General features: G+C 44.1%; 5 protein-coding genes and 3 pseudogenes across 15 annotated transcripts; 3 read left to right on the forward strand and 5 right to left on the reverse strand.

Moving 5' to 3' along the window:
• Positions 1 to 11,695: 11,695 nt before the first annotated feature.
• LOC125540745 (probable WRKY transcription factor 62) lies at positions 11,696 to 12,680 on the reverse strand. Its single transcript, XM_048704318.1, has 3 exons — positions 12,343 to 12,680; positions 12,099 to 12,209; positions 11,696 to 11,921 (listed from the first exon to the last, which is right to left on the reverse strand). Exons 1-3 carry the CDS (start codon positions 12,678 to 12,680, stop codon positions 11,696 to 11,698), a joined length of 675 nt encoding a protein of 224 aa, XP_048560275.1.
• A 2,921-nt stretch (positions 12,681 to 15,601) lies between these two features.
• On the reverse strand, positions 15,602 to 17,385 carry LOC125540743 (WRKY transcription factor 72A-like). Its single transcript, XM_048704316.1, has 3 exons — positions 17,045 to 17,385; positions 16,748 to 16,858; positions 15,602 to 15,914 (listed from the first exon to the last, which is right to left on the reverse strand). The coding sequence occupies exons 1-3, from the start codon at positions 17,383 to 17,385 to the stop codon at positions 15,602 to 15,604; spliced, it is 765 nt and encodes a 254-aa protein (XP_048560273.1).
• Positions 17,386 to 24,343: 6,958 nt separating this feature from the next.
• Positions 24,344 to 25,923, reverse strand: LOC125534792 (annotated as a pseudogene).
• Positions 25,924 to 34,802: 8,879 nt separating this feature from the next.
• Positions 34,803 to 36,760, forward strand: LOC125534793 (probable carboxylesterase 5). Its single transcript, XM_048697894.1, has 3 exons — positions 34,803 to 34,960; positions 35,404 to 36,635; positions 36,720 to 36,760. Exons 1-3 carry the CDS (start codon positions 34,803 to 34,805, stop codon positions 36,758 to 36,760), a joined length of 1,431 nt encoding a protein of 476 aa, XP_048553851.1.
• A 3,144-nt stretch (positions 36,761 to 39,904) lies between these two features.
• LOC125540744 (transcription factor WRKY45-2-like) lies at positions 39,905 to 41,411 on the reverse strand. Its single transcript, XM_048704317.1, has 3 exons — positions 41,077 to 41,411; positions 40,853 to 40,963; positions 39,905 to 40,220 (listed from the first exon to the last, which is right to left on the reverse strand). Exons 1-3 carry the CDS (start codon positions 41,409 to 41,411, stop codon positions 39,905 to 39,907), a joined length of 762 nt encoding a protein of 253 aa, XP_048560274.1.
• Positions 41,412 to 43,310: 1,899 nt separating this feature from the next.
• On the forward strand, positions 43,311 to 48,813 carry LOC125534794 (annotated as a pseudogene).
• Positions 48,814 to 52,038: 3,225 nt separating this feature from the next.
• On the forward strand, positions 52,039 to 57,970 carry LOC125535261. Of its 11 annotated transcripts, none has more exons than XM_048698324.1 (4): positions 52,039 to 52,265; positions 52,354 to 52,499; positions 53,010 to 56,235; positions 56,317 to 57,970. In XM_048698324.1, exons 3-4 carry the CDS (start codon positions 55,656 to 55,658, stop codon positions 57,714 to 57,716), a joined length of 1,980 nt encoding a protein of 659 aa, XP_048554281.1. In that variant the 5' UTR covers positions 52,039 to 52,265; positions 52,354 to 52,499; positions 53,010 to 55,655; the 3' UTR covers positions 57,717 to 57,970. The 11 variants fall into 11 exon arrangements, with proteins under 11 accessions (XP_048554281.1, XP_048554274.1, XP_048554272.1 ...); XM_048698317.1 differs by having other exon boundaries at positions 53,010 to 55,526; positions 55,640 to 57,970; XM_048698315.1 differs by having other exon boundaries at positions 53,010 to 53,436; positions 54,503 to 57,970.
• Positions 57,971 to 66,361: 8,391 nt separating this feature from the next.
• Positions 66,362 to 70,229, reverse strand: LOC125540746 (annotated as a pseudogene).
• Positions 70,230 to 71,066: the final 837 nt, after the last annotated feature.

Below are 71,066 nucleotides of genomic sequence, written 5' to 3' on the forward strand. Positions count from 1 at the left end.
GGACAAAGCGGGGGAGGTATATCCGATGGCTAGCAATCATTGCATCGCTAGGAATCCTACGGTCCTAGGTGGACCGACCGAATCGTTCCGCCGGTGCGCCGGCGCAGAGTAGCATCCCTGTGGAAAACTCATGTTTTGATTGCTAGGTTTGACTTGCCGCCGGACCCTGGTCTGCTGTTATGGTTGGGATGGCACTGCCTTGGAAGGTGTGGTACAGATGAGGATAAAGGGCCATTCATACCACAGGACATGGATGTTGAGTATATTGATTAGTTTGAAAACATATGATAGATTAGGAAGTATTCTTGACGGTCACCACAGTAACCGTGAAATTCGGAAAAAACTCGGGCGGAATTTGAAATCAAATATTCTTGACGTCTATATAGTTACGTATTTTACTCATAAGTATCTCGAACCATTTCCTGGCGTGGTGGTTAGTGGATGCTGCGAGTTTGACCTCTGGTCATTGCAGCATTTTTAAACTTTTGCTTTTTTTAAAAAAGAATAAAAGTGCGTGAGGCCAGACTCGAACCAGCAACTAGCTGCTAAGGAAAGGATGACTTTGCGACTAGGCCACTACCAGTTCAATTATAATAAAAGAGATGCTGTCTATTTAACTGGATAGTGAGTGTTTGAATTCAAAATTTTCAAAATATTGGAGATATTCTGCTCGGTATGAGTGTTTCTCGAGGGGCGACGGTAAACGCGGTAACCGTGCGAGATCGCGAAATTTCGCTCGGTACCCAAAACGCTGATATATGCCCATGCGGCTCAAGCAATATAACATGGATTTCACAAAATCCCTCTCCTTTCTAACATGGTATCAGCCTAACCGATCCAAACCCTAGCCGCCGTCCGTCGCTTCCGCACCCGCACCTCCCCCGGGGCGGTCGGCCTTCATGACCGCTGCCGGGGGCCGCGCCGCCTGTACCTAGGGCTCGTCCGCTGGTCGTGTTGACCGGCTGCCCTTAGAGTCTTTTTCCCGATCCCTTGATCAGGGGTTTTCTCTCTCTTGCCGATCGTCTTGATCGGTGTTTTTTTTAGAGAAGTGCATATTACACCCCTCAACTCTAGCCCTAGCCTAATATACACCCCTCAACTCCAATACCATCTACATTACACCCCCTAACTCTTAAAACCAGGCGGAATTCAACCCTCCCCTCCCAGTTGACCGGTTTTGACATGTTGACTGGGTGAACATTAACAAAAAAAATCAAAAAATATTTTGGGTTTTCCAATGGGTGAACAGTAAATTCAAAAAAAAAGTTGGAAATAAAATTCAACAAGCAGTTTCGATTTTTTACCGGGTGAATAGTAAATTCCAACAAATATTTTTTTTTCAAAAAAACCGAATTATTTTTGCGTGGACGATTTTTCAGCGCGTGATGTATGTGACAATTTTCAGCTTGTTTGGACATTTCATTGGTCTCTCAACAAAAAAATATATCAGCCCCCGAACAGTACACGAACTGTTAACTATTTCATGCAAATATAATTCAGAAATTTTTGTTTTCTTATTTTTTTCTTAAAATTTACTGTTCACCCAGACAAAAAATCAACATTTTTAAAAAATCCAAATTATTTTTAAATTTTTAAAATTTTACTGTTCAGCTGGTGAAAAAACGAAATTATTATTTTTTAAATTTTTTTATTTCTTTTGAATTTACTGTTCACCCAGTCAACTGGTCAAAACCGGTCAACGGGGAGGGGAGGGTTGAATTCCGCCTGATTTTGAAAGTTGGGGGTATAAACTAGATGGTATTAGAGTTGGGGTTGTATATTAGACTAGGGCTAAAATTGAGGAGGTGTAATATGCACTTCTCTTTTTTTTTTTTTTGCTTTTCGATCCATGATCGATTTGCGTCGCCCGCGGTCGTTCGTCGTCTACAACGCACCTCTACTTCATTATTGGCGTTGACTCCATCTACATCTTCGTGGGTCATGAGACGGCAGCTTGCGTACTCTTGCGCCGGATCGCTGGCCCGCACCATGTGGCCGCCGCTACTCATGCGGCTGCTCGCACGATTCTGCTGGCCGTCGTCTCCGGTCGCCTACGCCCAGGATCACTCAAGCGCTGACGTGCCCAACGTAGGTGAGATCGATTTCTCATGCGTCTCCGCTGCGTCGTTGGCTGCTCAAGTTCCACATACGGCTGCTCTTTTCGGATGATGTATCCCGTGTGGGCTGCTTGTTTACATGTACGATCAGCCTTCGTGTCTTCTGTGCATAACTGCATATACGATCAGTTTTCATGCACCACACATCGTCGGTTGCGTGCTCATGGATACTCCGGCTGCACAGACGCACGCCGCTGGTGCCCTGTAGTCGCGGGCGCCTTCTGCCTTCTCCGGCTCCGAAGCACGTCGCCGGCATTGAAGCAACGCGCCGGCCGAGAGACGGAGAGAGCGCTGTTCGCGTCGCTTCCTGGTGCAAGCAACTATCGCGCGTTCAAACGACACAACGGCCTCCTAGCATCAACAGAACTTGCTATGATTATGCTTCTTCCTGAAAGTATTTAATTAGTACGGGTTGCTGTGTTAATTATGGTAAAACTACTCCTGTATTAGTCACTTACATCAATTTGTACAATAGGTTCATGGATGCAAGCTTAAGCGTCTTGGTTGGCTGGTTTGCAAAGCGTGTTGCAGGGTCACTTCCATAGTTGAAAGTTTCTGCCAAAAGGGAAATGATATGTGATGTCCAGTGGTGGTGGCAGGTGAAATGTTCGAAACAGTCAAGTATTGATTTCACGCCACTCGTCACTAGACATGACACGAGACAAACTTGTCCACTTATGTCTCTTTCGATAAGTCACTTTATACAGTCTCATATTCAAGTCTTTGATCAAGGAAAATAATAACACGACTTCAATAGAGAAGTACGATTGACAGTCACAGTATTATTGGGTGAGTCCTCTTAGAAGTTTCAGTTATACATGGCTTCACCTAGCTTTTGCAATTGATCCATTACAGTCCCGTATTCCTCAACAAGAACAAAGGCCAGGGGGTTCTCAAACACGCACACATGGAGGTAATTTTCTCTTCTGTTATGGGTGAGCTTGCCAGTAGATCCGTATCTTCCCTGGTTAACAGATACCTGAAGCAGATGGCGGCGCCAACCGAGCAGGAGAGGCTTCACAGCCTGCAACGGCTGCTACTGCAGGCTCATGTTGTCGTCGAGGAGGCAGATGACCGGCTCATCATCAACCAGGCCATGCTGCATCAAATCAGCATACTGGAAAAGGAGATGTACAGGGGGTATTATACCCTCAATATCTTCAGTTGCCGACCTATGGAGGTGGCAGGACAAAAGATCATGAAGTCATTTACGCCTTTTCACCATCTAAGTTCAACCCTGCCAAGCGTGTATGTTTCTGCAGTGGCAGCAGTGAAGGTGCAGCACAAGCCGAGCTGTTGGAGCAAGTTCTTGGCGACGTAAGGGACACCATGGAAGATGTGAGCGAGTTCGTCATGTTTCTAAAGAGCTGCCCGCGTTTGCACCGCCAGCCGTACAACATGTATCTGCTGCTGGACAAGTGCATGTTCGGACGCCAAATGGAGATGAAACTTGTGATGAACTTCCTGTTGCAAGCAGAGATTGCTCCGGGTGCCACTGTGATTTTCTGCCTGTCCTGCTGATCGTCGGTCCCGGAAATGTTGGAAAAAGCACCCTGATCGAGCATGTGTGTGACGATGAAACGGTGCGCTACAGCTTCTCTAAAATTTTGCTTTTCAATGGAGACCTTAAGAGATGGAGGTAGAATCAAGAATCAAAACCGTGGGATGGGTGGTATTATCATTGAGCTAATTCTGCATATCAATGCGCCTGTATGAATGAGGTTGTCAGCTGCGAAAAGCTGCATCGTGAGTGGAAGAAAGATGATAACCGTGAACCGTTTCCAACAAGATCACAAGCTTTGGAACCACAAACCCCTCAGGTTACAGTTTCCTTACTCAAGAAGCATAATGGTAGTTCTTCAAGGTGCATGCTTTTGGGAGCACGAGAGCGGAGTACCACCCAAAGCTCGCATCAATGGCCATGGACATGGCCAGGCTGACGAATGGCTACTTCATGGGTGCAATCATGTTCAGTGAAATTGTGTTACATACATCTATTTATTTTTGTTTTTTAATAATCACTTAATTTGGACATATAAATGAAAAGTTATTGATATTTAAATGATGCAGAGATCACTAGCACCGTGTGCATATGTGTGCACACTACTTGTAACATGGTCACTAGCAGAGTGTGTATATGTGTGCATGCTGCTTGTGAGTTTTACGATTTTTTTTTTTAAAAAATGAGCGGAATGGAATGGTCCGTTTACTAGCAGCATGGGCATATGTGTGCAAGCTGCTAGTAATATCTGGCAGGACCATTTCTGGGCTTTTGGGACTCTTCTTACTAGTAGTTACGTGCCTATTGGCCCGCATGCTCCTAGTTAGTTTTTGTTAGCAGCGTGCCTTTTTTTGTTCATGCTGCTGACCAGTTACCAGCAGCGTTGTTCCGGTTCTGTCCTACAAGGGGTCATGTGCACTAGTGACAGCCAAACCGACCACTACTAGACTATTTTGCCGTAGTGTTAGCATGAGGGGAATACTTCGGTTGGTGTTTTGGAGGGAGAAACACTTCTCCTTTAAAAATAAAGATATATGAAAACATGTATTAGCCTTATAAAAAAAGGCTTATAAAAAAGGCACCACTGCCAAAGAGCATGCACTCAGGAGACTTGACAGGTCACACACTCAATAATTGTGTATTGAGTTAAACTTAAAAAAAATCACGTAAAAGACATGTATTACTCATTGGGAAGGATTACAATTCCGAGAGATAGAGGTATACTCTCGACTTCCGAAATATCTGTCAAGTTAGTGGCTAGATTTATACACTCCATACTTGTGCTTCTTTATATTTCTAAGACATTGTGGGAAAACACATACAAATTATGCATAACTTAAGGACATAAATTGATTTTGAAAATTGAAATAATGTAATACTTTTGCTTGCTTAGATAGGGTAAATCCATTGATACAAATTCTTATAAATATCCATAACAAAATCGGAAACAAAAATCATATTTTCGCCACACAATAGAAGTTGAGTTTAGGAAAAAAATAATTAAGATAAAAATGTGTGTTTATTCATAAATGTTATTCAATTGTTAAATTTTCTTCTTGTCATACAAAAATATAATACACCGAAATGTATGAAAAGATGTATTGATATAACAACGAGATTTATGAGGAAGTAAAATAGTTTATTATAAATATAGAACGGTTAACTTTAATTCCATAAAGATGGGCCAATGGACTCTTGAAAGCTTCTGAAATCTTGACCATCTCAACCAATGCAACCCTAACTCCTAACTTAGCTACTCTGTGGTTTGTAAGTATTTGGCCCGCCACCGCGGCGTGGCTGGACATCCACATTGCTTTGCTTGAGCGCCTCTTTCGCTAGTGCAGTGGCTACCTCCTTCTATACGGCTCCCTGCAGGTTCTCCTTAAACATGTTCTCTAGTTCTATGGTTCTTTATCGGATCAGAGAGTCAGCATCCTTGATGTGTTGGGTCCTAGAATGTGACGTGACCAGGTTGATCATACCGAAAGTGACGGTTGTGCCAGCAAATAGGATCATGAAAGCTACCTTCCGAACAGCCCGCTTCACGTTGATTAGGTACTGGACCTAATACTTCTCAACCTGGTGAGATCAGTGTCCAGGTCCGAGAAACTCAAGGCCGCAGACAAACACTTCAAGGCTAGGACAGCAGAGCTAGAAAGGAGCTTGAAGGCCGACCTCAAAAGCACCGTGAAGCATGCAGCAAATCTTTCCTTGCCTCATAACGCGCTCGAGGCCAGTAATGCTAATAACCAGCTTTCTTCAGGCAGCGGTGACACCTGTCGTGCCATCGCCCCCCCCCCCCCTAGTAACTTAGGAAAACAATCATTCTGTTAGAGCAGGCTTGCAAGTTAAGCTGGCAGGTATGGGTGATGTGAAGGCGCAAGTGGATGTATCTTTGTTTATTTTGCCTATCTTTTCCAGTGTGTGACTATTTTTTGCATAAAAGACCTCTATTCATGTAGGAATAGTTGTACAATCGCATCCCATCAAGCTAACTAGATTATTTGGGGGCTCCTACAACCACAAGTCGGTTCATAGTTCCACTTTCCACATATAAGCCAAGCATCTGTAGTCCTAATATGTAATGGACACAAAAGCTCCCTCCTTCATCACCTCCTTTATCTTATTCACCAGGTGGCCTAAGTATGACTGATTCTTATCTTGGCCATTTAGCATCTTTACTAACTTGGCACAGTCAAATTGTATGACTAAGTGGCAATGATGTGTGCTCTAGGGCCATTTTGATTCCTTCTCTCGCTGCTATACATTCTGCTTCTAACACATCCGTGCAATGAGGAATATACCACCATGCCGATGCAATATGATTCCCATTATTGTCCCTTACCACCATTGCTGCTCCGGCCGAGTTTTGTATGTGCTAAAAGACCCATCCAACGAGACGGCGAACCAGCCCACTGGAGGAGGAGGCCATGGAACTGGCTCCTGAGCACGAGTCACCCTTCTCTCCAGTGCGCCTTACGCTTACACTTCTTTTCCCCGTTAGCACTTCATTACCCGACTCACTTATAATCTGCTCCAAGGACAACACATAGCTTTGTAGAAATGCCTCGGTCGCCTCCACTGGAACTTGTTTTTTTTCATGCAGGACGTCATTCCGCATCTGCCAAATCCGCCATACAATCATAACCACTCTCGCCCTCTCCTTTTCAGATAAAGTTACAAGCAAATCAAAGAGACACTGACCTCTAGTGTTTACTATTGATTCTTTCACTGGAATAGACCACACCTCCCCCATAGCATACCAAACCGTGTCAGTACTAGGACAAGCTACCACTGTATGGAAGCTGTCCTAGGCCACCCGTCCACAGCTCCAGATGTATTTTTTTAACCTGTGTGTTGGTGATCCTTCCTGTAACAATTTCCAAGCACAAATCTTCATCTAGTGCGGCGCATCAATTTCCATAACATACACTAAACCTCTATTTTTCTTGAACAATCTCGTAACATTTTTTGTGGCCCCTCTGCAATTTTTCTGTAACAATAATTCTGTAACATCAAGGTGGTACGCACTCTTTACTGAGAACCTTCCATCTTCTTCGAAGTGACATGCAAGAAAGTCCTCATCTAACCTGCGAGACCCTTTATTTTTACAATTTCTTGAACATCTGACCGGATCATATATTCTTTCAGTCTTGATTCATTCCATGAGTCATCCGGAAGAAGGAACACATGCACACGACCTGCAATTACCATGATCCCCAAGTGGCTGACGGGATCCTCCTCACGGTATCCAAGGGTCTCTCCATAACCTAATGCTTCTGCCATTGCCAATTCTCCACATCACTCCTTTTTGCAACAGCTCCAACCCGTGCTCAATTTCTTTCCATATAGGTGGCACATTACCAGAAAAAAATAGTATCCTGCAAAATGCTTCGTCTATAATATCTTACTTTTAGCAATCTTGCACATAAACTGTCTAGTCTATCAATCAATCACCATGCCTGGCTTGCCATGTTCACGCCCGAGCTCATCGCTGTTCGTTATGGCGGGCCGTGTCGGCAAGGACGATTTCCGGGTCAACTCTCTCGACGAAGAGATCGCGTCACTGACATGTTGGCATGTGTTGGTCGTCGTTGCCGAGAAGGACACCTTGCGTGACCGCAGGCAGCGGCTGTCGGCTGGCATGCACGACTGCTGCCCGTGGGCCGACGATGAGAAGGCGGTGTCATTGGGCAAGGGACAAGAGCATCAAAGACTAGTACTAGTTGCTTACGCCTGTGACTCATGATTCACGACTACTAGTTGCTTACACATTGGGCAGGGGACAAGAGCATCCATATGGGTTATCTTTGGGTCATGCTATCATTAGGCATATCAAGATCAACACGAGGTTCTTGTTATCTGCAACAATGGCTCCGGGCACTTGTGTTTCTCACAACTTCATCTAGTGCATGAAGCATGATGGTCTACAACCCTACATACATGCATCCAGGATTACGGTTGTGCATGCTCCAGTATAAGTGCAATAATTGTTTTTAAAGGGAAGGTACATAAAAAGTTATACCGAGAGCCCTATCCACCAGACCACCTGCTTTGGGTCAAAGAAATGTATGTTGTGTTTTTCTTTTTGCAGGGTGTGTGTTCTTCTTTCTTAGAAAGTATGTATGTACAAGATCGATGTATGTGTAATCTACAATTAGTGCATTGTCATATATCGAGTTTATACAAATTTTGTACACTAGTCCTCAACCTGTGCACTGGTACACCTACCATGGACATGCAACTGGCATGCATTTTTTAAGGAAAAAACAAAATGCAGCTATCCCCCAACCTTTGTGGCATGCAATAAGTGGATTGGCATCTGTTTTTTTTTTGCGGGGTGAAAGTAATTTATTCCATAGTCACGGGGTTACAATCGAGAGGCAGAAGCTCCTCAATACATGGCGGTCCTAATTGAAGCCATACTGCAGTGCAACTCTCAGTGTGACTATATGACACCAGTCGATCAGCTACCCTATTCTGTTCCCGTTTAATTTTCATGGGAATAAAAAATCTCAAAGTCATGAGGTGCTTGATCTCAAAGACAAGATGGCCATAAGTTGATCGTACCAATCCCTCTCCGTACAAAGTAGCAAGTGCCTCAGACGAATCCGATTGTACAATCATTGGTCCTTTCGTATGTTGTAATGCTAGTGCCATGCCTTGCATTAACGCATGAATTTCAGCCTCCAAAGCATCATTGTAGTTGAATGAAAACCTATACGCAGCAAATATAACACTTCCATCAGGCCTTCCTAGAATCATACGAGCCGCCGCTGTCCCATCCGCTGCTAAAAATGCCCCCATCAACTGACAAGGCCACCTGTCCAGCCTGTGGTGGCAGCCATCTTAGCGCAGGCTCGGCCTTCTTCATTTCCTTCACTAGTCCAATATCATCTACCTCCCACACTTATTTGCACACAGTCAGTGGATGTGCAACTGGGGATGATATTTTGGGGAAAAAATGCAATTATCATCGCACCCATTTGTTGCATGCAGCCGGCCGATGTGCAACTCGCGGTGTATATTCTAAGTGAAAAATCCAAATGGGTTTGATATTTTTGAAAAACAAAATAAAATGCAGCAGCAGCCATGAGCAGCACGTCATGAAAACGTTAATAAACAAAGATAAAATTGAAGACAAAAAAATGTTATCCAGTTGCACTCACAATATTTCTGCAACTATGGTCTTCAAAATATGGAACTCCTCTGTAGAGATATTGTGGCCCTTAAAAAAACAAAATTACATTGGCAGTGCATAATTTAAATTTACACCAATGAGGAGAGAGGAATCATGTTTCATAACAAAAACATAAGTTTTACTTAAGTCGAGATTAAAATTAAAAAAATGAACAATTACAGAAAAAACTAGGAAAAGTTTTAGTGAACTGTTGTGTCCTGGCATAGAAGCCCCTGTAAATAATAAACAAAACTTGCATCAATATAAGCATGAGATCAACACTTCTAAAGGACAATTGAGGAATAGGTCATATGCAAAATAACAAATTTGATAACTAAAACTACGTATAATAAAAAAATGCAGGGATTGGACCCGATACTACTTATTTTTCAACAGAACCACACTGATGGATAGGAAAACATATGAATGACCACTGAGAACAAAACCTAAAAATCCAACAAATCAATAAGCATATATTACCCCACTCATTCTAAATTATTATAAGTTTTATTATAGTCAAAGTTTTCTGAGTTTGACCAAGTTCTAGGGGGGATAATCAGCATCTTCATATCAACAAAATACACTGTGCAAACATATTTTATGATAGATCTAGTAATGTTGATTAAGAGTTATAGATATGAACAATACAACAATGTATTCTGCACATACGTAGGAATGAAGGATGAAGATCATTGCCACACAGCCAGATAAACACATCTAATCTCAAAATCAAATCTTCTTAATCAGGATCTTCCAAGCACTGTCACTTTTGGTAAACATGGTCATTTGTCTTGCCTCTTGTTGCTAGAAAGGAAATACAATTAAAAAGGAGAAATGCTAAAACATACGAAAAGAACTCAGGACATAACATTAGAACCACTCGAAAAAGAGGCCCGTAGAAGAGGCACTATAGCCAGAAATACATTTCCAATCCAGACTTGACCAACGAACATACAAAGCCCACTCCCTTGTTGGACCAAAAATATATGGGAGACAAATAATATACAACAACAACTCCTGGGCCAACAAAGAAACCTGCTGACCCTCTTACATAGACAAGAGATCCAAAAAAACATAGACAAGAAACAATGAGTAAGATTAACTCCTACACGGGTCTTGATGTTCTAGATCGAGTGATTATATATATGACTAGGATTTAACTATTTCTCAGGTGATTAAGAATGGGCAAAGCCATTTTAGATCTTGTCAGCTCCTCACAACAAAATATATGCGATTCTAGTGTAACAAAAGGTGCAAGTGCAATACTAAGAAAAACATACAACCACGAAAAAAAATTCACACAATATCTATAATAATATGAATCTTAAGTTTCAGTTTAAGGTAAATGTACATACCAATTTTTTGTATACTATGTAAAAATACACATTTAATTCAAAGCTAGATAGCAAAAGCGATTGCACAATATGTTAGTACTGAATCATGAAATGAATATGGTAGTTTGAGTTAGGTCCATAAGTTGATCTCCTCATGCCACAATACCTGTTACACTTTGTATGGACTCTGAGAAATGTATTACATTACATACGGTAATGTACGAAAATTGAAGTACAAAAAAAAGGAATAAAAGCCCACAGTAGAAGGAAGATGTGCTTCTTGAAACATTTAAAATCTAGTCGTTAGTAGTTCCCGATTGTCGTGCTGGGGGGGGGGGAGGAGTAACATGATTAACAAATTGCGGCTGAAAAGTCCCCAAAAGAGGAAAAACGGAAACCAGGTAAGCATTGTTTCTTTAAATGTTAGGAGCTACTAGCCTTTGATTTTTTTTAAACATGAAATAGCCCCATATTTCATACTGAAATGAAATTGATAAACACACCTAGGATTCAAGAAAAAAAATCATGGATGAAGAAAAAGGGAAAGCCATCAGGAGATAACACCCCCACAGGGCCCAGCATCGCACATCATAGCACATCCACACAGATCGCAACCTCCGGGAAGATTAGACCAACATCATACACTTGTACGCATCCACATTGTTTTCTCTGTGGCCCTTGTTTCTAAGGTCTAGAGCAACATCATGGCGAGTGAGAAGCTTGTAACTAAAATCACTACTGAACGATCCACATGGAACTTACTGTCGAAACATGTGCCATACTAATTCTTTACAAATTGCCCATAAACTTTATTGATAGATTTTGTTACAATTTATATCAACACAAAATATGGGCTTCTGCATGTCTAACCACACATACAATTAAATGTAAAAAGGTCTTCCGCCCATCTCCGAGACGTTTGTAAACCAGGCATGATTATCAAGTTATCCAAATTCACCACCAAAAATGTACTCTAGTAAATGATGTTCCAATTAAGCTCAGGGTTGTCAAGCACCTCTATTAGAGCCGGCACGTCCACATCTCCTTGGTCGAACTTGTGAAATTATGTTACTGATCCCACCATTTTCTCATTTCGAATTAGGTCCATATGAGGGTCATTCTTCGCGCCATTTGTAGTGTTGTCATCGCTGCAAGTGTGATGACCTAAGTACACAACATTGTACTTTGCATCTTCCTCTTCATAGTTAAGAGATGTGTTTTGATCCTGTTGCTGAATTGTCTTGGTTGCTGCGCAATTCCGTTCTGTGTAGGCGCATCTATAGTAGCTCCTGCTTAATTACAAGTTTGGTAGGTGAGCAATTCGGTCCTGTGTAAGTGCATCTGTAGTATCACATGTGATGATTTACGAGAACCATCTCAAATAAGGGGAATGTAGGTTTTGGTAGTAGTAATGTGAAGATATGATTGAATGAATTGCTTAGTGATATAGTAGTATATATAGACACCTAGCATGTTCCCTGTCGTTTATGTTTTTCTGCCCATATTTTCTCCAATGATGGCCATCATAATGTGGAACAACTGTTACAAGTGATCTTGATCGCCTGTCGTTGTTTCTCCTACACGATGCATGCATGCATGCATGCATGCATACATACATACATACATACATACATACATACATACATACATAAGTGGCAATTAACTGGCCAGATATAGGTCCAATTTGAATTTTATTCGATAAGTGCAAACCTTCTCTTCTGACCAATGTTGCTGATCATAGGCTTCTCCTCTTGTCCCTCGCCGGGGTTGGGCGAAATTACGTAAACGTTGGCGAGGTCGAAGGGTGCCGTCGCCGATCTATGACGGTCTGCTTGGGTACTAATCCCCTGGAGCCTGGACATGACGACAGCGATGTAGTTGATCACATTGTCGAAGAGGCCGATCGCGAGGTCGGCCGACCTGCCGTCCACGTAGCGAAGCGCAGGCAGGATCAGCGCACGGAGCTGCAGCAGAAGCTCTTGCTGCCGGCTGAGCAACGTGTCCATCTCGGAGCTGCCATTGACAACAATCGTGGTGCTGCTCTTCATCTTGTTACCCAAGAATGCATATGCGGATCTGCGCGTGCCCTCCTTATGTAGTATGGGCCATGCACGGACGCACTTGCTAGTTAAATATGTACCACGGTATGTACGTGCCAATGGCTATGGGCGGAGGACCGCAGGTCCGTCTATAAGAAAGAGCAGTGCACGAACATGTTTGACTCGCCGGTCGTCCGGGGTTGTTGCTCCCCTGTGATCCAAAAGGAAAGATCAAAAGAGTCAAAGACCACCTCCAATTAATCTGCATGCAATCATTAATTCATGCATGCAGATTGAAGCTACTATTTAATTGTCTGTTTGAAAGTGCTTGCATGCAATGACCGGGAGAGTGACATATACGCGGAATGAACACGTACTCATGTGCAATTATTCGTTCATGCATGCACGAAGCAATGTATGTAATCCACCAACCAGGTGTTTTACATAGCATAGGTGTACACCTAACGTACGGTCATATTCAAATTGCACGCGTGTTGAGCAGGGACTGACGTACATGTCGAGCGGGAGAGCGACGTGAAAACTGAAAAGTAAGCAATCCAAACTATTTGAAAATAGTTCAAAACCAAATCGTATATAGGCCGAATACTATGAACCTTGACAAGTCCAAAGAGGAATACAATATACCAGTTGAGGAAACCACATGGTCTTGGGAGGGTTTACTTAATCTGGGGGCTTTTAAGCAGGTGGCGGCCTAGCAATTTCATTTTCCACGTGTAGTACCCTAGCTATAGCTAGCATTTGTTTATGCAAGTGGGTACTATATATAGCTGCCACAACATTGTCGTATACTGCCGCCCGGTAGCAAAGCTTCCTCTTAGGCTGCCTCTAGTGGGTATTATCATAACTTAGTATATGATATTTGTGTATGATACTACCTCTGTAATGCATATATTAGTAATATATATGACCTTATTTATTGTCATGCATGACGCATAATAGGATATCATTTATTATGATACAGTATTATGATATGATACTTAACCCTCTCTTTCTTCATTTAGTTTTATGTTACCTCATCTAAATTGCCTAGTACCTAGTATGATACCCTCATTACGACCAGCCTTATGCATAATGAATAGTAGAGTAAGATAGCCTTATAAATGAGCTTTTGGAGGTGATCGGTAGGGGCCAAGCAATGATTAAACATAATATTACTTGTCAAGAGTAAGATGGCCTTATAAATGAGCTTTTGGAGGTGATCGGTGGGAGCCAAGTAATGATTAAACATAATATTACTTATCAATTACATACTACATACATCTGCCAATCACCGCCTCCAGATAGGAAAACAAAAGGTGCTAGGGTTTTCTCCTAAAGGCCGTTGATTCCCCTCGCATCTACCAGCATCGCGTGGGGAACATCGGGTTGGGTTGTCTCTATAGTCTTGGTTTCCCTAGCTAGCTTTAGTTGGAGTAAGTCTAAGTGTGCGGCTATGATGGTCACACGATGACACTATCGGCGACAAGAAATAAGTCGTGCATGTCAGGCGCATGAGTGGCCGGTTGGCGGGTCATTGAGTGGCGGAGGAGTACCAACGCAAGCTCTGGCACCACCACTACTTCGAGCATTGTAACTACATGGTACTCGGCAACGATAACACCAACAATCTCAGCCTAGGGGATGCGGAGGCCGATGCCGACAAGGCGCCGGATGGAGAACTCGTCAACATCTCATTGGACGATGGTGAGGCGTAGAGCACCCTGGTTGAACATTTGTGTGACGGTGAAAGGGTGCGCAACAAAAGGAAAGTTATGCTACCAAAAAGCGCAAGTGCAATATATTAAGAAGAAGAAAAGAGAATCACGGAAAAAATCGCATAAGGTCTATAATAATTAGAATCGAAGTATTAAGTTTAAAGTTTAAGCTAAATGTACATACCTAGTTTTTACTACATCCTATGTAAATACAAAGAGAAATTAAATTAGATTTTGTGTATGAAGACAAATACACATTTAATTCTAACAAAAGAAATTGCCTGATGTTAGTAGTGAATCTGCACCAAGCTAAACTATGAATCGTCAAACGAATATGGTAGTCTGAGTTAGATTCATAAGTTGATCTCCTTGCGCTACAGTATACCTATTACATTTTTTGGACTCTACAAGGCATATTACATTACGCAAGGTAATGTACGGAAATTGAGGTCCAAGAAAATACAAGAAAAAGAAATAAAAGCCTGCAACAGAAGGAAGATAGCCTTCCTGAAACATTTAGAATCTACTCATTCATATCCGATTGTCGAAGGTGGCGGCCTGGGGAGGGGGGGGGGGTGACTTACAACTCATTGTGGCTGAAAAGCGTGCAAAAGGAGGGGGGAGCGAAAATCCAGCAAATATTGCTTCTTTAAACGTTAGGGGTAACTAGCCCCTGATTTTTTTAACATTAACTAGCCCCTGATTTCATACTGAAATGAAACTGAAAAAACACACCTGGGTTTCGAGAAAAATTTTCTTGTGCAAGATGAAAAAAAGGGAAAACCACCAGGAGAGGACACCGCCACATGGCCCAGTCTCGCACAATATGGCACATCCACACAGATCGCAACCTCCGGGAAGATTAGACCAACGTCATACAATTGCCCCCCTTTGCACTGTTGTTTGTGTGGCACTTGTTTGTAAAGTATAGAGCAACATCATGTCCAGCGAGAAGCATGGAAAATCACGGCTGAACGATCCAAGTGGAACTTACTGTCGAAACATGTGTCATTACTATATTTTCCTAATTGCCCATATACTTTATTGATAGATTCTGTTACAATTTATCATTTTATATCAACAAATTATGTGCTTCTGCATGTCTAGCTGCACATACATTTAAATGTAAAAGAGGACATCTGCTCATTTCCGAGACATTTGTAAACTAGGCATGATTATCAACTTATCCAAATTCAACAAAAAAAAAGTACTCTATCAAATGATGTCCCAGTTCAGCTCAGGATTGTCAAGCACCTCTATTAGAGCTGGCATGTCCACGTCTCCTGGGTCGAACTTTTGTAATTCTGTTACTGCTCCCGCCATTTTGCCATTTTGAATTAGGTCCATGCCAGGGTCATTCTTCGCGCCATTTCTAGTGTTGCCATCGCAGCAAGTGTGATGACCGTAGTACACAACAATGTACTTTGCAGTTTCCTCTTCACAATTAATAGTTACGTTATGATCCTGTTGCCTAATTGTCTTGGTTGCTGGGCAATTCTGTTCTGTGTAGGCGCATCTATAGTAGCTCCTGCTTAATGACAAGTTTGCTTAGTTATGCATTATAATGAGAAATTGATTGCTGAATAACCTGTAAATAGAACTACCACTATGATTATCAATAGTCACGGATTCAAAACAGACAGAAAAAAAATGCATTCGAATGTTTTGGACCAGGTCATCAATAGGGGGTCATGCCACATAAGATAATGTTTGGTCATCAATAGGCGCGCGCGCGCCCACACACACACACACACACAGACACACACACACACTCCCTCCATCCACGAATAAGTGTACATCTAGGTTTTGTCCTAAGTCAAAGTTTCAAAACTTTGACCAACTTTATAGGGAAAAGTAGCAGCATTTACGGCACTATATTAGTATGGCTAGATTCATTTTGAAATTTTCTTTCATAATATATCAATTTAACGTCATACATGCTATCGCTCTTTTATATAAAGTTAGTCATACTTTTAAAACTTTGATTTAGAACAAAAACTAGATGTACATTTATTTGCAGACGGAGGGAGTGTCCTTTTGGTGATTGCCTCATATGCATTTTTCATAACAGAGAACCATCTTGAGAGGTCTCACATGTGATGATTTCCGAGAACGATCTCGAATAAAGGGATTAGAATGTACTCCCTCCGTTCCTAAGTATAAGCCCTTTTAGAGATTTCATTACGGACTATATGAATCAAAATGAGTGAATTTACACTCTAAAATGCGCCTATATATATCCGTATGTAGTCCATATTGGAAGCTCTAAAATGTCTTATATTTAGAAACTGAGGGAGTAGGTTTTTGCAGTATTAATGTGAGGATATGCTTGAATGAATTGCTTAGTGGTAATATAGATACCTGGCATGTTCCCTCCCGTTGATGTTCTTCTGCCCATATTTTCTCCAATGATGGCCATCATAATGTGGAACAACTGTTATAAGAGATCTTGATCGCTTGTCGTTGTTTCTCCTGCACGATGCATACATACATATATAAGTGGCAACTAATTGGTGAGATACCTGAAATGCAAACATATATCAAGGAAAAGGTAACAACAACGTGCTACTAAGGATCATCCAATTTGAATGAAGACAAAAACATATTAATCAATTCGCAAAAAAAAGTAATCAAGATTTGTATTGGAAGAATTTGAACCTTCTCTTCTGACCAACATTGCTGATCATAGGCTTCACCTCTTGTCCTTCGCCGGCGTTGGGTGTAATTACGTCAACGCCTGCGAGGTCGAAGGCCGTCGGCGGTCGACAACCGTCTGCTTGGGTATTGAACCCCTGAAGTCTAGACACGACGCCGGTGATGCAGTCAATCACATCGTCGAAGAGACCAATGGCAAGGTCGGCCGACCTACCGTCTGCGTCGCGAAGCGCCACCAGGATGAGCGCGCGGAGTTGTGTCAGAAGCTCCTGCTGCCGCCTGAGTAAGAACAATGCGTCCATCTCGGAGCCGCCATTGACGACCATTGTGCGGCTACTCTTCATCTTGTTATCCAAGAAAGTATATGGGAATCTGCGGGTGCCCTCCTTATGTAGTACTAGGGGTCATGCATACACGGACGCACTTGCTAGTTAAATATGGTGCCTTTCCCCCGCAAAAAAATAAATTATGGTGCCTTTACGTACAGGGGCTCTGTACCACGGTATGTACGTGCCCATGGTCCGTCTGATCTAAAAGAAAAGAAAGAGCATGCAGTGTGAGACGTCTGAGAGAGCACGAGGAGAGGTACCAGACGTTTGACTGGCCGTCCGTCCGGGGTCGTTGCTTGCTCGACTGATGGAAGAGGAAAGAATAAAAGAGCCAAAAGATCACCTCCAATCTGCATGCATGCAATCATTCATGCATGGTGCATGCATCCATCAGAGGGGTAACCAACAACTGTGCCACTAATTAATTAATTTGGATACAGGAAACTGCATACATATGCTGGCCATCGAATGACATATATGCTGACCGGGAGAGTGACATATACGCGGCACGCAGGAAGCAGCAAAGGCCATGGAATGACATATATGCTGACCGGGAGAGTGACATATATAAGCGGCACGCAGGAAGTAGCAAAGATATACGCGGTTCGTCTACCGGCCGGCTGGGATACTGATCGATCAGTGAGATGATTTTTTACTGTATGAGGACGTCGATCGGGTTCATATGTTTGGTCAATTTTTGTCGCCTATATGACTAGTAAAATATGAAATATACGCTACAAAAAGTGAGTAGGGCATTTGGGTGTTTCAAACTGCACGCATGCACGCTGACTGGGGTAACTCGAATGAAAGAGATATAGTAAATACTAATTTAAACTGAAGCCGCGACACTTATTTCGGATCCGAGGGAGCACATGAAAATTTAAAAGTTGCTCCGAAAAAAAATATACTTCAATTAGTTGAGAACTAGATCATATATAGGCCGAAACTATCAATCCAGCGAATAAATATATTACCAAAAAGGCTTCTTGTCCTGCTTTTTATAGATAAAGCCAAACCATAATACAGCCACACCAAAAAACGAATGTCCACATGAAACAGCAAGGTTCGAGAAAACAAAACCAGAAATATTGCGTGCTGGGGGCAACAGCAAAACCAGAATCTAGTGGATATATATAATACTAGTTGAGGAAACCACATGGTCAAGGGAGGGTTTAGTTAATTAATCTGATGTGCTTTAAGCTGGTGGCGGCCATCTGAACCACACCATCTTGGCAAGTTTCTTTTCCACGTGCAGTACCCTAGCTAGCATGAATTATCCAACCAGGTACAATACTATAGCTGCCACAACATTGTCGTTTACTGTTGCCGGTAGCAAAAGCTTGGTCTCATGCATAATGAATTGTCAAGTATGATGGTCTTATTGTGAATGAGTTTTTGAAAAGTAAGCAATCCAACTATTTGAAATTAAATCAGAACCAGATTGTATATAGGCCCAAACCATGGACCTTGACCAGGCCAAGGAAATGGAGTACAATATACTACCACTTGAGGAAATCACATGGTCAGGGGAGGGTTCACATGAACACTTTTTGAATTCATGAACATTTTTAAATTCGCCAATATCTTTAAATTCATGTATATTTTTAAAATCCATGAACATTTTATGAGTTTACAAACATTTTTTATATCCAGGCATATGTTTTTGAATTTGTGATTTGTTTAAATTTCATGCAATGTTTTTGACGTCATATTTTTTTATTAAAATTCGCAAAGATTTTTTGAATAGAGAACCCATTTAAAATGTGCAAGCATTTTTCAAATTCACGAATATTTGTGAAAACTCGCCTTTTTTGCATTCATGATCATTTTTTATTTAGAATCATTTTCCCGAATTCATGAACATTTTCTCAAATCCATGAACTTTTTAAGATTCCCCAGCTTATTTACTTATCTGCAAATATTTTTAACTGAAATTAAACGGACCAAATAAAAAGGTAAAATAATAAATAAATAAATACAAACTGTGAAGAAACTGGATAAAATCTAGGTTAGACCGGCAGCGGAAGCACGTCCGGAAAATCCGGTGAAGAGCTGCGATGGCTACCTGGCTGGCCCAGCTGTGCACTCTGCATACCTCTCGCATTGAGCGGTACACTGGTCGGTGATGATACATTCGTCAAGCTGCAGCTCATTAAGATATACAGTATTGAATACATGTGTGCACGTTTTTATTACGGTTGGAAACTGAGTTCAATTGTGTGGATAGGACATGAGTAGTGTCATGAACATTTTTCAAATTTTCCAATACCTTTAAATTCATGTATAATTTTTCAAAAATTCATGAACATTTTACGAATTCACAAACCATTATTTTTTAAGTCATGAACATTTTTTGAATTTGTGATTCGTTTACATTTCGTGAATTGTTTTGAAGCAACATTTGTTTCTTAAAATTCGCAAAGATTTTTTGAATGGAGAACTCATTTTGAATATGCGAGCATTTTTAAAATTCACAAATATTTGTTAACACTCACAGTCATTTTTGAATTCACGATCTTTTTATTATCTAGAATCATTTTCTAGAATTCACAAACATTTTCTCAAATCCATGAACTTTTCTAAAATTCACCAGAGTTTTTACTTATCTGCGAATATTTTTAATTAAAATTAAACAGGCTAAAATAATAAATAAATAAATACAAACCATGAAGAAACAGGGCAAAATTCCGGTAGCGGAGGTACGCAGGAAAATTCGGCGAAGAGCTGCGGTAAGCTACCTGGTTGGCCCAACTGTGCATGATACCTATCGTAGTGAGTGATACACTGGTTCGTGATGATACATCCGTCAAGCTGGAACTCATTAAAATAATACAATATTGAATACGTGTGTACATGTTTTATTGCGGTTGGATATTGAGTGTTCGTTTGTGTGGATAGGACATGAGTAGGGTTCACGGACAGGGGTATTAGTCTGCAAACACTGATGTGAGAGCCGACAATCAAAAGCTACCTGCATACATTCGCCGCTATTTTTTTCAAAATCTGATACATCCGCACGCTCAAAATAGCCGCATATCTAATTCCAATTTAGCTAAAAAGTGTTCAGATGCAACGTTAGTTCTAATTTAAATATTACGCACCAACAATGTTATCTCCTTTAACCACCTGCAGATACTCAATCAGATCTTCCTTAAGTTGCTCGTGAGTTGCACGATACCAAATTTGTTGATGCATTTGGACAAACTCATCAAACTAGGTGATTTTCCCGCGTGTTGATTTTGATGATAATATTGGATAAAATTTGTACTAATGAAATGACATAAATCAAATGCTATTATTTTAGAAGCAATTGTGTTTGAACAAAGAGTATGCATGTACGCTAGACCATTGGAGATGGAACAATTAAATTTTGGATATGCATGTTGAGAGAATTAGAGTTAATGGGTATCAACTATTTAGGTATTATATGTGTGGCCAGATTCTGGCTGCAAGTTTGATCGGATCACACATGTTCTCAAACAAATAAAAGTAGGTGCCATATGACAACATTGAGGCACATATATGTGTTGTCTAGGAGCTTAAGCATGTAAATAGTTGTAAAATAATATGACTATTTGCACCTAGTTTTATATTACAAACAAATAAAATATACATATCTAAGATGATATCAAAAGGAGTAAAAAAATTCTGAGGACGCTAATGCGAGAGCTGACCATCCAAAGCTAGCCGCATACATCCGCCTCTATTTTTTTAAAGTTGGCATACATTCGCACGTAGATAAAAATGTTTAAATGCAGCAGTAGTTCTAATTTAAATATTGCATTCCAACAATGTTACCCCCTTTAACCGCCTACAAACGCTCAATCGGGTCTTCCTTCAGTTGTTCATGAGTTGCTCAATGCCGGATTTGTCGATGCATTTGAACGAACTCATCAAACTAGGTGATTTCTTCGTGCGTTGATTTTATTTTATTTTTTTGGATAAAATTTGTACGAATGAAATGACATAAATCAAATGCTATTATTTCGGAAGCAATTGTGTGTGAGCAAAAGAGTATGCATGTACCCTAGACCATTGAAGATGGAACAATTAAATTCGGGGTATGCATGTGCTACAAAATAGTTGTAGTGGATGATGACGTGTCACATTTGGTGACGCACTGGACTGCATGTTGAGAAAATTAGAGTTAATGGGAATAAACTATTTAGGTATTATAGATTTGGCCAGATTCTGGCCTGGAAGTTCGACAGGATCACCCATGTTTTCAAATTCAAGACCTATGACAACATCCTCACCCTCATCCTCGAAGATCATGTTGTGCATGTTCACACAGCATGTCACCAAGGTCTCCGAATCACGTTGTTTAGCATGTCCACAAACAACTGCAAAACGTGCATGCAAAACTCCAGATGCCCTCTCAACATCATTTCTAGCCGCTTATTATTTTTGGGCAAAGTGAGAGTTTTTCTGACCAATTGAGTCAATGGTCTCAATAGAGGTAGCCCATGAAGAATAGATACGCCAATCAGATAGTAGCTCACCGAGGATAGATATCGTCAACCAGATAGGAGAGGTATGGAATGACGACGAAGGAGAAGCGACATGGAGGAGATGGAGTCATCGAGTCTCGACAAGGGTGTTACAGGGAGGTCGGGGAGGTGGAGCGGCAACGGAGACAAGAGAGAAACCAGATGCAGAGAAAGATGGAAGGATTGATGCGAGGGGTCCGGGAGGGGTTTTGGGTGGGCCGGTGATGTCAGAGTCCTATGTGTTTGCTGTCCGGACTCCCGCAAAGTCACCGAAGTTTGTTTCGACTTTGCGGCAAAAAGTGCACCCGGACCGGTCGGCGGACCGATACAGGCCTGTGTTGGATGGCTAAACACGTCGGGATCGCGCCGTCTGGATGGTTTGCGGGCGTTTTGAGAGTCTGTTTTCGAGACGCCATAAGCAAAATAGTAGAATGTTCCTGAGCTCCTCTGTACCAACTTTCTAAAATTTTGAGAAAAACACGCTTGTAAGTTTTGAAACAAAAATATGACAACATTGAGGCACATATAATATGTTGGCTAGGAAATTAAGCATGTAAATATTTGTAAAATAATAGGACTATTTGCATCTAGTTTTATATTACAAACAAATAAAATATACAGATCTAAGGTGATATCAAAAGGAGTAAAAAAACATCTGAGGACGCTAATGCGAGAGTTGACCATCCAAAGCTAGCCGCATACATCCGCCTCTATTTTTTTAAAGTCGGCATACATTCGCACGTAGAAATGTTTAAATGCAGCAGTAGTTCTAATTTAAATATTGCATTCCAACAATGTTACCCCCTTTAACCGCCTACAAACGCTCAATCAGGTCTTCCTTCAGTTGTTCATGAGTTGCTCAATGCCGGATTTGTCGATGCATTTGAACAAACTCATCAAACTAGGTGATTTCTTCGTGCGTTGATTTTAATTTTTTTTTGGATAAAATTTGTACGAATGAAATGACATAAATCAAATGCTATTATTTCGGAAGCAATTGTGTGTGAGCAAAGAGTATGCATGTACCCTAGACCATTGAAGATGGAACAATTAAATTCGGGGTATGCATGTGCTACAAAATAGTTGTAGTGGATGATGACGTGTCACATTTGGTGACGTGCTGGACTGCATGTTGAGAAAATTAGAGTTAATGGGAATAAACTATTTAGGTATTATAGATTTGGCCGGATTCTGGCCTGGAAGTTCGACAGGATCACCCATGTTCTCAAATTCAAGACCTATGACAACATCCTCACCTTCATCCTCGAAGATCATGTTGTGCATGTTCACACAGCATGTCACCAAGGTCTCCGAATCACGTTGTTTAGCATGTCCACAAACAACTGCAAAACGTGCATGCAAAACTCCAGATGCCCTCTCAACATCATTTCTGGCCGCTTATTATTTTTGGGCAAAGTGAGAGTTTTTCTGACCAATTGAGTCAATGGTCTCGATAGAGGTAGCCCATGAAGAATAGATACGCCAATCAGATAGTAGCTCACCGAGGATAGATATCGTGAACCAGATAGGAGAGGTATGGAATGACGACGAAGGAGAAGCGACATGGAGGAGATGGAGTCGTCGAGTCTCGACAAGGGTGTTATAGGGCGGCCGGGGAGGTGGAGCGGCAACGGAGACAAGAGAGAAACCAGATGCAGAGAAAGATGGAAGGATGGATGCGAGGGGTCCGGGAGGGGTTTTGGGTGGGCCGGTGATGTCAGAGTCCTATGTGTCTGCTGTCCGGACTCCCGCAGAGCCACCCAAGTTTGTTTTGACTTTGCGGCAAAAAGTGCGTCCAGACCGGTCGGCGGACCGATACAGGCCTGTGTTGGATGACTAAACACATTGGGATCACGCCGTCTGGATGGTTTGCGAGCGTTTTGAGAGTCCGTTTTCGAGACGCCATAAGCAAAATAGTAGAATGTTCCTGAGCTCCGCTGTACCAACTTTCTAAAATTTTGAGAAAAACACGCTTGTAAGTTTTGAAACAAAAATATGACAACATTGAGGCACATATAATATGTTGGCTAGGAACTTAAGCATGTAAATATTTGTAAAATAATATGACTATTTGCATCTAGTTTTATATTACAAACAAATAAAATATACAGATATATAATGATATCAAAAGGAGGAAAAAAAAATCTGAAACTTTGTAACAAACATGACTTAGCGCGTAATATTTGTGTGAAAAGTTTTGCGAAGGAATGACTACTGTGGTATTCTGGACGGGAAAAATTCGATACTATATAAAAGTTATTATTCACATTTTTTGGACTTGTATTTTTTTTTTGCCGAGGATACCACGAGAGTCATTCTGATCGCGAAACTTTTCACGAGTATTCCGCTAGACCATGTTTGAACTTTTTTATTGTGATGTCATAGAGAGGAAGTTGTACAATTTGAACGCTTGTAATGGAACTTGTTTATTTTAGTTTCAAATTATATATCACAGAAGTAGTTTATGAATCGGTCGAGGATGGTCAATTTTTGTTGTGCAGGTTGCTGGCCACCGCATGGAGCACCATGGTCTCGACCGTGAACCCCGGTCCAAATCCCATCATCACACCACCACTCGCCCGTCTCTCCGTCCTCCTCCATCCGCCGCCGTTGCTCGTCGAGCACGAAGATCAACGTGGCGCCGAGCATGTTCCCATATTCTCTCAGCACAGCATGGCTCGCCGCCAGCTTCCCGGGATCCAGCCGGAGAGCCCTGTCGATGTGGTCCATTATTCCACGGAGACCAGGGTGCACAACAAAGAACATATCGTTCCATTTGGTGCCATCGCTCTTGATTCCAAGCGGCTGGAAAGCATCGGTGAGACACTGTTCGATGTGCCGTGCCGCTAGAGGAATGAGCTCCTTGGTGAAGATGTGGCCGTCGAGGCCGGCTTCCGTGAGCTGCATGTTGAGCACACCGTCGGTTGCTGGTATCGTGGTCTGCGAGACCGATACCATCTCGAAGAGCGCGTGCTCCACGGGGTGCACAGTGTCAGCACCGACGATGACCGCGCCGGCGCCATCGCCGAAGACTGCCTGGCTGATGAGCCTGTTTGGGCAGTCCTCCTCGGGGCCGCGGAAGGCAACAACGGTGAGCTCGACGCATGCCACCAGGACGCGCGCACCGCCGTTGTTCTCCGCCAGGTCCTTGGCGAGGCGCAGCGAGGCAGCACCGGCGGAGCAGCCGTTGAGGTTGAGCATCGTCCGGCATACGGACGCGCCAAGGCCGAGGAGAGAGGCCAGGCGGAGATCGACGCCCGGGGCGTGTGCGCCGGAGTTGGTGCTGACGATGAGGTGGGTGATGTGAGTGGCCGGACGGCCCCACTTGGCTATGGCCTTGGCCGCAGCTGATGCCGCCAGCTCTGGAGCAGCGGCAGCGGCGATGTCGAGCCGGGCGTCTAGGGACGGCTTGTCGCGGCAGAGGAATTCGGGGTGGGCGTCCAGAAGCTCCTCCGTGTGGTGGAAGTAGCGCCTCACCGTTGTTGTCATCTCGCCTGATCATCATGCAAAACAAATTTGGACCACATCATCGTTAGGTATGTAAATAAGGCTGGTTGTAATGGGGAGTATCATATACTAGTATCATGCATATGATACTAGTGTATGATACTACCTCCCTAATGCATAGTATCATATATTAGTATCATGTTGTACTCTATTTATTGCCATGCATGGCACAAAGTAGTACATCATTTAATATGATACGGTATCATAATATGATACTACACCCTTTTTTTCATTTAATACTATGACACCTCATCAAAATTGCCTAGTTGGCATGCATGATACTAGCTATGATACTACCATAACGACCAGCCTAATATGTACTAGTACTATATTTGCATGTATGCTTTCCTTTATGCTTACAGAAGGACTTGAGTTGGTTTTTGAGGTCAGTGAGGTGTTGGCTCTTGGTGACTCGGAAGTAGTAATCCGGGAACTCTTCATGGGACACGCAGTTGGGCGGGTTCGCCGTGCCGATGGCGAGAATGGCTGCAGGCCCATCCGCACGCTGTGAGCGCCGGATCTCACGCACCGACGGCAGGCTGTTGCTGCTGTCCATTGTCTCGGAACCTAGAAATAGAATTGTTTCGGAAAATGTAAAGTATGTATGATAGTATGAGCTTCACCGAGGGTGGAGTATATAGGTTAGAAAAAAAGTTACAAGTTAACTAGGCTTATTTGAGAAAGAAAACAGAAATATGCAAGCAACCGAGCAAGAACAGACGAGGCAATACCTAATTAAGGAGAGAGCGCTCAATGAGGCGGCGGGGGAGAGGGAGAAAACTGATTCGATAGAGATTTTTGGTTCTAGCCGATGAGAATGATTGAACAACAAGCTGACATGTATTTATAAGGATGAAAACACACTCCAGAAGTGGAGATGCTACCGGAGTCACCTAGTCTATCTAAGACACTCAATGAAACATAAAAAGAAAAGGAAAAAAAGAAAACACCCACATGAGTCTGCACATAAGATCAATGGCATATGAGTTAAATGTATAGTACTTATGGCACATCTAGATGTGCTTTAGCAAAACTAATAAATAAAAAATCATGATCAAGCATCTAGCCAAATAACATAATTGGATAGAACCGAATTAAACAAAACATTGTAACCATTAAGAAATTAACACCAAGTGAAGCATAATGTTCAACAACTTGGAAACATAACGTAATAAATAACAATATTGTAGATATTAAGCAATAACAGTGAATTTAGCAAAATAAAAGAATTTATGGCGATGGCACGAGTCGCAAACTAAGACCTAACACATATGTAACCAGTAAAAGTGAATGCATGACAAGGCACATGTGCATATGATGTGCAGACGATAGTGGAAGATGGGCTAGACAAGCACATGACAAGCTTATTACATCACAGGCAAATGGCATAGATGGGAGGGGTAGAGAATATAATGGATTGAAATGTCATCTCCGATGGTTCTGCCATCAGTCCGCCAAATGTAAACGTAATAAAACTAGTTGTTCAACATGAAAACTGTTTGAGACAAGACATTATCTTTCTGGTGCCCCATACAAGGATTGTATGAGATAACGATGTTGCACCTCAGGTGGTTCCAAAAACAACCCGCCGTGGTTCGAAATATGCTGCATCCCCAGCGGTCAATTTAGAAGAACCGCTACAAATGCTATCAAATCTACATAGTTATTTCATCGAGGCACATCTCTAGTGGCTTTACTTGCCACACTGACTGGCAAAAAGGGATACTTAGATGGCAGATCCTGTAGGCCACAGATGAGCCGTAGTATATACCACATTCCACCCCAGCGTGTTTTACTTGGTGGAACTCCTTATAAAAATGTAGTATTATCTGAAGAGTTTCATCCAACAGAACATGCACTTTTTAGCAAACAGCTTGGTGGTAGGAAGTTGGTTTTGAATACATGCTTACTAGTGCTACAATCCTCAAACGTTTCATCTAACAGAACTTGCACTTTTTTTAGCAAAACAATCTTTTCGCTCCTTGAAGAGGCAATTGATGACTTGACCTTATCAATTTCCTTTTTTACTACTATAGATTACTACGGAAGTCAATTGGCACCGTTAATATTAAACAGTCAATTTTCTAACATTTGTGGGGTACTTTTCATTGAATCACAGAACAGTGTGCTGGTATTCAGAGACGCAAAAACGGATATGAATCTCTACACAAAGAATCTTTTGCAGAGGTGATGTACACCTTATCATTATAGTTTCACAACAACCCGTAGTCAGCTAATCTAATATGATAGCCGGTATTTTCACTAGTACATCACCACAACTATCGTCGTTACTTCACCTTACACCATCTTGACAAGCAAGTATTATTTTGATGCAATTGGATAGTCCGCAATGACCGGATCCACAAATCTTCTTGTATTCACATGAGTAGTTATTTAATTGATTAGTTTTTTTCATTAACCTAAAGGTTCAATCAAGGAAGAGGACTGTCTGGTGTCTCTAACGATAATATGCTTTCATGGTTCAAAGCGTCCTTTTCTAGTTACCGAAGCATTCATCTGGAAATTCTTAGGTACTCATAACCAATATTTGCAAAGGCATTTAGAGAATTATTTGAACTAATTATGCAATGCCAATAATTTAACTATTAACTAGTAGGCATCCAAACGTTTGAATTTTTTTTCCAAGAGAAGTTGACAAACACCTGACGGCAAAAAAGAAAAAGAAAAGATAACTATAATTTTAAGGTGTATTGGAGGACCACAATTACTGTTCAGATGACCATAACACCTAAGGTGATAAATACCACAATTCATTGAACGACAAAGTCTTTTTGATATTGATGTAGAGGTAAAAAAAAAGATACAAAAGTCAGAGCAGGAATCTTCACCAACGTGAAATACAACTGCTCACTTAATTAGGACGACGAGTTAGCCATTCAGTCGCATATGATGACCTTGCTCACGCTAGTATAGTAGTACAACACCACACCTACAAACTTCTAGCACATTTAAGCCATGACTTACCGGGCGCATATGATGATCTTTTTGTACATCGTAAGGTGACCTGTTTGTGGACTGCATATACAGTGTCGCGGAGACTAGCTGTGGTGACGTACTATAGTGATGACCTGTTTGAAAGATCCGGCAAATTGCTGGCTTCAATTAGATTTAGCAGAAAGCAGCGGGAAAAACAATATGAGGAGGATCCGAAGATCAAAGGAAAAGAAAAACAACAACCCCAATGGTTGCAGGACAACACCACACTTACATGGTGGAACACCATCCACCCACAACAGGACAACGCAGCTCCGACTCTGGTGAAGATACAATGAAGAACTAGGCAAGGCTGGTGTCATGGAAGGTCACTGAACAGACCATCTGTCGCCCGTCATCGTACGCTGATGGGGCCCACACTGCAGCTTCGACTTCACGGCAACAAACATATACAGTGTCCCAAAGACTAGCTGTAATGATGTACTATCACTATTCACTAGTACGTAGTACGTCACCAATGTTGGAATAAACCAGGATGAGTCACCATGTACTATCACTATTCACGATTAGGCTAGTTTGTTAATGTATATACCTATGCAACCCCTGTGTAACAAAATCAGATCAATGGAAAGAAATCAACAGGCACGACACGTGCCTGTGTCCATCAAATATCTTGTGTTGTCGCCGAGTTGTGCTAGCTCCGGTCGATATCCGCCGGCTGGTGGTTTGCTGTACGTGCATAGCTAGCTAGCCTCCATCAAAAGCATCCACCTGCCTGAGTGCCTGTGCTTGGTTGTTAGACTTGTACGTGTGTGTCTCCCTCAAAGTACTCGGCCACATCGACGATTGTGTGATATCTCCTGGCGAAAAGTAATCCTCTACGAACACGTACGAGGATTGGGCCAACAACCATAGTTAGTCTATGGGACACTGTATACGTACTCCATAAACAGGTCATCACTGTCCCTTACGATGTTTTGGCAAGCTATTATTTTGACAGCAACTTGAGTACTTGACAATCTTGTTTTCTTTGTCAATAACTATCCCTCACGTTTAAAGAATCAACCATACCATTTTTCTTAATTATTCTTGACTAACTAAACCTAGTTTGTCACAAGGAAATGCTTTGTGGTGTTGCCTCAAGGGGAGAATAGGATGAGCCTTTATGGCGTTGATGTGCCTTCATGATCATTTGGAGTTGTGCAGAATAGGCATCTCTGATGTACCTTTTTTAGGTCCAGAATTCTAGCTGCCAGCAATCTCCCTCTTCATGTCAATCTTGCAAATTAAGAAAGAAAATACATTAGAATTGCATCACAAAGTGCTATAACGATTAAAAACATTATAAATAACAGTAGGAAACATGATGCAAAATGGACCTGTCATCAACTGAGTTTATTCATTCTTAAGTAGTTGTTCATACATACTGTGGCCATCAAATATCTTGTGTTGTCGCCAAGTTGTGCTAGCTATACGTGCATAGGTAGCTAGCTAGCCTCTGTCCTGCCTGTGTGCTTGGTTGTTAGACTTGTACGTGCGTGTCTCCCTGAAGAATTGATCAGCTACCGAGTTAGTTTTCGTCCACGTACGTGCAGTCTAGGTGTGGCCGGAAAGTACTCAGCCAGATAGACAACTGTGTGATAGCTCTTGACGGAAAGTAATCGTCTACAAGCACGTAGGCGGATTGGACCAACATTAACAGCTAGTCCTTGGAACACTGTATATGTACTACACAAACAAATCATCACCGTACAGTATCACGTTTTGGCAAACTACTATTTTGATATCAACTTGAGTACTTGACAATCCTATTTTGTTTGAACTACCCTTCATTTTTAAAGAATCAACCATATCATTTTCTTAATTATTCTTGACTAGCTAATCCTAGTTTGTCACCGATATGAAACTCTGCACGAAGGATATTCTTCAGCACACATGCCGCTCACAAAACACGCAGCACAAATGCCCACTTTTATTTGTAATTTATTTGTGCAAAACCTGCTAAGGGACATGATATGTGTGCATTATTCTAGACTCGCTGTTTTTTCTAGTGGTCGAATCTTTTGTTTTTCAGATTATTATTGAGAAACTCAAATGGAAATACTATCTACGTCCTGATTTACTAGCCCCCATCGTATTATGGGGCAAACTTTGACCATAAATTTGACTAGCGAAATGTTAGTGCATGCAACCACAAATTATATTGTTGAATTCATATTTAAATGTAATTTTCAGTGATATTATTTTTGCTACATGTAACATACATATATTTCTAGTTAAAATCATGGTCAAAATATAACTTAGATTACGAGGGAAACTAGTAAACCAAGACAGAGGTGGGAATTACTAAACCAATAACGCGGCCTCTGGGCCTGATGGCTTCTCCATCCCTTTCTTTAGGCAGTTCTGGCCTCAGTTAAAGGGCCTCATTCAGGCAATAATACAAGGTTTTTGGCTGGGAACTGTTGACATCTCTAGATTGATTTACGCGGTGCTCACTCTCATTCCTAAGGTCAAAGGGGCTGAGCTGATTTCCTAGTTTAGGCCCATTGCCTTAATTAATAATTTTGCGAAGATCTCGGCTAAGGGTCTGGCTACCAGGCTATCCCCGATCGCCCATCGCGTCATTAGCCCTTTTCAATCTGCGTTTATAAAGGGTAGATTTATTCTGGATGGTGTTCTATGCTTGCATTAGATTGTCCATGACTTGCGAACCAAGGGCACTAAGGCAGTGGTACTCAAACTTGACTTCGAGAAGGTTTACGACTCGGTGAGCTGTAATTTTCTTTGCCAAGTCCTTCTTGCTAAAGGCTTCGAAGGTGCGGTGGTTCACCGTCTTATGCAGTTGGTATCGGGTGGCCACATGGCTGTGGCGGTGAATGGGCAGATTAGTAATTTCTTTGCTAATGGTAGGGGCCTTAGACAAGGTGACCCGGCTTCCCCCCTTCTCTTTAATTGTGTCGCGGATGCTCTCTCTCATATCCTTTCTCGAGCAGCTCTTGCTGGTCACATTACGCCTGTTAGTTCTCACTTGATTCCCAATGGCATCACTCATCTTCAATACGCGGACGACACCATTATTATGGTTGAACTTAATGAGGCTAGTCTCAGGCATCTGAAATTCCTTCTTCTATGCTTTAAAGCGCTATCGGGTCTTAAAATCAACTTTTCGAAGAGCGAAGTTATTGTAACTAGGGTAACTGACTCTGAGGCTCAGAGAGTGGCGCATCTTCTGAACTGCTCTCTTGGTTCTTTCCCTTTCAAATACCTGGGCCTCCCAATCTCCCCTCTCAAGATATTGGCAAAAGACTTTGCCCCGACAGTGACAAAAGTAGGGAACAGGGTTTTGCCGTGGAGAGGCCGATATAATTCCCAGGCGGGCAAGGTTGTCCTTACTAATGCTTGCCTCTCCTCCCTTCCGATGTTTCTAATGGGCTTTTATCTCCTGTCCGGAGGGATTCACGCTGGCTTTGACAAGCATAGGGGTGCTTTTTACTGGAATTCCTCTAACAATAAACACAAATATAGGATGGTTAAGTGGGATCTCATCTGTAGGCCTAAGAACATGGGGGGCTTAGGCATCATTAACACGGTGGTCATGAACAAGTGCCTCATGATAAAATGGTGGTGGAAAATAATGTCCCTCGAGGAGCACCCCCTCTGGCTATCTTTTCTCAAAGCTAAATATTTCCCCTCCTCCAGCCCCATGTTCGCTTCTTCCTCAGGTGGCTTTTAATTTTGGCGTCAGCTTGTTAAAGTTCGCCCGATCTTCCGGTCCCTCGTTAAGTTAATAGTTAGGAATGGTAAGTCCACTCGCTTTTGGTTAGACTGGTGGGTGGGGGATACCACTCTTGTGGTGGCCTTCCCGACCCTGTTCTCGTATTGCTCTGCTCCGGAGATCTCTATCTTTGAGCTCTCGGTTCACAACTAGGATCTTGACTTCCGGCGATCCCTTTCTCCTGCGGAGTTGGATGATTGGCAGCGTGTTACTGCCTGCTTCTGGTCGTTTCTCAGTTAAGTCTGCGTACGCCAAACTTATCTTAGGTGTCCATACAGTGAAATTCAAGGATATTTGGTTGGCCTGTATTCCCCCTAAGATCAAAATTTTCATGTGGCAAGCTTTCCGTCGTAAACTCCCTGCGGCTGATCAAATTAAGAAGAGGAACGGTCCGGGCTCTGATTGTTGCGCTTTATGTGGGGCTCTTGAAAACACCGAGCAAATATTTTTTTCATTGCTCGTTGGCCAAATTCCTTTGGAGTTGCATTAGACATTGGCTTCATGTTAACTGGAATCCATCTTCCTTCGAGGACCTGCGGCGCTGTGTTAATACTTTATCCGGTCGGACTAAGAGATTATTCTGGGTTGGTTGGGCAGCGATCTGTTGGTCGCTGTGGACTACTAGGAACAAGTTCACTATCGAACACATCTTTCCGGCTAACCCTGTAAATTGCTTATTTAAAGTCATTGTCTTTTTGCAGTAATGGAGATTATTGACTAAGGAGATGGACCTAGAGGCGTTCGACGACATGTTATCTAAGATGAGATCTACAGCTTCTTCCCTGCTGCGGCGATCTAGGAGGATGGCTTAATCTCCTGTTCTTTTGGACTCTAGGCTGGCCTGCGTGCCATGATTGGCTGGTTGCCATGTATTGTACTTCTTAAACTTCGCTCTGCTTCTGTGTTGTTTGGATGGTTGTGACGTGACGCTGCCTGATGGCTTTATTTATAAAGTCGGGCATATGGCTTTTCTCTAAAAAAATTAATTTCATGCCTGAAAATAATAATTAGAGTTGATTCCATTTTTTATCCTCAAGTTTCAGGTTTGTAGAAGACATGGCCCCATTTAGCAAAAATTCTCAATTTATACCCCATTCAAGCAGACTTATACCACATTTTACCCCATTCAGTGTTCTTCCCAGTTTTGCTGCTGACTATACCTATCGCATGTGCGGGTCTTTTTCTCTATTCTTTTACTGTATCCAACCGAACATGAGCTGGTGCACACGGAGTAGACCCAACATGACCTGGTCGAACCGCGGGGCTCGCACAACATCTCTCCCGCACCGATGCCGGGGACTCCGTTGCGCGCACAAGATATTGGCGTGGCCACCACCTGCTGCAGGGCCAGAGGTGGTGCCGCTTGTGCTGGGTGGGCTGTCCCGAGCGGCAAATCGGCGCCCTCTACGAATGAATCGGCTTGTGTGAGCGGAGTTTAGCGCTCCTGAGCGGCAAATCGTTCGAGGGTGATGAAGAACGTGCCGCCGGAGGTGGAGGCGCTGCTCCGCCGCACATGCATGCTTCTGTACCACGGCAGCCGCGACCTCCGGGACAGCGTCGTGGCAATGCCATCGTCACACCTCTTCCAAATATATATTTCGAAGTTTATACATGATCGAGTTAGTATAATGAAATCAGTCAGTAGCTCTAAGTGTATACATGAGGCAATGACATGAATCTATTAATATAAATCGTTGACTAAGTATATGAAGAAAGTTCTACTCACCGGATAAATATAATATGAGTGCATATTTCTAATGGATCTATTAATTAATATTCAGTTAGTATTATAGGTGTTCTATTCCTACATTAAAAAAATGATCGACTTGAGTTCATTCAGTCGTTCAGCTATAAAAACCAGAATTCACTCATCGCGACCCCTCCTCCCGCGACCCCACGTCCCCTCCCCCGGCGCCGGCGGTGGAACCTAGCTGCGCCGCCGCGGCCCTCTCCCCACCTCGTCCCACCTCCTCGCCGCCGCCTGAGGCAGCCACCGGGCAAGCCCGGGGCGCCAAGGATGGTGGCTACGGGGCCTCGATCGGTTGCCCGACTTCTGCGTGGGGAACCCCCGGATCTGGAGCAGCGGCTCCATTGGCAAGGCACGACCAGTTAGGAGGCGTGTGGGCGGTGGATCTGGTGTTCCGGCCGCGCGGGCGGCGGGATCCGGTGGTCGTTGGCGGTCGGCGGCGCCCGATGCGCGCGATCTGATGCCTCCCCTCCTCCCCCGTTTGGCGCGCGGGCCATCCTGATCGGGCCACACTTCCTCTTGGTCGCCGGTTTTGTACAGGAGCGCTGCTACTGGCGAAGATCTAGTTCGGGCGAAATCCCTGGCCGGCCATGACCGGCTGTGCCGACGGCGACGCCTGAGGGCGCCGTTCCCCTCCTTAGAGGCGTCGGTATGGACTGATCTCCTCACTTCACCTCCTCATAGGTCTCCCGGGCGAAAACCCTAACTTTGTTGGCCGGCGGCGGCGCTCACGGCACCGTTCCCTTCTTAAAGGCACCGCTTTGAGAACCTTGGGGTTGGGTGGCGCTTGTGGGTGGTGGGCGACGATGGTGGTGCGGCCCTATCCTAGCATGGATTTACGTCCGTTCTTGGAGATGGACTCGTGTAGGTGGAGGTCGTCGGCTGGCGTCGTGGTGGCGTCAATGGCGGAGGACCTGCCAAGGCTTGCATAGGTGGAGGTCGTCGTTTGGCGTCGATGGCGGAGGACTTGCCAAGGTTGTCACCTCAATCTGCTCTGAAGATGGACCAGCGGAAGACGGCGGCGGCGACACATGTGAGTGCGTCGGACCGGTTTGAGCCTCGGACCTGGAAAATGGCTCGGTCGGGGCCTCCGACTTTTGATATTAGGCTTAGGTGAGAGGTCTGGGTATGTGGCTCAGCTTGCATCCCTTCATCATTTGAATAGGAGTAGCGGCAGATGTTATCAAGATGGCAGATTCAGGCATATTGTTGTTTTACTTTGTAAGGTCCTCAAGAATAATTAATAAACAGTTTGTCTAATTCACATCTAGATGTTTTTTAATGATGTCACATCTAACCTTCTAAAAATAACTACACAGCAACAAGAAATAAAAAAAAGCTGGGACAAAAAAATAGACCACAAACATAGTGCTTATGAGATTAGATGTGACATAATTATGTCATATTTAGATGTGTGCTAGACAGACCCATTAATAAAATGGCTGCATGCATCTCTCAGATGCAGAGGCGGGAGGTCATCCTCCTCTGCATCTCTCAGATGCAGAGGCGGGAGGTCATCCTCCTTTTTTTTTAAAGCTATAAAAACCAACGAGCAGCTTCAGTCCCAGCCACCACACCGCAGAGAACACAAGAGCTTCATACTCGGTTAGCACTAGATTTACACTTCCTCAATTAAACACGAGGCATGCAAACAAGAGTTCTCCAGCTACCAAGAAGGATGCCGCCGGCGAGGAGGACATCACCGTCGACCTGTATACATTCATCCGCGAATACAAGGGCGGCCGTGTCGAGCGCTTCCTGAGCAGCTCATACGTGGAAGCGTCGGAGGACGCTGCTGCCAACCGTGGCGTGGCGACCAAGGACGTGATCGTCGACGAGAGCACCGGCGTGTCCGCGCGCCTGTTTCTTCCCGCAGCTGCCGCCGCAACCGGCGACAGGCTCCCCGTCATCATGTACGTCCACGGGGGATCCTTCTGCACGGAGAGCGCGTTCTGCCGCACGTACCACAACTACGCCAGGTCCCTGGCCGCGCGCGCCGGGGCGCTCGTCGTGTCCGTGGAGTACCGTCTCGCGCCGGAGCATCCCGTGCCTGCGGCCTACGACGATGCATGGGCGGCGCTTCAGTGGGTGGCGTCCCTTTCTGATCCCTGGCTTTCCGACTACGCCGACCTCGGGCGCACGTTCCTCGCCGGCGACAGCGCTGGCGGCAACATCGTCTACAACACGGCGGTGCGTGCTGCTAGCGGCGGCGAACACATCGACGTCGAGGGGCTTGTCATCGTGCACCCATACTTTTGGGGCGTCCAGCGGCTGTCCAGCTCCGAGCTAGAGTGGGACGGCGTCGCCATGTTTACGCCGGAGCTCATAGACAGACTCTGGCCGTTCGTTACGGCGGGCCGTCTCGACAAGAATGATCCTCGGGTCAACCCTCTCGACGAGGAGATCGCCTCGCTGACATGCCGGCGTATGCTGGTCGCCGTCGCCGAGAAGGACACCTTGCGTGACCGCGGGCGCCGGCTGGCGGCTAACATGCGCGACTGCTGCGCGTGGGCAGATGATGAAAATGCCGTGACATTGGTGGAGTCGGAGGGGGAAGACCATGGCTTCCACCTATACAGCCCGCTGCGGGCGACCAGCAAGGTTCTCATGGAGAGCATAGTGCAGTTCATCAACCAGCGCACGGCCTTGCCATTGCCGGCCGCTCTGCTGCCGGAGCTGCACGAGCTGCATGCATGCGGTGGTAAGAAGATGGACTCATGCTTGCCTATTCTAGGCGTGCCTGCTAGGCCGTACATGGACGTGCTTGGTTATGGGATGGCCATGAAAGGTATGACACGTACTAGTTGCTTACACGTTTGGCAGGGCAGAAGAGCATCCAAGACTAGATATGGGTTAACTTTGGGCCATGCAGTCAGGCAGAACAAGACCAACAAGAGATTCTCCATATTATAAGCTACAGCAGCACCACAACTAGGGATATGGGTTAACTTTGGGACTTGTGTTTCTCACAACTTCATCTAGTGCATGAAGCATGATGGTACAACTCTACATGCATCCAGAACTACGGTTGGGTATAAGTGCAATAATAATATTAAAGGGAAGAAATACCGAGACCCCCATCCACCACCACCTGCTTTGGGTCAAAGAAATGTATGTTGTGTTCTTCTTCTTAGTTATTTTCAGCATGGGGTGTATGTTCTTCTTTCCATATAAACTATCTATATGTATAAGATCTATGTTGAGTAATGTATAACTAGTGTATTGTCATATATCGAGTTTATACAAATTTTGTACACCAGTCCTCAAGCGGTGCACTAGCACATCTACCACGGACATGCGACTGGCATGAATTTTTTTAAGAAAAAACAAAATGCAACTATACCCCAACCTTTGTGGCACCCAATAAGCAGATTGGGAGCAGTGGGTTGTATTTAAAAATACAACTATCACCCCACCCTTATTTGCCCGCAGACGATGGATGTGCAACTAGGGTTGATCGATATTCCGGAGAGAGAAAAAAAATTCAACTATCATCGCACCCATTTATTGCATGAGGCCGGCCCATGTGCAACTCGCGGTGTATATTCTAAGTGAAAAGCAAAAAAAAGGAACTACCTCCCTCTCCTAGTTTTTTTTGCGAGAAACCTCCCTCTCCTAGTTGTTCGCCCCCCTACCAATGTTGAAATGGGTTTGATATTTTGGGAAAACAAAATGAAATGCACCTGCGGCCATGAGCAACACATTATGAAATATTAATAAACAAAGATCAAATTAAAGATAATAAAAAAATATGTTATCCAGTTGCACTCACAATATTTCGGCAACTATGGTCTTCAAAATATGCAACTCCTCTGTAAAGACATTGTGGCCCCTAAAAATAAAAAATAAATTACTTGGCAGTGCATAATTTAGATTCAAAATACTTGTTTCAAAAATCCTATACCATGGAAGAGAGAGGAATCATGTTTCATAAAAAACCATAGTTTTTACTTAACTCAAGATTAAAATAAATTAATGACCAACTACAAAAAAACTAGGAATTTTTTTAGTGAACTTTGCGTCCTGGCCCAGAAGCCCCCGTAAATAAAAGACAAAATCTGCATGAGTGTCAACATGAGATCAAAAATTCTTTAGGTCAATTGAGAAGTAGGTCGTGTGCAAAATAAAAAAAATGATAACTAAAACTATGTACAATAAAAAAATGTAGGGCTTGGAAGCCCCGATTACTACTTATTTTCGGTAACACCAAACTGATGGATAAAAAAACATATGAATGGCCAGAGAGAAGAAAACATAAGAATTCAACAAATCAATATGAATTACTCCATTCGTTCTAAATTACTATAAGTTCTATTATAAGTTAAAGTTTTCTGAGTTTGAGCAAGTTCTAGGGGGAAATAATTAGCATCTTCATATCAACAAAATACACTAAGCAAACATATTTTATGATATATCTAGTAATCTTAATTAAGAATTATAGATAATGAACAATACCACAACGTATTGTGCATATACACACGCATGAAAGATGAAGCTCATTGGCCACACACACAGATAAACACATCTAATCTCAAAATCGAAACTACTTACTCAAGATCTTCCAACCACTGGAACTTTACGGAAACATAGTGGGTATTCCCTCTTGTTGGTAGAAAGGAAATAAAAATAAAAATAAAACATGCTAAAACACATGAAAATAACTCCGGACATTATGTTAGAGAGAATCACTCAGAAAAGAGGCCCGTACGGGGGGCGCTATAGCCCGAAATACATTTCCATCCCAAACTTGAACAACAAACATACAAAGTCTACTCCCCCGTTGGATTAAAAATATATGGGAAACAAATAATATACAACAACAACTCCTGGACCAACAAAGCACAAACCTGCTGACCCTCTTACGTAGACAAGAAACAATGAGTAAAATTAACTACTGCACAGATCTTGATGTTCTAGATCAGACGATTACATATATGACTAGGGCTTAACTATTTCTCATGTGATTAAGAATTGGCAAGGACATTTTAGATATGGTCAGCTGCACACAACAAAATATATGCGATTTTAATGTATCAAAAACTGCAAGTGCAATATTAAGAAAAACATACAATCACGTAAAAATTACAGAAGGTCTGTAATAATCTGAATCAAAGTCTTAACTTTGAGTTTAAGCTAAATGTGCATACCAATTTATTATTATGTACTACGAAAATACAAAGAAAAAGTAAATTAGAAAATGTTTATTTGTGTAGACAAATACACATTTAATTCAAAGCTAGATAGCAAAAGCCATTGCATGATGTTAGTACAGAATCTGCACCAAGTTAAACTATGAATCATGAAATGAATATGGTAGTTTCAGTTAGGTCCATAAGTTCATCTCCTTGTGCCACAATACCTGTTACATTTTGTTTGGACTCTATAAAATTATACGACATTACATACGGTAATTTATGAAAACTGAAGTACTAAAACAATAAAAAGGAATAAATGCCCATAACAGAAGGAACATGGGCTTCTGCTCCTTAGTAGTTCCCCATTGTAAAAGTGCCCAAAAGAAGAACAAAATGGACATTCAAGTAAGCATTGTTTCTTTAAACGTTAGAAACTACTAGCCCCGGATTTACTTTTACATCGAATAGCCCCATATTTCATACTGAAATAAAATTGAAAAAACACAGCTAGGTTTCGTGAAAAAAGAGATAACACCCCCATGGAGCCCCAGCATCGCACATGACATCACATCCACACAGATGGCAACCACCGGGAAGATTGGACAAACATCACACCGTTGTACCCATCCACATTCTTTTTTCTGTGGCCTTTGTTTCTATGGCGAGTGAGAAGCTTGTAAAATCACTACTGAACGATCCACATGGAACTTACTGTCGAAACATGTGTCGTACTTATATTTACAAATTGCCCGTATAATTTATTAATATATTTTGTTACAATATATATCAACACAAATTATATGCTTCTACATGCCTAACCAGACATAAATTTAAACGTAAAAAGGACTTCCACGCATCTCTGAGCCATTTGTAAACTAGGCATGATTATAAACTTGTCCAAATTCACCACCAAAAATGTACTCTAGCAAATGATGTTCCAATTCAGCTCAGCGTTGTCAAGCACTTCTATTAGAGCTGGCACATCCAGATCTCCTTGGTCGAACTTTTGAAATTCTTTTACTGATCCCGCCATTTTCTCATTTTGACTTAGGTCCATACCTGGGTCATTCATCGTGCCATTTATAGTGCTGTGATTGCTGCAAGTGTGATGACCGTAGTAGACAACATTGTACTTTGCAGCTTCCTCTTCACAATTAAGAGAGCCGTTTTGATCCTGTTGCTGAATTGTCTTGGTTGCTGAGCAATTGCGTTCTGTGTAGGCGCATCTGTAGTAGCTCCTGCTTAATTACAAGTTTGTTATGAATTATAATGAGAAATTGGTTGCTTAATAACTTGTAAATACGAATACCGCTTTAATTATCGATAGTCACCTATCTGAAATGGCCGGAAAAAATCGCACCCAAACAATTGACCAGGTCATCAAGAGGGGAGTCATGCAACACGAAGAGTGTGACATGGGCATGACGTTCCTAGTCCACATCCCTGACCCAAGCCTATTCTTACCCTTCATCCTCCTCGTTGTCATCCGCTCTCCATGGATCAAAATACATTCCATGACGGAACAAAATAGAGGGACATGGGCCATGGGGGGAGATAGACCATATGTGGCGAGGGTGACGTGAGAGAGGGCAGGGGAGAGGAATGTGGATTGGAGGGGAGAAGACATGTAGTGGCAGGAGACCTCAGGTGAGTGGAGAGACCGGGGGATGAGACTAGGATTGTGGTTAACTTATTGTTCTTTGGCGATTTCCTCTGATGTATTTTACATAACAAAAAACCATCTCGGACAAGTCTCACATGTGATGATTTACGAGAACCATCTCAAATAATGGATCTAGAATATAGGGTTTTGTAGTAGTAATGTGACGATATGATTGAATGAATTGCTTAGTGGTAGTAGTATAGATACCTAGCATTTTCCCTCCCGTTAATGTTTTTCTGCCCATATTTTCTCCAGTGATGGCCATCATAATGTGGAACAGCTGTTACAAGTGATCTTGATCGCCTGTCGTTGTTTCTCCTACATGATGCATACATATATACATAAGTGGCAATTGATTGGCGAGATATATACCTGGAATGCAAATATATCGAGGAAGGGTCCAATTTGAATTTTATTCGAAAAGTTCAAACCTTCTCTTCTGACCAATGTTGCTGATCATAGGCTTCTCCTCTTGTCCCTCGCCGGCATTGGGCGAAATTACATCAACGTCTGTGTGGTCGAAGGCCGTCGCCGGTCCATGACCGTCTGCTTGTGTACTGATCCCGTGAAGCCTGGACATGACACCGGCGATGCAGTCGATCACGTCGTCGAAGAGGCTGACGGCGAGGTCGACCGATCTGCCGTCGGCGTCGCGAAGCGCAGGCAGGATGAGCGCTCGGAGCTGCGCCAGAAGCTCCTGCTGCCGGGTGAGTAACGCGTCCATCTCGGAGCCGCCATTGACGACCATCGTGCTGCTGCTCTTCATCTTGTTTTCCAAGAATGCATATGCGGATCTGCGCGTGCCCACCTTATATAGTGGCGAAGTTAAGTATGCGCCACGGTATGTTCGTGCCAGCGGCTATGGGCGGAGGACTGCTGGTCCGTCGTTTAAAAGAAAAGAAAGAGCAGTACGAGACCCACGACAGAGCACGAGGAGAGGTACGGCATGTTTGACTAGCAGGTCGTCCGGGGTTGTTGCTCCCTCCCTGGTGATCCAATTGAAAAGATCAAAAGAGCATACTATAATAGAGCATATTTTTTTAATAGTTGCATGCAATCATTAATGCAAGCATGCAGATTGGAACTACAGTAGTTAATTGGATGTTTGAAAGTGCATGCATGCACTGACCGGGAGAGAGACATACAGTACGCGGAATGAACACGTACTCAAAAGTTTGTATGTACAATTATTCGTTCATGCATGCACGAAGCAAAGTATGTAGTCCGCCAAAGAGGTGGTGTACCGTATGAGCACCTAACGTATGGGAATGACGCACATGCTGAGCGGGAGAGTGACGTGAAAACTGAAAAGGAAGCAAACCCAAACTATTTGAAATTACTCCCTCTGCCCATAATATAAAAGCGTTTTTGACACTCAGTCGAAAGAAGTAGTTTAGAACCAGATCGTATATATCAGTTGAGGAAACCACATGGTCAAGAAAGGGTTTACTTAATCTGGGGCCTTCAAGTCGGCGGCGGCCATATGCACCGCACCATCCCAGTGATTTCGTTTTGCACCTGCAGTACCCTAGCATTTGCTTTTGCAAGTGGGTACTATATATAGCGGCCACAACATTGTCGTATACTGCCGCCCGGCCGGTAGCAAAAGCTTCGTCTTATGCATAATGAATACTACTGTAGCTAGTAGAGTATAAGATGGCCTTATATAAATTAATGAGCTTTTGGAGGGTGATCGGTAGGAGCCAAGCGTCACAAAAAAAGAAAAAGAAATACTACTTGTCATTTACATACTTCATACATCTCCCAATCATCGCCTCCACCTAAGAAAAAAAACTGCTAGGGTTTTCTCCTAAGGGCTCCGCCGCCGATGATTCTCCTCACATCTACCGGCAACGTGTGGGGAACTCAGTCTGGGTTGTCTCTATAGTCTAGGGTTGTGCTGGCTTTAGTTGGAGTAAGTCTAAGTGGGTAGCTATGATGGTGAGACGATGACAACATCGGCGGCAAGAAATAAGTCTTCCATGTCAGTCGGAGGAGTGGCGGGTTGCTCGAGAGGAGGAGCTGCAGCGGGTCATCGAGGAATCGGAGGTTAAGACCCAACGCGAGCTCTGGCGCCACAACTACTTCGAGCATTACAATGACATAGTGCTCGACGATGACAACATCGACAAGCTCCTCCTTGGGGACGCCGAGACCGACGCCAACGACGCATCAGACAGAGTAGTCGTCAACATGTCATTGGACTACGACGAGGCATAGAGCCCCCTGATTGAGCATGGGCGTGACGATGAAAGGGTGCGCAACCACTTCCATGAAGATGCAAGTCTAGAGACCCTACGAGATGGAGGTAGAATCGACCTTCAAAACCGCGGGATGGGCGGTGGAAGGACACTGATCATCATTGAGCTGCTTCTGGATATCGAGGCGCCTCTATGGAAGAGGTTGTATTCAGCCGTGAAAACCTGCATCACGAGTAAGATGATAATTGTGAGCCGCTCCGACAAGATTAAAAGCTTTGGAACCACCAAACCCCCCAAGTTACAGTTCCTTTCTCAAGAAGCATACTGGTACTTCTTCAAGGTGCATGTTTTTGGGAGCACAAGAGCGGAGGACCACCCAAAGCTCACATCAATAGCCATGGACATGGCTAGGCTGATGAATGGGTGAACTACTAAAAGCAAATATGAACCTTCATTTCTGGAGCATGGCCTTTGCGGCCCTGAGGAATTCGAAGCAGACAAACAACTCAGTGTATGGGGAGCATTTCATTTATCCTTGGCCAATGCTGGAGACAGGATATTTCTGGAGAGTGAAGAAAACTGCTGAATGTATTGTGATGTTTGCTGGTCACCAGACATGTTCTGCTCAAACTGAACCTGAAGCTCTCAAGATGATGAGCATGCAAGATCTTCTCATTGGAAGTGTTATGCCTAGAGGGAAATTCAACATCCATATATTGACGTCCTGTCTTCCTCTTCAATACAACTACTCCGTTCGCGGTCAGATACGGAGGCCACATCGCGTGAACAAACACTTTCAGAAGAGAACCGGGTGATTAATTGTCTAGTCCTTTATTTATTTTTCTCTAAATAGATTATTTGAAAGCTCATGCATGGTTCGTGGTTCCCTTGAAGTGATGCAGGTAGGCTAGATATATATTGTGAGTTGTGGCTGTTCTGATTACTGAAATATCCTTTTTTTTTCTTTTCTCTGTTCTTAGAATGGGGAAATAGTACAAATTATACTATGGTTCTGTGTGGTCGTTCCAGCTGTAAATAATAACCTTAAGTTTTGGAGGTTCCTTTGGGTGGATGATATCAGCCAGGCACTGCCTCTATTTCTTTTATGTTGTGTGTACTACTACTGACCAGTGAGAAACCTGTCATGTTTCTTAAAACTGCTTAAGATTGAACCTGCCCGCCTAATCTGTTTCATTGAACAGATTTCAATACCCTGAAAACAATGCCAAAAAATCGTTTCATGGGACTATTTTTAATAATTTATATGTAGATCAAGGTTTACTCCCGTTCAGTTGTAGGGCACAAAAGATCGTCATTACACAAGGACCGAGTACAAGACCACACTGGACGGCCGCCTCTACATCAAGGGGGGTTGAAATCTTTTGTTCTCAGGAGCGACCTCGAGGTAGCAATGGACATTGAAGTCATATTCTCGGTCTTCTGTACGAAGGGTGTATGTAGTTTTCATGTGCTATACGAATGTCAATGCTCAAAGGTGGCGCATGTGCAATGTAAAACCTTAAGCAGTCCCTGAGTCAGGTCACCATTTTTTTCTTTTGCAACTTTCAATAGTTTTCTGTTGTTGAGAAATGCATCTTTCAAGTGGTTGTACTGCACTATGGGATCTGAAAACAGTATACGAGGGCCTATTGCTTTTTATTGACTGTACTGCACCGTGGAGGATCAAACCTATTAGTACGGTCATGTGTATTCTGTTTGTAATTAGCCGGTTTTGTGTCTTCTGGGTGGTCAGTCCAGTCAAATTAGACTGCAAACTAATTAGTGATGCAAAATTATTGGACACAAATTTGACTTATGGTAACATGAAAATCAGTCGACTGTTAGTTAGACACACCCTTAATCTATATGATGAATGAAAGAGAAGTTCATTAAAAAGAGATGCCGAGAAACAATTTTCTCTGGGTATGAGTAGATATGTCACGAGCAAATGAAAACCATGGTGCCCCATACTCTAGACATGCATACAAGATGCATGCTTGGTGGTTGGCGTTGGCAATTTGTGTGAGGGAAAGTGGAGACTAGTAGATGGATATGCATATATATATATATATGAGCGACATTTAAGAATTCAGTCCATCATTAGACCTAGTTCATGTGCATACAGTATTTGTGCATAGGAGATTTAATTATCTGAGACATTGGAGGAACCAAGAGTTTGGAAACACACGATGCACTTTGATTGCCACCGGGTCCACATTCAAGCCCGCCTTCCTTTTGCATGAATGTAGTAATCAAGGAGCCTGAAGGAATTCTTATGGAGTATGCCTCCAAGGGTCTTTTCTTGACCAATTCGGTCATCTACAGTTTCGGCGTCTTACTTCTTGAGATTTTAAGCGGGAAGAGGAATGCAAGCTTCTTGAATCTCACATGACACTGCGAGAGCCCAAGTAGCCAGCCTACTACAATGCCCGGATATCGAGCATCCGGGAGTCAGTCAGGCCTGTTGCCGGGTCTTCCATCGTAGAGTTGGGAAGATGGCTCTGAAAAAACCTGGTCCTTGGCCTACTTTTTAATGTTTAGTGGAGGGCCTGAATCAACTGCTTTATTGCTTTTTATCAGACCCGTAATTCAATGTTTGTGTTTTGCTCACTTGGTGTGAAAATTGATGACTGGGCTTGATTCTCTTGGTCCAGACACGGGATGGCTATTTTTAGTGGCAGGGTGTACACAACCGTCACTTGCGTTATGTCCATTGCATGACTATGCATCCTGACCACATATATATAGATGTCAGGGTGCACACACTTGTCACTTGTGTGTAAAATTCAGAACCTGACATGATACAGGTTGCACATACACAAGAACAGGACATGCACTCAGATTCTCTTATTTGCCTGATGCATACAAAACTGCATATATGTTGTGTGCAAATTCAGAACTTCCCATGTTACAGGATGCACACAGGCAAGAACAGGACATGCCATTTGCATATGTATTTCATAATTATGACTTGCATTCATACATGCTTCGAATACATTTCATGGTTTTCAATTGCATACATACAACATACATATTTATTCCTTCCAAACTGCAAATCTGATCAATAAGAGTTCCTAGGATGACCAAGCGGACGGATGTTGCTCCCCGGCCGACGGGACAGTCAGATCCTCCGATGCCGCGGCTGATCACGCCGTGCATGCCGTCGTGCTTCAATGAGTTTCTGAAAATTCAGTACTTACATTTCAGTTGATCCAAATACTTTTTTTTCTGGTATGGATGCAAGCCTCCTAGCATCAACAGATCTTGCTATGATTCTGCTTCTTACTGACACTATTTAGTTAATATGGGTTGCTGTGTTAGTTATGGTAAAACTACTCCTGTATTAGTTAGTTGTTACATCAACTTGAACAAGAGGTTCGTGTATGCAGGCTTAAGCGTCCTGGCTGGCTGGTTTGCAAAGCGTGTTGCAGGGTCACTTTCATAGTTGAAAGTTTCTGTCACAAGGGAAAGGGTCCATTATTGGTGGCAAAGGAGGGCGTTAATTCAGTCATCATGGGATTGAATGTTCAAATCCGTATGTGGTCGCTACTCACTCCGACGGAGGTCAGAGAGCGTATGGTTATTGGATCTATCCGATTGAAGACGGTTACACGGGCTATCTTCAACCGGTTTGGATTACGATCATGTAATAGGATAGGCGTTTAGTTTCCTATCTTATTTTTTGCCGGCCGGTTGTGGCTATCCTGTTATTTTGTTTATGCTCTTTGTGAGCCTTTTTCTTTTTTGAGACCTGAAGACTTTTGTTGAAGCTTTTGCTTATTAATAATATGGCCGTATGCATCGTTCTCATGCAGAGGCCGGGGGATAACCCCCTTTTCAAAAAAAAGAAAAAGAAAAAAAAAACTAGAGGACCATATCCAAATTTCTTCCAAGCCAGACAAGACACGAGACAAACTTGTCCACTTATGTCTCTTTCGATAAATTACTTTATACAGCCCCATATTCAAGTCTTTGATCAAGGAAATATAATAACACGGCTTCAACACAGAAGCGAGACTAACACTCACAGTGTTATTGGGTGAGTCCTCCTCAAAATTTCAGTTATATATAGCTTCACCCAGCTTTTGCAATTGATCCATTGCAGCTAGCCCCGTATTCCTCAAGAGTCAAGAAGCACAAAGGCCAGCGGGTTCTCAAACACACATACCTGGAGGTAATTTTTTCTGCTGCTATGGGTGAGCTTGCCAGTAGATCCGTATCTTTCCTGGTCGACAGATACCTGAAGCGGACGGCGGCGCCAACCGAGGAGGAGAGGCTTCACAGCCTGCAACGGCTTGTATTGCGGCTTCGTGTCATCCTTGAGGAGGAAGGTGACCGGCTCATCACAAACCAGGCCATGTTGCATCAACTCGGCATCCTGAAAAAGGAGATGTACAGAGGATATTACGCCCTCGACATCTTCAGTTGCCGAGTCCATGGAGATGACAGAACAAAAGATCATGAAGTCAACTACTCCTTTGCCCCAAGCGTCTATGTTTCTGCAGTGGCAACAGTGAAGGTGCAGCACAAGCTGAGCTGCTGGAGCATGTTCTTGGCAGCGTAAGGGACATCATGGAAGATGTCAGCGAATTTTTCATGTGTTCTAAACGCATGCCCACGTCTGCAGCGCCAACTGTACAACATGTATCTGCTGCTAGACAAGTGCATGTTTGGACGCCAAACGGAGATGGAACACATCATGAACTTCCTCTTGCAATCAGAGACTGCTCCTGGTGCCACTGATCGTCTTGCGAAAGTTGGAAAGAGCACCCTGATCGAGCATGCTTCCGATGATGTAGGGGTTCACAGCCTCTTCTCTCAGGTTTTGTGTTTCACTGGAGATGATCTTAAAGATGCAAGCATAGAGACCCTAAGCTGTGGAGGTAGATTCAAGCATCAAAACCGTGGTGTGGGCGGTGGAAGGACACTGACTATCATTGAGATGCTTCTGAACAAGGACGATATCATGTATGGAAGTTGTATTCAGCAGTGAGAAGCCGCGCCGTGAGCGGAATTATTAAAATCATAATCGCGAGCCTATCCGAGAAGATCGCAAGCTTTGGAACCATGCGACCCCTCAGATTATAGTTCTGTACCCAAGAGGCATACTGGTACTACTCCAAAGTGCGGCCCGGACTAAAGCCTGCACACATGGCGCAAAATGATTGGACACAAAATTTGACTTATTATTAAATGAAAATCAGTAGACTGTTATTTAGACACACCTTTAATCTATATGAAGAATGAAAACGAAGTTCATTAAAAAGAGATGTCAAAAAACATGGTGAGTAGATACAATGAGTAGATATGTCACTAGCAATTGAAAAACATGGTAACCCATACTCTAGACATGCATGCAAGAAGCATGTTTGGTGGTTGGCGTTGGCAATTTGTGCGAGGAAAAGTGGACACTAGTAGATGGATATGCATATATATATGAGTGACATTTAAGAATTCAGTCCATCATTAGACCTAGTTCATGTGCATACAGTATTTGTCCATAGGAGATTTAATTATCTGAGACATTGGAGGAACCAAGAGTTTGGAAACACATGATGCACTTTGATTGCCACCGGGTCCACATTCAAGCCCGCCTTCCTTTTGCATGAATGTAGTAATCAAGGAGCCTGAAGGAATTCTTATGGAGTATGCCTCCAAGGGTCTTTTCTCGACCAATTCGGTGATCTACAGTTTCGGCGTCTTACTTCTCGAGATTTTAAGCAGGAAAAGGAATGCAAGCTTCTTGAATCTCATAGGACACGTAAGTACATATAATGCACTAGATCCACTTTATATGCAACAAAATATTCCACTTCTGTTGTGCTGAAAGCTAAATATCGAAGCGACTAATGATCACCGCAACCCCATTTATTTCAGGTATACAAGCTATGGCAAGAAGAGAACGGGCATGAGTTGGTCGACATGGTACTTGAGCTTGACTGCCTGGTGTCCAAGGTGATGAAGTGAATCTAGGTGGCGCTGCTCTGCATCCAGGACAGCGCCAACGGCCAACCCAGCATTCCGATATCGTCTTCATGCCCGGCAACAAGGGGATCAGGCTGCCAGAGCCCAAGCAGCTGGTCTACTTCAATGTCAGGATGTCGAGCATCCAGGAGTCAGTCAGACCGGTTGCCCGGTCGTCCTACATTAGCATCGTCGTCTTGTAGAACGGCAGATGGTCAGCGTAGAGTTGGGAAGATGGCTCTGAAAAAACCCGGTCCTTGGACTGCTTTTTAATGTTTAGTGGAGGGCCTGAATCAACCGCTTTATTGCTTTTTATCAGATCCGTAATTCAATGTTTGTGTTTTGCTCACTTGGTGTGAAAATTGATGAATGGGCTTGATTCTCTTGGCTCCAGACGCGGGGTGGCTATTTTGAGTGGCAGGGTGTACATAACTGTCGCTTGAATTATGTCCATTGCATAACTATGCATCCTGACCATATATATATATAGATGTCAGGGTGCACGCACTTGTCACTTGTGTGTAAAATTCAGAACCTGGCATGATACAGGTTGCACATAGGCAAGAACATGACATGCACTCAGATTCTCTTATTTGCCCGATGGATACAAAACTGCATATATGTTGTGTGTAAATTCAGAACTTCCCATGTTACAAGCTGCACACAGGCAAGAATAGGACATGCCATTTGCATATGTATTTCACAATTATGACTAGCATACATACATGCTTCGTATACATTTCATGATTTTCAATTGCATACATACAACATACATATTTATTCCTGCCAAACTGCAAATCTGATCAATAAGAGTTTCTAGGAAGACCAAGCGGACGGATGTTGCTCCCTGGCCTCCTCGGATGCCGCGGCCGATCACGCCGTCCACGCCGTCGTGTTTCAGTAAGTTTCTGAAAATTCACAACTTACATTTCAGTGGATCCAAACACTTTTTTTTTGCAAACTGGCATGGATGCAAGCCTCCTAGCATCAACAGATCTTGCTATGATTCTGCTTATTAATGACAGTATTTAGTTAGTACGGGTTGCTGTGTTAGTTATGATAAAACTACTACTGTATTAGTCAGTTCTTACATCAACTTGAACAAGAGGTTCATGTATGCAAGCTTAAGCGTCCTGGTTGGCTGGTTTGCAAAGCGTGTTGCAGGGTCACTTGCATAGTTGAAAGTTTCAGTGCCCACTGAATAGAACATAACACAAGTTGGGCTTCAGTTTTGGCCCATTAGCACATTGAGGTCAAATTTGTCATTTTTGTATCTTGAGCATTGTTTTGAATTTTGATTTGAATTTTTATGACAACATACATTGATGTTGTGTCGATACACTAATTTTTTCCTGGATTTCAATGTGCAACGGGGTCCGGTGCACTGGTAGCACCAATTGCCTTGGTGCACCAGATACGTTCCCCCGTTTCTGGAGCATGGCCCTTGCGACCCTCAGGAATATGATGCATAAATTTACCGCTGTATGGTGAACATTTCAGTGACCCTTGGCAGATGGCAAAGCCGGTATATGTCCCGTATATGTTAGGAGAGCAAAGGGGAACTTCCTGTGAATGCTTGGTGATGTTTGGTGAGACATGTTCTATGGAAACCGGACCTGAAGATCCGGTGATGATGAGCATGCAAGATCTTCTCTTCGGAAGTGTTAGGCCTAGAGGGAAATTCAATGTCCATGCGTGGACCTCCCACCTGCCGCCTCACTACAACTACATCCTTCGCTGTGAGATACAGAGGCCACATCGCATGGCCGCCAGGAACAAGCGCTGTCAGAATATATAGTAGCAGCTGACTAGCTCATGCATGGTTGACCGTGTCATGTTGAGGCGTAGGGGTAAGCCAAACGAGCCAGGTTAGGGATTCAATCCTAGTTAATTCAAGTAATAGTCACTTGTGGAGAGTCCTCGTTGTGTATCGTACAGGAGTCACGTTTTCCATTTGGAGTCTGTAAGGCAAACCTCTCAATAAGGAGTCTGAGTAGTTCGAAATCTTTACTCTTTTTCTCTGCACTGTTACCCTCTGCTATAGCCGGCAACGGCTCCTTCCCGCCGGAAGCTCGCCGGCCACAACATGAAGTGATGCAAGGACCACGCATGGACCTTGAAATTCAGTAAGGTCCACGCAAGTAGTCACTACTCTTGTTACTGAAGTACACATTTTTTCTTCTTTTTGGAGTATTCTGAGATAACATGGATTTCACTGTTATTTTTGTTGTTGTTCCTGCTGCCAGTATTAAGCAATTAAGAACGCCTTATGGGTTAAAAGTTATGCAAATTTCTTTTGGGAGGGTGATATCGGCCAGGTACCTTTGTTTCTTTTATCCTCTGTATAATACTAGTATACTTTTGACTAGTTTTTTTTTGAAAAGGGGGGGGGAGGGGAGCTCCCCACCTGAATATATTTTTCAGTTTTGTAATCCAACGTTTGTTTGATTACAAGGGTGAATTAAATAAACACGTGTAATCGTGATAAGAAATAGGAACGCCATGAGGAGGAGGCCGGCTTATGCGCCGGCTTCTTCATCCGGTGCGTCCATAGCATAAGGTCGTCGATAATTCATTTGAGGGTGAAGATGTTGTGGTGGTTCTGTTGCTTGAAAGTCATGGCATTTCTGGAGTCCCACATCTTCCATAGGATAATGAGGAGGATGGAGTGTCATATTAGCGTGCCTACCTGGCTGGGGAGTCGACAGTCCCAAAGGCTGTCGATGGAGTTGGGTGGTGATAGTCCGATCCGCTGCCATATTCTCTAGGCGAGCGGGCAGTCAATGAAGATGTGTGAGCTGGTCTCTCCGTCAAACCCACGTCCGGGACATAGCGAGTCTGCCATGATGTGCTTGCGGAGTAGGTTCCTTTGACTAGTGACAAGCCATATAAGTTTCTTGGACTATTTTGATTTTCCCACCTAATCTTCAAGAGCCATGATAACTTCAAAAGTGAGACCTTTCAGATTCTAAAGTGCGTCAAATAGGAGTAATTTTTAGGGTCAGTTCTTTTGGGCGGCTTAAAAAATAAGCTGCCTTTCCCCAGCTTAAAAAATAAACCGGTCTTAAAATTTTTTAAGGTTTCTAAATTAGTTGGAAAAAGCTGGGAAGCAGGCTGTTTATTTTTTAAGCCGTCAAAATAACTGGCCCTCAGACGGTGCCGAGTCAAACATGCACATCTTTTTTTGATGTATAAGGTGTATTTCTGTGGGACCCAGCATTCAGTGCCTGCTCTCAGTAGTAAAAATCGATCCCCAATCTCGTTCCTTCTTCCACCAAGGCTGCAGGGGAGACCTACCCATGGCGGCGGCCACGGACCTCCTTCCGTGACTGCGGCCGGGTGCCTCGCGGAGCCTGTGGTCACCGACGGCGGTCGTCGTCTCCACAGTGCAGCGCGTGGAGGGAGCGGAGGCGCGAAGGCTGGTGCTCCCGCCGCGACGGGCGCTCCCTGTGACTGTGAGTTCTCCCTTTTCGGTATTGGAATCTGAGCTGGTTTCAGTTTCTCTATCTTTTTTCGCAACTGAATTTCAGAGCCTAGTTGCAGGATTCAGACAATAAAAACAGAGAAAACAGTGATTTTACAGAGATAGATTCAATTACAGAGCAAGATCGACAGTGATGTTTAGGAAGCCGGTAGCCATCGGGCGCATGATCTCCGATCGCAGTGAGATTGCCCAGCGGTGCCAATCGGTAAGTTGTAGACGGCGCTGTAACAAAAGTAGCTGTGCCTTCCATTCTTCAGAGTTAACTGTTGATTCTTCAGGTTTCAGGTTCGGATCCTGAAAAAAAAAAGCTCTGCACTTGGCACGCCTGCTACTCCAGTTTGTAGTGTCTGTGTCATCCACCTCCTCATAGAGCAGGCGTTGCATGATGTAGATTTAATGTGATTGGATAATGGATAGAACCTTATATAGATTACATACATACAGTATAATATTGTTGGTTGGTCCTTGCATGATCTCAATAATAGCAATCGCTCATGGCAGACATGATTTCAGTATTTCAATCTGAACTTGTTTCAGTCTATGTATTTTCGCAAAAAAACGCCTGCTATTCGCCTATTCCAGTCTGTTGTGCTATCCAGCTCCTCGTAAAGCTGGTGTCGCATGATCTAGAAATAAACCATTGGTTGATTGGATAGATAGAACCTTCAATATTACACACAAATAATATTTTTGGTTGGTCCTTTCATGGTCTCAGCATGACTGAGGCTGCAGGCGAGACCTACCCATGGTGGCGGCCATGGACAATCCCCCAGCCCTCCTTCCGCTGCTGCAGCCGCGTGCCCTGTGGCGCCGACGGCGGTCATCATCGCCACAGTGCAGCACGTGGAGGCGTGAAGGCTGGTACTTGCCCCGCGATGCGGTGCTCCCTGTGAGTTCTCCCTTTTCAGTATTTGAATCTGAGCTGGTTTCAGTTTCTCTATCTTTTTTCGCAACTGAATTTCAGACCCCAGTTGCAGGATTCAGACGATGACACATAAAATAGATAAGTTTGGGAGTGATTTTACCGAGATAAATTTGAAATTACAGAGCAAAGTTGAGACCCAGTGGAATGGGACGGCCAGGATTTAACCAAATTATAGAAGCTGCTCCCAGTTCCCAACCCATTAAGCTTACAACTGGAGGTATTTTTTTCTTTTCTGATAAATGGGGTCACCCCCCGATTTTCATTAAGAAAACCAAACAGTCTGACTTACAACTGAGGTAAAAGGAAAGCTAAAGTGCAGTAAGGCTGTTGTCAAAAAGTTAACAGTGATGTTTAGGAAACTGGTAGCCATAGGATGCATGATCCCTGATCACAGTGAGATTGCTCAGCAGCATGAATCTGTAGGTTGTACACGGCGCTATAACAACACGAGACGTGTCTAACATTCTTCAGAGTTAACTGTTGATTCTTCAGGTTTCAGCTTCGGATCCTGACAAAAAAAGCTCTGCACTGGCACGCCTGCTACTCCAGCTTGCAGTGCCTGAGCAATCCACCTCCTCATAAAGCAGGCGTTTTGTGACGTATTTGAACTGAACTGGTTTCAGTTTATGTATTTTCGTAAAAAAAAGTACTCGTTTTGGGAAGGCACTGACCCGGGATCTTGCTGCCTATCTAGCACTTTCCTTAATCTAATTGAAACCTGGAAATGCAAATGTGGTCTAATCTGCAAATTTAGCCCAACACATTGGTAGGTTCAGCCTAGCAATTTGTCAATCACTTTTCAAGGCATCCATCCAAGCAGGCATGCACATGTAGGACCTTCTTTTTTTGTTATTCTTTCGAGAAAAAGCACAAGAAAGCTCTGCACTTGGCATACCTGCTACACTCCACTTTGTAGTGCCATCCGCCTCCTCCTACAGCAGGCATTTCATGATCTATCATCTACTAGAATTAAAGCATTAGCTGATTGGATAGAACCTTGAAGATTACTCAGATATAATATTGCTCCGTTGGTCCTTACATCGCATGGTCTAAATAATAACAAATGGTCATGGCAATCATGATTACTTCTTATATCCAAACCATGCCACCTCAGAGTAAATGATTATAGTTCTGCACATATAGTATTGTTGGTTGGGCCCTCTGCTGGGAGCAGAAATGCCGAACATGAACTAGTTTGAAAGAAAAAACTGGGGGAGGGCAAGGTGGTTCATTGAGAAATAATTTCTGATGGCGGATTCCTACTTTTTGTTGGTTTTTTGCAGGCGTGAATTCTGAATATTTGGCAGTGAAACACTAAAACTAGAGGTACAAGATTCTACAGATATAGTGAGTGACTGTTATGATGGGAGGCTCAAAAGTAGTTGTTTTCTTCCATGCACATCCCTTGCTGTTTTTGTTTTCGTAATGAAGAAAAAAAGGTACTACATACTGTTCCAATTTGGAATTCTGATATTTAAGAACCAGCCAATTCTGCTGCTACTTCCTGCTTGGACAGCTAGCACTAGTCTGCTGTTACAGGTATTGCCACTGTCACATTTCACTCCACTCCTACAGATGCATTTCGATATCGATTTTCCATGCTGCTTATTTTGGCCTGTCTAACGAGCATATATTTGTGTACTGGTAGTAAAAACATTGTGGTAAATCCATTAGTTTCCACCGGTTTTCTTCCTGGGACCCAGTGTTCAGTGCCTGTCAACACGAATCAATCCCCAATTCCCTGTTAGTGCCACGCGTTGCTCCTGCTCCATGCCGCAGAGGGGGATTCATCCTCGTCGCTTTCCTGCCGTGGCTCAACCCAGGCAGGCTGTTAACTCCCTCCTGGTTGCCATCACATGCGCTGGGAGTATAGTATTGTTGGTTGATTGAATGTAAGCTTGTACACTGCATGGCCTCAACAATAAAAAAACGACATGAGACATCTCAAGTAGGAACATGCTTCAGACTGTATTTATCGACCTAGTTCGCCTTTTCCTTCCAAATTTAGTATGGACAAGATGACAAATGATGAGCTGGTCTGATGGATGGATCCGGCATGCACCTTCAGATGCGATTCCGCACTGTGATCAGTATACTTAATTTGTTTGTTCCTTGCGCTACTTTTTAAAAGCGGACAGCTAGTTGGCACTCCTTGTTGGGTAGCTCCTGCAACATGACAATCAGAATGGCATTTATGTTTACTTGATAATGTAGTACTACTCGATCAGTTGCTCTGTACGTAGTTACTCTAGAGGTTGCAGTGTCATACTCTGCAGTGCTGGTACTCACATTCTACAGAGTTGGAAGGTATTACACTGCCACTTTGTGATCTCCTAGTTCAATACTGTGCAATTAGGCTGTGCTTTCACCTTGTTAATTGCCGTTACTGATTCTATCTGTGTATACTTGTTGCATTCCAGGATCAAGCTCTCAACAATGGTTCGAGGGCCTTTGGACTTCTGGAATGAGTGGGGAACCCGGATCCTGGTTCTCTTGAGCCTCGGCTTCCAGGTCATCCTCCATCTCTTCGCAAAGGTGCGTCGTCGCAAAGCCAGCTCAGCTATGCAGAGGTTCTTCCTCTGGCTGGCGTACCAGCTGTCCGACATGACGGCGACATACGCTGCCGGGCAGCTCTTCTTCAGCAGCACGCCGCAAGAGCACCACCTCGTCGCCTTCTGGGCTCCGTTCCTCCTGCTGCACCTTGGCGGCCCAGACAACATTACCGCCTATGCCCTCGAGGATAGCAAGCTCTGGAAACGCCACTTTCTGAGCCTTTTGGTGCAGGTCCTGGGAGCTGGACATGTCCTATACAAGCATATCATCGGCAGCGGGATCTTGCTCATGCTGGCTGCCATCTTGATATTCGGTCTCGGCGTTGCCAAGTATGGGGAGAGGACATGTGCGCTCTGGTTCGCCAACTTCAGCAGGCTCCGGAGCTCTCTCAAGGTGGTACCACGTGACAAGCATCACCAAAATTTTTACGCCGAGCATCAGCACGGCTACAACGACTCCAACGGTGAACTCCTGCAGCTTGCTCACTCCCTGTTTCATATCTGCAAGCGTGGGATAGTTGATTCCGTGATGATGGTGGATCCAGATAGCCTGAGTGAGCTGGATTCTTTGGACAACACAATAATCCATGGCCTCATGAAAGACCGTGAGCGCATGTGGACGGTGATGGAGATGGAGCTCTCCCTTATGTACGACATCCTCTACACCAAGGCAAGTGTGATCCATTCTTGGTTTGGCTACTGCATCCGTGTCGTGTCGCCTCTTGCCATCATCGCCTCTCTCATGCTGTTCCAGTTGAGCGGTAAAGATGGTGACAGCCTAGCCGATGTTGTCGTCACATACACCTTGTTGGTTGTTGCCTTGGTCCTGGAGACAAAATCCCTTGTAGGTGCACTTGGGTCAAGCTGGGTGTTTGCCTTCTTGTGTGCTACACGATGTAATTGGCTTCGGCATGCAGCTCTGTGCAGTGGAAGGTGGCACGGGCTTCGCCAGAGACTTGGATCTCTCCACCGGTCTTGGCCTGGAAAGGTGATAATTACACGAAACTCAAGGAGATGGTCAGGCACCATGGGGCAGCACAACATGTTGCAGTTTCGCACCAAACAAATGGATTCGATGAGTCTCCAGCTCGGCAATCTTTTCAATAGGGTGGGGCTTGGCGAGTCGTTTGAGAGAAGGTTCTACTCATGGACTGTTGAGGTCCCAGAGAAGGTCAAGAATCGTGCACAGCAGGTGGACGAGATAGTCTCACTGGGTGATATAAACACAATGGGCATGCTCAGGTATAATTGGGGTAAAATGGCGCTGAGTGAGAAGAAGTACCCTGGGCTGTACAAGGAGTTGGAGGGCTGGCATGGAGTTGACTTCCACAAGAGCATCATCAGCTGGCACATCGCCACCGACTTGATCCTCGCCGCAAGGCAGCCAAGCGGCCATGACGCAGCTGACGGACGTGTGGAGGCAGTCAGGACACTGTCCAACTACATGATGTTCCTCCTGGTGGATCGCCCTGACATGCTACCAGGACTTCCTCAAAACTGGTTGTACAAGAAAACCTGCACCAATCTGGATGAGTTGTGTGAAAAAAGCCTAGTTGGTTCTCGAGGCAGCATCTTCACCGCGCTCAAGAGATTGTTCGGACCACACCATCACCGCCGTTGCTTAAATCCTTCTAAGCTCGAGAAGGAGCTTGCCGGGATCGTACTGGAGCTGCCACACGAGGAGAATTTCAACTACTATGAAACTCCTCGGCTCATGTACGCACGCCAGCTTGCTCGGATACTGCGCCGTAGGGATGAAGATGAGGTGGATGTGCTACTAGACGTGTGGACCGACTTCATGGCGTATGCAGCCAACCGGTGCAGCAGGGAGGCGCACGCCAGGAACCTGAACAGCGGCGGTGAGTTGACGACTGTCCTCTGGCTTATGATAGAGCACCTCCGCTTGATAAAAGGAGATGCAACAAAGGTTCACGCGCGTGTGTAATCTATTCTACTAGTTGACCAGTGGCCTTTGCCATGGCCAGTGTATCTGAATGTTAGTTGAGCATCGTTGATTACTAATTCTGCTTGAATTCCATTCTGTCTCGCCGACGTCATCCAGTACCTGCCGATCCATGATGCAGCTGACCACATTGTGGAGGCGGTTAGGGCAATGATTCACTAAACAGATTGTGCTGTACTTGTATGCTACTACAAAAAAATAGTTTGTGCTGTAAGTTTCTACAGGTTTTCTGCTTCAAGCATCTGTGTGCCGGAATCGGGTGTTTCCTTTTTACTATACTGGCACTCAACTGCCAGTTTTCAGTGCACATCCCCTGTGATGCGATTTCAGGTCGGCTGGTGTCGTGCCGCGATTGTTTGTCCTCAACTTCCCCTCAAATTTCTAGCGTCCTCCATGTCAGCTCGCGGGTTTGTTGTTTCCAGGTTCGTCCTGTTCTCGGTTGGCTCTCTGTATTGTTATCTGTAGACTGTGTGTCCCGTGCAATGATTCAGTGAACAAATTTGTGTTGTATGTTTGCACAGGTTTCTGTTACAGCGGTGATCTCTGACCAGAATTATGAAGAATTTCAAAAATAGATGCAAGACTCCGAAGGTCTTGAGCTGTCAGGGCACTGCAGTACCAGTATGTGCATATCAGTTTGCGATTTACTGACAGCATCAAAGTGACATCCAGTTGGTTTGGTGTCAAGTAGGAGGCTCTGGTGGCGTTTCTCTCAACTGACAGCAATGTTGACAGGAGCTTCAGGTCCAGGCATCAGGATGTAGCTGTCGAGGAGGGTGAAAGATGGTTTGTAGAGAGGCTTCCACTGCTTGGGTAACTTCACCATCCTTGCCCCAGGTTGTTTTCATGCTTGGCCACCTCGACACCCTGAAAGCAAAGAGCGTTCCAAGGGCACCATAAGAACCGAACAACAGTCGGAGAGGTGACGTTCAGAGTAGAAAGTCTAGGGTTTGTCTGGTGACAATCAATTGATGGAAACATCGACGCCAATATATCCTGCATTGAAAAACTATATCAGAGAGAACATCTGGAAAATATTCTGTAGAGCTTAGGCTTAGGTGCACCCCCTTATCTAGCCATCCATCTCTGCATCGCGATTCGTGCAAGAACTTTTCTCTTTTTTGTTTCTTCCAAATAAAACAACATATGAACTTCAAACTTTGCAGCACAACAAAACATTCTAGCTAGAATGTGGGAAAAAACTTTCAGATTTTTTCGTGCATCATAAGTACTAAAAATAACATTTTTGAATAAAGAGAATCTCATTTTGTATATTTATGTTGGTCAAAAAAATCTGTAAGTTTTTTCTCTCATTGTAGTAAGAATGTTTTGTTATCTTGCAAAGTTTGAAGTTCATATTTTTTTATTTGGAAGCAACAAAAAAGAGAAAATTTCACGCAGTAAGTTAGTTGTCTAGCACGGATCTCAAAGCTATACTGGATGGTATGGATAGGAGGTGTCCATGAGCCTAAGCTCTAAAAATCCACGTCCGAGAACATCTCATAGCTGTGCTGTGATCAGGGCAGTTACAGAGCAAGTGTTCACCATTTGCATACTCTGAAAAAAAACACGAGTTCACTGATAAATTGGTCTGGCCGGGTCATGTAAACACAATGGGCATGCTCAGGCATACGTGGGGTGAATTGGCGCCGAGTGACAAGAAGTATGTAGTACCTTGGGCTGTTCAAGCAGTTGAAGACGAAAAACGCACTAGTCAAAGGCTAGCCAAGTCCTGAATGTCCCTGAAGGTTTCTGGTCGAAATCCTCACCTGAGCAAGACCATGTGAGCAGCTAAAGCCTTTTTGTCAGATTGTGGATTCACTAATGGCGATCATGTGTTCCCTTCTGCGAGGCTTTTGGTTGAGTGAGAAAAACATCATGCAATTCTGATTAGTTTTTCTTCTGCTGCACTGACATTGACATGTGGTGTTTCAGCGAATGCAGTGGACTTAAATTAACTGGATCTATTTGCTTCAAAAAGATGAGTCTGGCAAAGTGTCATGTCAATGGCAAGGAGCTGGAGGTGCCACGAAGGAAGTGGAGTAGCTGTAGAAGAAGGCAAAGGTAACTGTTGCCGTCTGCTGTCCTCCATGAGCGGGCAGCTGCGCAGGGCCATGCCCATCATGCTGCCAAATCTCCGTATGGCAAATCTAGGCCGGCCTGGAACATGACAACACCGGCCAACCGGATTCCTAGAACATCAGGAGGATCAGGTATTTGTTCTTGGCATATACTCCTAGCTTTTCTTTCGTGGTAGGGCACTGTAGTGGGCTCTGTTCATCAGTCATGTCATAAGGTTTGTCATCCTCTGTTTTTCAGTTTTCAGTTGCATCACCAAAATCTTTCAGAAGAACCTCTTCTGATGGCCTAGTGCGCAGATTCTTTCATCTCGAGAGAAGTGTGAACTGTTTTTCCTCTGAAGCAATCTGTTAGTTCTCGAACTTAATTTGCAATGGTGATGCTCTCAGCTTGCAGGACAGAGCACTGAAGGGACTTGCAAAACTCATATTTATATGGTGTTATCAGTTTCAGAGGCGTGGGGCTAATATTTCAACCCTTTTATCTGGTCTGTTTTTGTCCCAGCAATAGGAATTTTAGGCCATAACAAACCAACGAGTATAACATAACTTGCTCAAGAGAAACATTGTGAAACAAGTTGACTGGACTTTTCTTGGAAAAATGTAACTGTTTATCATCAACCTTTTTGGTTGTGTCGTGGCTACCATGACATCCTCTACACCAAGGCGGCCGTCATCTAGACACGTCTTGGTTACGGCATCCGTGTGGCCTCGCCGCTAGCCATTGCCGCTGCAACCGTGCTCTTTGGGTTCTACAGCAAAGATGGCCAGAGCATGCCGGACGTGATTGTCACCTACACCCTGCTGTTGGCTAACTTCTTCCTGGATATGAGATGGTTGTTGAGGGCACTTGGGTCAACCTGGGCGCACGCTTTCCAGAAGTCCAGCTGGCTTCACCATGTTGTTCTGTGAAGTGGGAGATGGCGCCGGCTCCCTTGTTTCGTCGTGTCTCTTGATCTTAGTCGGCTACGCCTTATGGTGCCTCCGGTACCAAGAGCTACAGAAGGTTGTCAGGCACTGTTGAGCAGAGCAGTACAGCTTGCTGCACGAGTGCAATCGGAAGATCAGTGCATGTGGCAAATTGGCAAATGCAATTGGGTTGGAAGATATTTGGAATGAATACCAGCACTCCAAATGACATATGCTTTCACAAGATGTGAAAGCTTTGGTGTTCGAATGTGTACAGAAGATACTCAAATCAAGATACGAGATGCAGGTAAATTTCTAGTATACACAAGATACGAACGTTTACAGTACAGTTGAACGTGTTTGAAGCTGGAAGATTATTACTAATGTTAGCTTTGTTTTTCTGAAGGACACTGTTCGACTTGAATAATATGCAGTGTGTGATGCTGCTCTTGTATGGTTTGTCATTATCATATTCTATGCAAGCTAAATTTTGTACCAGTGGATCAAGGTCGACCTGACAGTATTGCAGGTAAATTTCTCTGAAACTTCCTCAATAGAAAAACAAAAAAAACTATGAAACTGAGGCAGAAAAAAGAACAAGGAAAAAAGCGTCTCATGTGGGCTGTTGTTAGATTCAGTCCAAAGCCTGTTACAACACTGACAAAAAGAGCCTGTTTGAGCAGACCAAAATATGGGCCTCCATGCTACACCTACCACTACTCCTCTGAATGCCACCAGCGTCCGACGACACAGGCGGCGGATGTCATCACTCGTCGTTGGGAAATTCCCAATCCTAGACAGGTAGTCGCCACTGACGAGTTTTTCCGCTGAATTTGTTTTCTTCGATAATGTGTCTGATCATCTGCTACTGTCTTCAGTCCAATAACCATCTGTAACCATTTGTTCTCACTAAACCTGTAGTTTGGTATGAATAACATAGAAGCACAAAAGGCCCATCTACATGCCTAGCTACGAGCACTCCAAATAATACTATACATTTGTGCAGGTTCTAATTTCAACGATTTGTGCTCAAAATAAATTATGAAGTCCAAGGCAAATGAAACTCTATATAAGTTGAGGTCACTGGTCAACTTAATGGTAAGCATTTTAAGTAGATAAATTGAAGAAACTCTAGCAGATTCCCTATAAAAGGGAGCCCTTTAGAACCATTATAAAAGTTTTGGAGTACTAGTGAACCAAAAGGAGTGAAATATAAGGACTTCTGGCTATTAGATAAATTGAATCATTTTCTGTCTACATCTATTGTAACAGAATATAGTACAGAATCCTAGCCTCCTCCTATCCTCTGTTTTCTCAATCTAAGAGCATCTCCAGCCCTTCGGTGCCCCTAGGGACTGAAATAGCGCCTCGGGGGGGCTAACTGGCGCTATTTTCGCCGTGGGGGCGCTCGGATTCCCAACTGACGCCCCAAGTTGGCCCAAGACGCTGTTTTTTCAAATGCAAATTCGGCTAAATTTCAAAGAAAATGACACGAATTTGGATGAAATTCAAGCGGTTTTCATTCATATTTGTACAAATTTAAAGACATAATAAAAAAAACTTAAAAAAACTACGCCGCCGCCGCCGCCCCGAGCCTACTACATGCCGAGAAGCTTGTAGAAGGCGGTGTAGTCGCCGCAGTCGTCGCCATCGTCACCGTCGTCCTACACGCCGCCGTCCTTGCTGCAGTCCTGTCCTGGGTCGCCGCTGTGGACGGGGTTGGTCGGCATCGGCTCCTCCTCATCACTGTCGTCAAGGACGATGACCTCGCGCTAGCGCTTCATCTCGACCCGCACGAGTCGTCTCGCGCCCATTTCAGGCCGGTTTCGAGGTCGGCGGCCATCTCGACGTGCTCCTGCTTGACGACCACGGGCGGGGTCGCCGGCTCCTTCATCGGCCTGACCAGGCGAAGATGGCCGCGGGGAGGAGGTGAAGGTTGGCGGCAGCCGATGACGAGGATGCTGTCGCGGCTGCGCCGGCGCTCCGGCATCTCCTGGGGCTCGGCCTTGATTTCGGCGAGCGGCTCGTTGTGCCGGAGGAGTGGGAGCCAGAGGAAGAGGAGGACGCCCCCGCCATGCGCCTCGTCAGCCCCGAGCTGCCGCTCCGGCGCGAGAAAGACGACGCCGGGTACTCCAACGACAGCGAGTTGCCGCCCTCAATGTGCTCCAGGACGGCATGGAGCGTGCACCCGGGGACGCCCCACCATTGACGGTGGCCGTCGGAGTTGTGGCGCCCCCTTGGTGCTGGAGCCCCGTTCGTGGACGCGAGCTGGTCGGCGTGGCAGCGCTGGAAGTACGCCGTCCACAGAGTGTGGTTGTCGGGGGTCCGGCAGCGTCGCCCGGATCCACGCGATCTCACCGCGGCATTCAGCATCGGAGCATGACGGGGGCATGGGGATGCCTTCGGCGCTGAGCCTCCAAGAGCCCGGCACGCGCATGTCGGGCAGCCCCGGGTAGTTGGCCTCATAAAGAAGCTGTGCCTCCCACTCATGCAGATGGCGGCGGCCGAAGCCGTTGGCCGCCTCTCCGTCACCGGGAACCTCTAGGCCATCTGTGAAGGAAGGAGAGAGGGCGAGAACAAGGGCGGGCTAGGGAAAGAAGGTGGTCGTCGGCGAGAGAGAGATGGCTGGAGGTGGCATCAGACTGTGCATGTCCACTGCTGCAGCAGCAACAGGTTGAAAACAAAACAAGGCAAGGTAACAGGTCCAACCATACTTCGCCTGGAAGATCTTTGCTGGCCTGGAACATGACACTGGCCAACCCGATTCCTAGCAAGATCAGGAGGATCTTTAGTGATCTAAACACGCTTATATTTCTTTAGAGAGGGAGTAGCTTTCTTTGGTAGTAGGGCATTGTAGTGGGCTCTGTTCATCTGTCCTGTCATAAGATTTGTCATCCTCTGTTTTTCAGTTTTCAGTTGCTTCACCAAAAACTTTCAGAAGAACCTCTTATGAAGTTATGATTGGCCTGGTGCGCAGATTGTTTCACCAAAAACTGTTAATTGTTTTTTTCCTAAGCAAATTGTTAGCTCTGTGAACTTAATTTGCAATGGTGATGCTCTCATCTTGCAGGCAGAGCACTGATATATATATGCTGTTATTATCAGTTTCAGAGGTATGGCACTAATATTTTTGCCCTTTTATCTGATCTGTTTTTGTCCCAGAAACAGTACTTCTAGGCCGTATCTAAATCTAAAACTATATCTATATCTATACCTACTATTAAAGGAAGATGATATTCTTGGTTTCGTCCTACTTCGTTTGGTCCCACTTTAATTAATTTCACATACGCTATTTTGTTTTGGCCCAATGAAGAAAGCCTGCCTCGCGGCGCACTATGGCCCAGGTCCGAAGAGTTGGCAAAAAATAAAACTGCCCATGGGAGAGTTCGGTTTCATAACCTGTCAACCGGCCACGCACCCAGCTAGCGATATGAGAGGATTTCCTTTCCCCCGTTGCAACGCACGAGCCTTTTTACTAGTAATAAGCCAATGAGTATAACATAACTTGCTGAAGAGAAACATTGTGAAACCAGTTGACTGAACTTTTCCTGAAAAAATGGAACTGTTTATCATCAATATTTTTGGTTGTGTGGTGGCTACCAGGTTATGGAACTGTTCGTTGATGCTGCTCCTCTATTTTAAACTTGAATGGAGACAGCCTATTTAAGATACATATGACCATAGAAGGACCATGTTTTTTTTTTTTTTGGAACGTAGGCTCAAGAAGAGCCCGGCTTTAAATTAACAAAGCCATCAACCGGCCAGGATTACAACTCCAGAATACAACCACACTCCAACTAAAAGGACAGAAAAACAAACGGCAAAGATACAAGGGCGCCTAGGAGCAGCTCACAGAGGCATACAACAAACTAGCTAGCTAGAAGATGGACATAGAACACAAAGCTAGAGATGCCAGGAACCCCATACACGCCGAGAACCAAGGCACAAAACGCTAAACGGCTCAGGAAAGAGCACCGACGACGGAGCAAAGTACGCCATTGCCAAACGCCTGGGCTTGAAGGAGACACATCCATCCAAATCCATCGTCACAGAAGGCCCCTGCCTCCTCGCCTGGCTCCGTCCCCTCCCGTCCTGGAGAATCCACGAGCATCGGAGGAGCCCTGTAGCCCAACGAAGAGCACCAAACCAGCGTGACCACACGCCCAGGGGACACCGCCGCCGCTGGAGACACGCTGCCGCCGCCGACACACTCCACCTACACCACAACGAAGCCCGCAACCCATCTTTGTTCCCAAAACAGTGCCTTCAAGAAGGTTACGGCGCCCTGGGTGTCGCCGCTGCCCAACAATGTTGAGGATTTCACCCGGGAGACAAAGGGGAAGGGGGTAGGGGGGCAGGACCTGACCGGCGCCTCCAGGAAGGTGAGCGGCGCCCGCGGGCGTCGCCGCCGTCGCAGCCGACATGGCTGGCTAGGGGTTTCCCCCGGCCCTGCAGCCCCGTCGCCCACTCCCACCCGCAGAAGCCCGCAATCCCATGACGAAACATGGCGGATTTGAGAAGGGAGGTGCTCGTTGGGAAAGAAGGGGAATGGAGGCGGCCAGATCTGATGCGACATGAGACGAATCCGCCGCCGCCGCGCGCCTGCCCGCATCCACCGGGGCTCTCGCCGCCCGCACGGCCGAGAAAACCCCGACCCGCGCCCACGCCACCGGGAGCCGAAGCCGGCGACAACACACCCGCCGGGGCCGCCGCCCCGGATACAAAGGCCCCCCGTGGGCGGCAAGGCGGCAAGGGGCCCCGCTGCCGCCTTCATCAGCAGCGCGCCGAGCTTGCCCGGCAGCAGCTGCCTCAGGCGGCAGCGAGGGAAGGGCGAGGAGGGGAGCGGGACGGCGGGGCTAGGGTTTTCGCCCCTCGGGTCGCCCAAGCGGGGCGACACGAGGGAGGGGAGAGAGGTCAACTACATGCTCATATCAGAAGGACCATGTTTGGGATGACATTGGTAGTTATTGAGTTTGCTTCTGATGTAAGTGATGATGACTAGAAAAAGTTTCACTCCTTTCCACTAAGAATCAGCAGAGGAAGCAAGATCATCATTATAAGTAAACTTAAAACATTAGGCCGGTTTGGATCAGTGCAGCCTATTTTCCTAAGTGTTCTGTCTTTGACGAGTCGAGGTACCTTTTCAAGACACTAGCATTCGGGAGTGTAGACTCCACAAAGCATCCATGACTAGAATTAAAACCACGACGAGTAATTTGGAACGGAGGGAGTACAAGAGAGTGGATTTTCAGCTCTCGGGTGCCTAGGCACCCTCTATGAACATTAAAATATAAAAAATAGAAAACAAAAAAAAATCTGAAACTTTGCAGCATCAAAGAAGATCAAACTTTGTAGGTGCTTGCAAGTTTTCATGCCAAAAAACCAGTCGAGGAGCTCTACACACGAAAAAGATTTCAGTGGTTGAAGTTTTGAGCACTTTTAGCACTGAATCTGAAACTCGTTTGTACACCTTTCTCTACATGATATTTTGGCATGAAAACTTGCAAGAACCTACAAAGTTTTATGTTGCGAAGTTAGGGTCCTTGGTAACCGCTAAACACCATCGTGTGCGTTCTTGGTTCTTCACACCCAAGTGCTAGCCTTTTGCATAGCGGTATTATACCTGGGTGAATCTTTTACTGTTTAGCTCCTGATTTTACCTACATGATGTCACATTACTCAAAGTTTTTGGTCAGTTTTGTATAGGCTAACTACGGTCTAAAGTTTCTTGTTCTACCCTGCGCGAGCGTTGATTTGGCCAAGTTCTCGGATACTTGAATGGATCAATCTGATTGGAGATTCTGAAATCCTTATTTGTGAAACATAAATCAGGGGCAGAAAAACAAGCCATCTGGTGGCAAGGATGGAAACAGCAAATACTTAAAGAAATAAAGGTGCAAAGAAGAACACCAATCCTGGGTATATGTAGTTAGAAGTTGTAGCAGCCATCTAACTTCTAATATTCATCACTTTAATTCAAGGTTTAGAACGTAATCCGAAGATGTATTTGTTAGGTAATCTTGTCTAAACTGGTTAGTTAGTGTCGCCTAAGTAGTAGTTGTCCGGCTGGGATTACTATTCGGTCGTATGTACACGTGTTAGAGTTGGCTTCCATATCATGGTGCTAGCTGATTCCATGTACGTATTGGTTAGTGCCAAAGTAGTAGTCCTTGCTGTGCGTCAAGGTGAGTCCGGTTTGGACTGGACAGCTAGGATTATAGTAGTAGTCAGAGTCGGGTTGTACCGGCCAGTCGTCCAGGTCCACGCATATAAATATGCGGGTATAGGGGTCATGTAATATCGGATTGTACCGTGGCGAGAAAAACAGAAAAGCAATAAGGAGAGGAATGTAGAGGGTACGAGACGTACCCTTGGCAAAAACTTTTGTGCGCGTGTGTTTCCGTGTTTTGAGGTGATCGATTCTGAGGGCAGAGTTCCAACAGTATTTTGGCTACAAAATTTGTACTGTGCTACCAATAAAGTCAACTGATATTTATGGGAGAAACAAACATTTGGCATGCAAAGTGATACAAGTGACGATACATTACAAACCTAGCCACACAGATGCCCAGCTAGTTTGTACAATAAGAGAGAGAAGACATGTATTTGATAGTAACAATGACTATCCTCTCAAAATATAGTAAAAATGACTACGGAAAAGTGTGTATGAAAGGTAAGTTTTCAGATCAGTTATCACAACCCTGCTGAAATTTGAACTTTTTCCCTCCATGGATTATATTCAAGTTGAATAAGAGCTTCCACATATAGCTTGAAGTAATCTTGGCACTGGGGGCATGCCAACCTCTACTAGGCCCTCAAGAACCTGAACCACATCGCCCATTGTCGGACGCTCAAAGTCATGATCTTGAATGCACCAACATGCAACTTTGAAAGCTCTTTCAACCTCCTCCATGTTGATGTCACCATATAACTGTTGGTCGACCAAACTCCCAACATCTCCCTCAAGAAGAGTACGCGCAACTTGCACAGGAAAATAAACATCATGATCACTATTGCTTGTACATTCTTGAGGGGATGAGTTCCTCCTTCCAGACATGATTTCTAGCAGTACCATTCCATAGCTGTAAACATCAACCTTTTCCATGATTGCCACTCCACTAATCCATTCAGGTGCAAGGTATCCTACGGTTCCTCTCATTGTTGTTAGAACTCGACTAAAGTTCCTTCCCATAAGTTTTGCCATCCCAAAATCTGCAATTTTGGGAACACGGGATACATCGAGAAGTATGTTTTCTGGCTTCATATCACAATGTATTATGCAATCATGACAACTCTCATGCAAGTAGGACAAGCCTTTAGCAACACCGATGGCAATTCGGTACCTTGTACTCCAATCCAGCATTGTACCGTTGCCTTGGAATATATGGGCATCAAGAGAACGATTTGCCATGTGTTCATAAACAAGCATCCTTTGATTACCTTCACAACAAAAACCAATCAGTTTGACTAAGTTGACATGCTGGATCATTCCAATTGTACTCACCTCAGCCCTGAACTGTTTCTCTCCTTGACGCGCACCATCGAGCATCTTCACCGCGATGGCAGTCGAGTCACGGAGAACCCCCTTAAATACAGAGCCGAAACCACCTCCACCTAGCTTCTCTGAGAAATTTTTAGTTGCATGCTGCAAATCAACATACTTAAATGCTATAACTCCATAGCCATCTTCAGTGTTGTTAAGTGGATGACCACACCACTTGGTTTTTCCCATCCAAATAATCAATAGCATCACCAACAAGCCGAAAGCACCAACAATGAGGCCGATGATCATTCTTCTTCTTCCCTTTGTGTTGTTTCCCCAACTTTGCACCTCTCCAGCAGCAAGACGAAGGAAAAGAATCTCTCCGTCACTATTGACAGTGCCATTATTATACTGCTTTACGTTAATAAGTTGACCATGCCAGATAGAACAACCACTCTTGCCATAGGAGTAGGCAGTGCATGAGCAGTTTCTTAGACAAACCTGCATACACTCTTGTGCACTCTCAATTGTTTCCATGCTGCTATGTGCATGATATGGCAATCTAACACTGGGTATGGGAAAAGAACTGATCGGTTAACCCTGTAAGGTTATTTTTGTTGCTGCTGCAATGTTCAAGTGGAGTATTTCTCATACAACCGCCTCTTCTATCGTCCAGCTCCCAGTCTTCTGGTGACTTCACGGAGAAGCCGTTCATGCAGTGACACAACGAAAGTGCGTTGTCGTTGCAAACTGCGAAAGGCCCGCAAACGGCAAAAACATCACATGAGGCCTTGGGTTGGATATATATGGTTTCCCAATCTTGCAAGCTTTCAACCCAAAGAAGCTGCTCGATAAGACCAGAGACATCAAGGAGGCAGATTGTGATCAATGTTGGATCCGAAGGGGTGTAAGTGAAGTACTCCTCTTCATCATTCTCGATGAATTGGATATGGAAAAAGTTAGTGCTTGAAGACTCCGGCACCAAGTTGAAGTACCGCCCGTTCCATTCGCCAGTGGAAAAGTACACTATGGATGAATTACAAAGCTTACCAAAGTACTGCCGACCACCAGTGGGGTCTAGCTCCACGCAGTATAGGCCTGGAGCTGGGTTTATCTGGTTCTTCTTGGAAACCAAACTGTACTTCTGTCCGGTGACCTTGTTTCGGCCGACCTTTGCACCCGGGAGGAAAACATCAGTTGGGTGATCAAAGCTCTGCCACTGCACGACGGATGTGTTTGAGGCGTCTCGTATGACAAGGTTTCCATTGTCCGAGAGTGCCGCCATGACGTAAGTTTTTTTGTTACCTGTTCTTCTACCATTGACTACTATTATTTGACTGGACCAGATTATGGATCTAGTGGCATGGTTTAGGATGACAAGATTGCCATCCCTTGAGATTCTGAGCTTGGACAATCTAAAGTTTGGGCCAGTGATTGGTTTCTCTCTGTTTGCAATCCATACATGTGTGAACTTTGGGATGTTGTTGAACCATATGCCTAGATACCAGTTGGGCAAGGTAGTGTTGTCTGAGGAGGACTTACTGCTGCCTGATGTGAAGAAGCCTAGCGCGAACTTGCCATTCTTTGAGACAAGCCTGTCGGCGCCGCTGAGCTCTTGGCCTTCTGTCAGAGTGCTGCTGCCATTTGCTGCACCAGAGCACGCCACCGGAGGAACAGATATGAAAAGCATGAACACGACGAAAAACTGAAGCATGGTGGGTTGGATTTTGTTTTGATGAATCTTTCTGACATCTGGTGATTAAGAAATGCAAATATGCTATATATACAGGGTGTAGTAACTGTAGTGGTAAATATGATAGTGGAGAAGTCTCCATCTCCTCAACAATTTTTGTCAGACACTTTTACTCTGCCGGTCAAGTTCAGCATTCCTGCAAAAAGTACGGAAAAGGAATTCTGTCAACTGCATGCGACCGGAAATTTTGGAAAATTTCTGTGCATAATTTATATTTCAAATGCATGTTGTGTGCACACTAATTTTTTTATTAAAAAGATACGTATTTGTTTGCACAGATAATGATGAGAGGTTAATGTAGCAACTAAAAGTGCACCATATTTTTTTTGGTATAAGACACATATAAAAAAATATTTCCGCACAAAGGAATCTAAAGAAATATGCCTATTCTACACAATATTCCAGAATATAGATCTAAACTTTTTAGGAAGCCCTTTTTAACTTGTTGGTGGCTTTTTTCCAGGGAGGAACAGAGAATAATTTGGCAGCTGAGCATGGCAGGCAGGACGCTATGACACACGGCAGCAAAGTAGAAACAAATGCGTCACTTAATCTACTTTTCTGACTACCTTTTTTGTTTGAAGAAAAGTTTTGACAACTGACGGTCAGTTGAAGCAAAATACAGTGAGATGTTAATATAGCAACGAAAGAACAAGGAAACTCTGGAAAGAAACAGAAATGAAACTGTGATGGTGATGCTTTTATTAAAAAAATTGTTTTCAGTAATAAATAACAGTGAGAGGTTAATATAGTAACCAAAATAGTACATCAGTTTTTAGGTATAGAACAAAATAAACATATACTTTTTAGTTTTCACACACTTCGCAAAATAAAAACATATACCTTTTCACACAAAAACTGTGATTCTACGCAAGACTCCAGCCTAAACCTTTTATTTTGGCAAAGTTTTAAGTTTGCCACCCTATTTTCTCCAGGGAGCAACACAGAAAAGAATTTGGCAGCTGAGCATTATTACAGACAGAGACAGGACCCTATGACAGGGCAGCAAAAAGGAAACAATTGCACCTCTTAATTAATCAAGTTTTGACTACTTTTTGCTCGTCATGTTTAGCATCATTGTCTTTGACAGGAGAAAGAGCAGTATGCCG

Source organism: Triticum urartu, chromosome 2 (assembly GCF_003073215.2).
Source record: "Triticum urartu cultivar G1812 chromosome 2, Tu2.1, whole genome shotgun sequence".
NCBI lineage: Eukaryota > Viridiplantae > Streptophyta > Magnoliopsida > Poales > Poaceae > Triticum > Triticum urartu.

Excerpts from the sequence above, each read along its gene's own strand:
- LOC125540745 (XM_048704318.1), bottom strand. The coding sequence starts at position 12,680 with ATGAAGAGCAGCACCACGATTGTTGTCAATGGCAGCTCCGAGATGGAC. Across the intron at positions 12,210-12,342 it reads AACATTGGTCAGAAGAGAAG|GAGAAACAACGACAGGCGAT; the intron begins GTTTGCACTTAT and ends TGCATCGTGTAG. Across the intron at positions 11,922-12,098 it reads AACGACAGGGAACATGCTAG|GAGCTACTATAGATGCGCCT; the intron begins GTGTCTATATAT and ends GTAATTAAGCAG.
- LOC125540743 (XM_048704316.1), bottom strand. The coding sequence starts at position 17,385 with ATGAAGAGTAGCCGCACAATGGTCGTCAATGGCGGCTCCGAGATGGAC. Across the intron at positions 16,859-17,044 it reads AATGTTGGTCAGAAGAGAAG|GAGAAACAACGACAAGCGAT; the intron begins GTTCAAATTCTT and ends TGCATCGTGCAG. Across the intron at positions 15,915-16,747 it reads AACGGGAGGGAACATGCCAG|GAGCTACTATAGATGCGCCT; the intron begins GTATCTATATTA and ends GTCATTAAGCAG.
- LOC125534793 (XM_048697894.1), top strand. The coding sequence starts at position 34,803 with ATGGCGGAGGACTTGCCAAGGTTGTCACCTCAATCTGCTCTGAAGATG. Across the intron at positions 34,961-35,403 it reads ACTTTTGATATTAGGCTTAG|CTTCAGTCCCAGCCACCACA; the intron begins GTGAGAGGTCTG and ends ACCAACGAGCAG. Across the intron at positions 36,636-36,719 it reads TTATGGGATGGCCATGAAAG|TCAGGCAGAACAAGACCAAC; the intron begins GTATGACACGTA and ends TGGGCCATGCAG.
- LOC125540744 (XM_048704317.1), bottom strand. The coding sequence starts at position 41,411 with ATGAAGAGCAGCAGCACGATGGTCGTCAATGGCGGCTCCGAGATGGAC. Across the intron at positions 40,964-41,076 it reads AACATTGGTCAGAAGAGAAG|GAGAAACAACGACAGGCGAT; the intron begins GTTTGAACTTTT and ends TGCATCATGTAG. Across the intron at positions 40,221-40,852 it reads AACGGGAGGGAAAATGCTAG|GAGCTACTACAGATGCGCCT; the intron begins GTATCTATACTA and ends GTAATTAAGCAG.
- LOC125535261 (XM_048698319.1), top strand. The coding sequence starts at position 55,656 with ATGGTTCGAGGGCCTTTGGACTTCTGGAATGAGTGGGGAACCCGGATC.